This window comes from Pongo abelii, chromosome 1, assembly GCF_028885655.2.
Source record: "Pongo abelii isolate AG06213 chromosome 1, NHGRI_mPonAbe1-v2.0_pri, whole genome shotgun sequence".
Taxonomy (NCBI): domain Eukaryota; kingdom Metazoa; phylum Chordata; class Mammalia; order Primates; family Hominidae; genus Pongo; species Pongo abelii.
Genome location: NC_071985.2, coordinates 98375758 through 98447846, shown reverse-complemented (window position 1 = coordinate 98447846; position 72089 = coordinate 98375758). Strand labels below are relative to the sequence as shown.

Sequence of the window (72089 nt, the reverse complement as noted above, 5' to 3'; positions counted from 1 at the left end):
CAGACCAAAACTGAGATCTTCAAAGTGGCTGACCATGGCAGAATTTGGATCATTCAGGTCAGGTTTCGGAGTTTCTTCTTTTTCTTTTTGTTAAAAGAGCTTTATTGAGATGTAATTCACATACCATACAATTCACCCATTTAAAGTGTACGATTCAATGTTATCTAGTATTGTTCAGCCATTGCCAAGATCCCCCTGAAAGAAATTCTGTCCCCATTAGCAGTCATCTGCCATTCTGCCCTCTTCCAGCCCCTGGCAGCCACTAATCTGTTTTCTGTCTCTATGGATTTACCTATTCTGGATATTTCATGGAAATGAAATCACACAATATGTGGCATTTTTTTGGACTAGCTTATTTTACACAACATAATATTTTTAAGGTTCATACATGTTGAAGCAGATTTTAGCACTTCTTTTCCTTTAAGTCTGAGTAATAGTCCATTATATGAATAGACAGTGTATCACATTTTGCTTATCCATTCATCCATTGGTGGCCATTTGGGCTGTTTCCTCCTTTTGGCTATTTGAATAATGCTGCTGTGAACACTCATGGACAAATTTTTGTGCGGATGTTATGTTTTTAGTCCTCTGCAACTAGGCCATGCACCTAGGGGTGGAGTTGGGTCACATGGTAACTCTATGTTTAACTTTTTGAGGAACTGCCAAACTGTTCTGAGGTTTTTTAAAAGAAATTTCTGGAGCAGGGTGGTTGGTTTAAAAGCCTTGACTTGAGGATACCAACAGGCTAAACCTGCCTGGCCAAGACACAGCTGGGCAGAGGCAAGGGCTGTGGAGTTGAACTGTGGCTCTGAATCTCCCAAAGGTCTTGCACAACCTTATGATCCAGCAGCTGCCAGAAAACCCACAATAGTAGGCACCTGATAAAGGTTTGTTGACTAAAGGAATGCATATGTCTTGAGGTAAAGTGGGAGTGGAGGAAATGGGGTAGGGAAGATAGGTAAATAGCTTTGTAATCTGTGATGTTCCCATTGTATTTTAGGGATTCTTAGCAATTCCTTTGGGGTGCCATCAGTGTTTTCAGTTCTCTCACTGCCACCCCTCCCCTGGTCAATTCCATCAGGAAGGGAAGAGGTGAATTTAAGGATGATGGTGTGTGGAAGCCAATGTTCAGGCATTTGCCTGTTCCCCTTTCGAGAACAGTCAGGTCTCCTCCTGATTTTCCTTGTAGCCCTTCCTGGACTTTCCTCACCCTGGTGCACCAGAGATCCCTTGAATTGAGACTTGGAAGCCCTGGCTTCTCTTCAGGGCCCTGAATTCACTTTCATTGTGAACTTGGGAAAGACACTTCCACATTGTGACTTTATTTCCCCCCTTATCTATAAAATGAGGAAGAGGTTTGAAGGGACAGCTGGATGAACTGGATGACTTCAGCCTCTGAAATTCTGTGTCTCCAGAGGTCTCTCATGCTCTGAGATTCTGTAAAACCTTGTTTCATGTCTCTCTCCCTTCTTCATCTTTATTCCTGCCATCTCTCGGGAGAGGTACTGGTTACTATTTGCTTGGACTTTTGTGTAACTATCAACAGATCTTCCTGCCTCTAATCTTCCTTTCTAATTTATTTTCCACACTATTCTCAGAGGAATTCTCTCTTCTCAAGAAGGGTTATCGTGTCCTTTAAGAACAAAGGGTTATAATTTTCCGTAAGAATCAGGCCCCAAAACTTTAATATGCTATTCAAGGCCTTCCATGGCAAGCAGATTTTTTTCAGTGATGTATTCTTCTTTCCAACCATACTGGACTTCTTGATGTTCTCTAAGTCAACCCTCCACTTCCTCCTGTTTCTGTTTTTATTCACTTGGCTTCTTCTTCCTGGATCCTATTCTCCCTATCTTCTATCTAAATTCTAGCCATGTAAACACATCTAAATACTTACCTTTTCTATGAAAACACTTCTGAGTCTTCCTAGTCAGACTCTCCTCTTTCTTCCCGCATCCTCTACAGTCATTTCATGGTGTTTATAATGCTCTATTTTGTATTCTTATAGATGGCTAGGTCTCTGCCTGTCCATCTCACTGGACTTGAGCTCTATTGTTAACAGTGGAGGGTGTCCAGGTTCTTGTCATCTTGAACAAAGAATTGGACAAAATGCACAAACAAAGCAAGGAAGGAACAAAGGAATTTATTGAAAATGAAAGAACACTCCATAGTGTGGGAGCGGGCCCGAACACAGGGGCTCAAGGGCCCTGTTACAGATTTTTTGGGAGTTTAATAACCTCTACTTGGGGTACACCCTATGTAAATGAAGAGGATGAAGTAAAGTTACAGTCATTTACTTGGTGTATGCACTATGGAGAGAATATTTCCTCTCATAGCTGAAGTGGGAATCGGCCTTATGTTCCCTGCCTCCAGACCATATTTTTCTTCCTCACTATGAAGGAAAGATTTCTCCTCCTTTCTCTCTCTGTCTCCTATAAGCATAAGCTCTCTTTGTCGTCCTCAAGGTAGGTGTTCTTTAAATGTGACTGGCTCTCTCTAGCTCCAATGCCTGTGGTAGACTGAGATTCTAAAACATATAACTAGGCTCTTATTTCTTGTGGCTCTTTAGCACTCTCTGTTGTTGCCTATGAATAATTCTTGCCTCTGAATTAGATGACGAATTCTCTGAGGGAAGAGGCCTTGATTTCTCCTTCTGATTCTTCCATGAGCCCTGCCATAGTGCTGGAACCCCAGTAGGTGACTGAACTGGATGATGTTTCACCTCCACAAGTCTGTGCCCCCTGAGCAGTATTCTATTGGGATTTAGAACTTATTTGCAACTTGTTGGCTCTTGGAAATAAAAAAGAATAATGTGTGAAAATTCTAGAGCCTTACAGAGTATGGGGCAGGAAGATGGTGTTGGTAGATGAACCAGTGGTGGGCTGTGATAATTTCAGGAGGTTTGGGAGATGGCTGCTGGTATCTTAAAGAGTTTACATGCAGAAATAATAGAGGAACTGCTTTAGTTTCTCCAGAAATATCTGGATGCTAAAGTTTCCAGGCCAAACTGAGAGGTGGGACCTGAGGCACAGCCTAAGAGCCCCAGCTCTCACCAGCAGGGAAGCTGAATGTGGTCATGTGTACCGGGAGCAGCAGGCAAGTTGAAAGCAGTGATTGGTCAGAAGCAGATTCATCAGGGATTCTAAAAGTCATCTTGCCCTGCTTCTGACCCAGGTAGGTCAGTGCCCAGTCCATTCTTTGTAGGTGTCAATTCAAAAGCTCCCCAGGGGAGCAGATGGCCCACTGTCTCCAAGAAGCTCATGCCTGTGTCTTATTCCCTTAGCTGTCAGGCATAGTAGGATGCCAGATCCAGGGTCCTGAGAGAGCAGGGAGAGAAAATCAGGTAATGCCAGGGAGCTTTCATGAGGGATTGAGTAAGGAAAGTAATCCTTCTGAGGTCTTTGCCAGTAAAGCACAGCAAGAGTATTAGAGGCTACTAGGGGATGGTGTAAGGGCTTTGGTGGAGATTATCTGGGACTGGGGAGGGGTGCTGTCCCCAGTCCTCTGTGGTTTATTGCCTGGTCCCATAAGTGGGGGCAGTTGATGCTTGCATAATACACCTACTTGTCATGTCCACCTAGCAAAATCTTGGCGTAGTCAAGAAACAAGAAGATATGATCGAGGGGTTGGAAATCGAGTAGGAGTTTTCTCCACTGGTTGCCTAGTTCATTCATTCACTTATTCATTTATCTTCTTGATGAATGCTTAGTGAGGAATATAGAACTGTTAACAGTCAAAAGGATTCTGGGAAGAGATTATGGCAGAGCTGTGGCCATGTTGGAGTAAAAACAAAAAATTTCATCATCATCAATGCTTCTCACACAGTGGGACTAGCCCAGACAAGTGCTCTCTCTTCTGCTGCTCTTGCCCCTGATGCTTACACCACAGTGACTTCACACCCTTCTGCATGCCTGAGCCATGACTTGGCTAAATTACCACACCACTTTGCCATGGGAATTCTGCCTAATCATCCTCCTTTAATCTTCAATCTCTTTATTGTGGTCACAAATGCTCCACATGGCTCCAGTTACCCTGCAGAAAAGAAATCATCAGCTTTCTGCAGCATCAGAATTAGCAGCATCTTCCTGTCCCAAGAGAAGAGGGTATGGGAGGATGGCACGGTTCAGGGCTTAGGGGAGGATAGGGGAGAAAAAGTGGAAGCAAAGGGAGAGGCCCAGGAAGGATTTTGTTGCGACATGTTACCTGGGCTGCACCTGCTGTATGCAAGAGAAGAGGCTGGGAGTCCCCTCTGCAGGGTGTTCATGCCCCATCTCTGTGCCACGAGGAGATGGGCTGCTGAAGGTGAGTGCAGGGAGGTTCCCTGTCACCTCAAACCTCTCAGGCTCCATAGTACTGTTTCAAGTATCCAGAGCTTTCCTGCCTTTGAAAAGCAAAAAATTGTCTCAGGAGAGACAGTGTGATTTTTCCAAGGTCATGCAGGGTCACACAAGTTAATAGGAAAACTATAGTCAGAATTCAAACTTTCTAACACAAGCATATGACATGTATACTTGTCCCAGGACTCTATGTTCTATGTTTTCCTCTTGTCACATTTATGGATCCAGCCCAAGGCAGAGAGAACATGACTCTGAGGTCAGGCAGATCTACATTGGAATAGCAGTTCTGCTCAGGATTGTTGAAGAAATTAAATGAGCTCGAGTATGTGAGTGCCTAGCCTAGTACCTGGCATGGGGGGTTATGCATTCAGTGTGTTGCTCTCCTTCCCTTCCAAGGTGGCCTGGCTGTTATCTCCTTTCTGGAAACTCACTGAGCATCAGAGATCTTGACCTCCTTGGGCACACTCCTGAGTTTATTTAGGCCTACATTTATAGGATGTGTCAGGAGCTCAAGTACTTTATGAACAGAGATTAATTGCTCTTATGATTTAATACATTGGCCACCAACAGTGGTGAGATGCTCCCTGAACTATGCTATTTGAGAAACAGTGAAGGAACTTTGTGAGGCTAATAAGATTTGTGCTGTTAATTTAAGTCTTGAGGATGTGGACTACAGAGAGTATAACATTTTATAGAATTTGTTTAAAGCTACACTCTCATCTTTGCCATAACCTGGCCTTTCATAATACATTCCCGTGGCCACCTAGTATCATGGGTAAGGCTCTCATCAAATGCTTCTTGGAGAGCAATGCATCTTGCAGAAGAGGAGGTGGGAAATTTCCACAAGGGAATGACTATGAATGGGATGGGAGAAAGATGGAAGCAGGGGAAGATCATTTCCATTATTTGTTCAGTGGTGATTTTGGGTGAACATCTCTCTTTAGTCCAGAATGGGCAGGAAAATGATATGAATTTTAATTGTTGGCAAATGCAAAATAATATATTTAGTGAGAAATGTAGTGTGAAGCACATGAAACTGCACTGTCAGGAAGAGAAGTTGAATCTGGGGTCAGAAGAACTGGTTTCCATTCCTGGTTCTGCAAACTGCCATCAAACTTGAAGGACTCATTCTGAGGCAGAGAATGAATAAGTCATTACCTTTGTGAAGCATCAGAATCAGCAGCATCTTCCTGTCCCAGGAGAAGAGGGAAGGGGAGGATGGCACATTTCAGGGCTTAGGGGAGGCTAGGGGAGAAAAAGTGAGAAGGGAGGCTGAGAGAAGTGTTGCAGACACTGCAACACTTGTATACTTAACACTGTATACTAAAGTAGATGTTAACCTGCGCTGCAATCTGTATATGCTGATTCAGCTGTAATCCAGTCACTCACTTGTTACACTTACATTTTCACCAGTAAGTAGTCCTTGTGCCTCCTTGTATGGGTGGCCCTGTCTCTGATACTAGATCAGCAGCTTCAGCTGCATGCAGAGTCCTTCTTTTGAAAAACCAGCTTTTGCTTGATTTTATTATAGGATCTTGGTCTCATGTTAGTGTCTCTCTACCTCAGTCTTCCCAGAATGCAGGAATTCTTGCCCATAATATCAGGCCAGTACTTTTGTTCTAGGCTTATCTCAATAGACCTCATATCCACTTTTTCTCTTCCTATTACTCAGTAAGCGTCCATCTTTAGATTGTGAACATACAAGACGCTGGCCTTTATAGGGCCTCTTATCTCTGTCACAGCATGGAATTTTCATGACAACAAAGGGCTGAGAACTCTGCTGGCACATAGTAGGCACTCAGGACAGGTTAGCTGCTTTCAATATTATTTTTCTGTTCGTAGATGTCTTAGCATGATTATTATTTTTACTGAAACGCACCCAAATTATCCATATGGAACAGTGGGTTCTGACCCAGGAAAGGGGGGCCCAGGAATTGCTGTACTGCCTGTTGAGCACATACCTTAGTGTGTCCATCTGCCTGCTAACCTCTTGGCTGTGTCTGCCTGCACTGTGTTGCCACCTCCTGTGCAGCACTAATCCTCTGTGCTGCTCTCCTGGCTTGCCTGTCCTCCACGCAGAGCTGTGGCCTTCCTAAGGGCTCCATTGGTGGTTTATTCATCTTTGTTTTCCCAGCTTACAGCTCAGCTCCAAACGTACAGCATGCTCTGGGAAATGCCTTAGGGTGAATAGCTTAAAAAGGAGAACCAAATGATGGATGCCACTGAAATGTGTACGGAAAATGAAACAAAAATACTCTTAGCTACCCTGGCTCTAGAGCCAGACTGCCTGGGTTTGAATGCTGGCTCTGGTGCTTATGAGCTGGATGAGCCTATACAGTGACTGGCACATAGTAAGCCCTCAGTGAATGTAAACTATGATTATTTTTTATCATCATCATTATAAAAAGTCTTTAGTGGACTGGCTTCTAAAATACTGAGTGCAGTTTTGGCCTCCAAAACCTTTAAGTAATAAGTAATTTTGAAATGTTAGAAAAAGCTAACTAGCAGGTGATAACAAAGAATCTCCTACTTCAAGGCCGCTGTAGTTGCTGTTTCCACTATTAGAAATACTATTCCCTCAGTCACATGATTTAATTCCTCATTTAATTCAAGTATTTACTCAAGTGTCACCTTATCAGAAAAATTTCTGGCCATCCTGTAAATAGCAAACTTTTCCCACCAGTCATCATTTTCTAATTCTCCATTCTACTACTGTGCTTTATTTTTCTTCTTGGTACTTATCACTGTCACTTGAATTAGTACATATTTGTTCATTTATTATCTCTCTCCCCCACTAGAAAGTAAGCACCTTGTAGCCCCAGTGCCTAGGACAGTGCCTGGCATGGTGGGTAAATGTTCGTTGATAGGATTGAGTGGTAAAAGTAAGTCTCTTCATTTAGAGAGGATGACAGCAGAGAAGGGGTTAAGTGGAAGACTATAAGATCAAGGCCTGTATTATATGAATATAGTTATAATCACAGTTACCTAAAATACTAGAATAAGGAAGTCCCATCTTTTTAAGGCTTGAGAAAGGTAAGATTAAGACAAAGGGAAGGAAGTTTTATTTTACACAACAGGGCATAGTTTAGGGGAATTCCTCAATCCAAGAAGTGGTGCCTTGTGGAAAATAAGAATGTGTTCATAGATTTCTGGAACATCTGGGTATCTTTCTAGCCATTTAGCCCTGGGGGTTTCCTTAGCTTTCTTGCATTCTGCTCCTGGGGCCTCAGTTACAGGCAGGCTCTTGTCTGAAGACACATGGGGCTGGTATCAAATTGGCCATTTTGGATGTTTCTATGAACCAACATAATGAGAGAGAGAAGTGAGAGGGCAAAGAATAGAGGTTGTTAAGAGCAAAGAGGAGGGATGGAGGGTTGGAAAGAGACCGAGTGGAGAATAAGGGATTGGTATTTCCCCTGGGTCTTCACAAGTGGGAGACACAGGGAAGAAACCCTGGAGGAAGTGTTTACATTTGAAAAGTTTAGAGGACTACCATAGACCTTGGGTTAGAAAGGGTCATTCATTCTATGGTTTCTTCATTTAACAAATGTTTATTGATAACCGACTATGTATCAGACACTCTTCTAGAGATGGAGGTTGCAGCAGTGAAATCCTGCCCTCATACAGCTTTTACATTCTAGGCTGGGGATACATACAATAAACAAAGAAGTAACGTGTGTATGTCAGTGCCAAGTGCTATGGTGAGAAAGAAACAGGGGAGGGGACAGGAAGTGCTGGATGGTGGGTGGAATGGGGGGCAGGGACAGGTTGTGATTTGTAACTGGGCAGGTGACCAGCGAAGGCCCCTCTGAGAAGGTGACATTTGATAATGGCCTGAAGGAGGTGAAGTTTTCTCTCTGGCTTCAACCAGAGGCCTCCTTGGTCCTGGGCAGCCAGCTTATTTATGTTTAACTGTGTGCTCCTGAGTCTCATTTCCTTCCGTGGCCCAGGCTCTCTAGTTTCCTTTACCCAGTAAACATTAGGTGCTGGGGACACACCATGAACAAGACAGACAGGCTCCATGACTTTGTGGACCTTTCAGTCCAAAAACAGGAAATAGGTAAATGTTTATTACCCAACAGTGTGAGGGATGCTGCATTAGGACATTTCCAGCTCAGAGCAGGGCATTGTTCTCACTAGAGGGGGATTAGGGAAGGCTTCCCAGCTGAGATGGAATCTTCAGTTGGAGTTTGTCTTTTCTTCATTTCCAGTCCTTTGTCCTTGTCTTCTGTCCACTCCTTTCTTTGCTGAATGTTTCCTCAGATTTCAAGTCCCCATCTCACATTTCTTGTTGTATTAGACATCACGACTGATTCTTCCTTGGCCTCTACTTCCCAGTTTAATGAAGATAATAGCTATTGCCACCCATATACTCATAAGAATGCAGAAGTGTTACAGGAGATTAATGGCATTTTAGGATTAAGGACACGATGGTAGTTTAAAAGCTTTTAGCGCCTCCTAAATTAGGAGATCTACCTGACATTGCTAAGCCTCTCAGATTTCACTGTGGCAATAGTTCTGTTTCTCCTTAGGCTCACACTAGCTACTGTTTGGAAAATTTGGGCACAATTGTCTTGAGTGTTAAGTCCTTGTCCTTTGGACCTCATCTCTTTCCCTTATAGGACTTTGTGATAACAGAGCTTAGTAATGTGGCACTTGATGAACTTACAAGGGATGTGACAGGTGTCAGGGAAGCTTGATGATTGTCAGCCACAGCCACGGTGGGAACTGATGCAGACTCCTCAATAGTTCTCTTGTTCTTGTGTCACAGACCCCACTGATCTGGGGGGCACCAGAGGCCTTGGGAGCGGGACACCTTTCTCTATCTGGGTCTTCATAATCTGTCCTGTCTCCTATTTCTGACTCCATCTCCCCTTCAAAACTCTCTTGCTCTACTTAAAATGATCTCTTTGCCTAGCCTTGGGTGCATTTCCACATCTCCAGTTAGGTGGTAAGTCCTCTGAAGTAGGTTTCATTCTCCCCTCAATCTCTTTAAATCTACCCATCCTTCAATGTCCACTCCCAACAAAACCACTCCTTGAGTTCTTTAATCTCTCTCCAACCTGCACTTGGGGATCATATCTTATCTTTCATAGAGCTTCTTTGGTTCAGATCAACATCTACCTCCATAGAGTCCTCAAGCTGGAACAGACAAGCACTGCTTAGCTCTAATCCAGTATTTTTCAAACTGTGTTCCTTGGCACCTGTCAGGGGCTGAGCTGAGCGGACAGGATTCTGCTGTTTATCCCCATTGAACTCACTGCTTTTATCTTTAAAACATCTGAAGCTTTTCCCTGAGGAAAGGATTCTGCAGTCAAAGAGTTTGAAAACTATAATATCAAATTTGATTTGTTTGTAACATGGAAATAGAGGCCCATGTACACAATGGCATACTGCTAGGCAGTGCTGGGATCAGCACCCCAGGATCCCAAGACCTATGCTTCCTGTTAACAGAAAGTATCAGTGGCGTTGTGACGTGCTCTGTTGTACTATCTAGAGTGAATTATAATCTCTTTGAAATCATAAAATGTCTTATATATCCTCGTTCCTTGGCACAATGCCTTGCTCATAGATGCTTAACAAATATCAGCTGCCACTGCTGATGGTGATGACAAGGGTGACACACATCTAGCAAGCCCCCTGAGAGTACCCTGGGTGGCTTTCTTGGCTTTGGCCCCTCCCCTGATGTGCTTATGGCAGTGGCTGGCCCTCAGTTCAGGCAAGGCACCTCACGGGGATCCTAACTGTGCTTTTAGTTATCTGCAAGGTCAACATGAACCAACTCTGCCTTTATTCCTCATCCTTTCACCACTGGCCTTAAAGCTACTTCACCAGGAAACTGGAATACTTCCTAACAAACAAAGTGTCCAAGCTTGTGTCTGGCTCCCTTGCCTGAACTCCTCTTTTTACTCTCTCTACACATGTTTTTAGTTTAGTTTAGTTTAGTTTAGTTTTTTGAGACAGGGTTTGCTCTCTCCTCCAGGCTGGAGTGCAGTGGTGCTATCACGGCTCACTGAAGCCTCAGAGCTTCCAAGCTCAGGTGATCCTCCCACTTCAGCCTCCCATGAGTAGCTGGAACTACAGGCATGTTCCACCACACCCAATTAATTTTTGTATTTTTTGTAGACATGGGATTTTGCCATGTTGCTCAGGCTGGTCTTGAACTCCTGGGCGCAGGTGACTGTCCCACCTTGGCCTCCCAAAGTAGTGGGATTATAGGCATGTGCTACAATGCCTGGCCTATGCATGTTCTTTTATGATCCACCTCCTTCATGAAACCTTCTCTAATTCCTCAGGCTCCCATTTATCTTCCTGTCTCTATTAATCACACTTTTACCAAATATTTATTGAGCTCTTTAAACTATGCTATGTACTTTACATCCATCATCTCATTTGATGCTTACAACAAGCTTATGAGATAGATAATATTATCACTCTCATTTTATACATGAGGAAATTAAGGCTAAAAGAGATTAAATTATTTGTCCAAGGTCATAGAGGTAGAAAATAGTGGTGGTGAGGTTTATATCCAGGAAGTTAGATCCCAGAACTTATGGGCCTAACAGTTGCAACCATACAGAGCTCCTATTTGGTATAGAGACAGCCACACTTTGTATCATTTACCCACAGATTCCTTCACCCAATATTTCCTGGATACTGACTATATTCAAGAGACCTTAAACAGTGTTAAAAGTGTATGTTAAAATTGCCCCATCTTCCTAGTGTCCCTGTGTGGAAATCTAATCTTCTCAACTTGACTGCAAGCTCCTTGAGGGTAGATTCTTTATTCCTATCTCTCTTTTACCCTCTGCCCTTTTATCCTGTCCCAGTATGCTGGATGTAGATGCTCACCCAACTGATGGTCTTGATTGGATTACAGCACCTATAGTCTGTGACATGTACAACAGATTCTCAAATTGGGGGAGAAGTTAGAAGTCTTCTGGTGCCCATACTGATTCCAAGTAGCCCCAACTACAACTACAACTAAACCATTTAAGGCAACACAATAATTTAATTCAGGGGTTGGCAAATGATGGCCCATGGGACCAATCAAGCCTGCTGTTTTTGTAAGGCCCACGAGCTAAGAATGGTTTTACATTTTTCACTGATTGAAAAAATCAAACGAAGAATACTATTTTGTGACACTAAAAATTATATGAAGTTCAAATCTTAGGGTCTATAAATAAAGTTGTATTGGAACACAGCTTTGCTTATTCATCACATAATATTGTATACGGCTGCTTTCATGGGACAACACCTGCTCAATGCTTCTGGGTGGGCTGAAAATTGCAGTAGTGCTATTGTAATTTGACACTGTTGGGAGTGCCACTTTATAGTTGTACCATAATGTTTTATTTTACTTTTTAATTACTGGTGCATGCCCATCATGTCAAAACAAAAAAAGAAGACAGAAATGGACTTCAAATGTCACACTTTTAAGGCAAGATTCTTTTGTTTGTTATGAATTAGATGGCAAAGCATTATGTTTATCATGCAATGACACTATAGCTGTGTTAATAGACTGTATGTTGAAATGATCAGACTAAGCACTAATCACAATATTTCCAACTCACAGGAAGCAACAGTTAGAAAAATTAGGAAATTTAAAATAAAATATGTCATCATAGCAGAATTTCTTTATTAAAAAATGAAAATGAGACTGCAACTAAAGTAAGTTTCTGAGTGGCTCATTTGTTAGCCAAACAAGTTAATCAATGGTGCGTTAATTAAATCACGTTCAATTGCAGCAGCTGAAGAAATGTGTCTAGAGAAAATAAACTTGCTTAAGACTACCAGCTTTTGGGTGAAGAGTGAGGGAGGACATTGGGCACAACATCAGTAGTCAATTAAAAAATAAGGCACATGATTTTGAGTGATTTTCCTTGGTTCTTGATGAATTTACAGGATGTTTTTGATGCTGTTTAGTTGTTTTTTTGAGGAATTAATGCTGAGTTTGAGATGACTAAATAATTAGCTTCCATAAAACGTTCATGTGGAACAACTACGTGCAGAGATGTTTTCAAAGTACAGAAAATACTAATTTCCTGAAGTGAAATCTGCTAAGAAATGTTACAACTGATGCTAAAATACATGTGGAGAAGAAAAAGCCTTTTGGAAAATGTTCAAAGCTTGTAAACATGCAGTGTTTAAAGCCTGTGATTGTTCATTGTACTATCCTTCAGCAGATACTTTGCAGAAAATAGTTGAATCTTTCATATGCCATTGAACCAGTGGTGTCAATGGAGAACTTCATTCACTCCTGTGAGTTAACTATGGCCAGTTTTGTGATTTTCTTAATCAGATCTAGAAGCTGAATATCCTTACTTGTTGTACAGTGCAGCAGTTTGATAGCTTAGCAGTTGTAAAGTTTTACTGTGATGTTTTGAGCTCAAGGCTAAGATTAGATTTGTTTTTTGTTTTGAATGAGAAGAATCACCCTCATTCACTATTTTTTTTTTTCTTAAACTTTCATTTTAAGTTCTGGGGTACATGTGTAGGATGTGCAGGTTTGTGACACAGGTAAACCTGTGCCATGGTGGTTTGCTGCACAGATCAACCCATCACCTAGCCCAGCATCCATTAGCTATTCTTTATGCTCTCCCTTCCCCCACCCACAAGGCGTCAGTGTGTGTGGTGCTCCCTGCCATGTGTCCATGTGTTCTCATTGTTCAGCTCCCACTTATAAGTAAGAACATGTGATGTTTGGTTGTCTGTTCCTGCATTAGTTTGCTAAGGATAACAGCTTCCAGCCCCATCTATGTCCCTGCAAAGGACATGATGTCATTCCTTTTTCTGGCTGCATAGTATTCCATGGTATATATGCACCACATTTTCTTTTTTTTTTTTCTTTTTCTTTTATTATTATTATTATTATTATCATTATTATACTTTAGGTTTTATGGTACATGTGCGCAATGTGCAGGTAAGTTACATATGTATACATGTGCCATGCTGGTGCGCTGCACCCACCAACTTGTCATCTAGCATTAGGTATATCTCCCAATGCTATCCCTCCCCCCTCCCCCCACCCCACAACAGTCCCCGAAGTGTGATGTTCCCCTTCCTGTGTCCATGTGTTCTCATTGTTCAATTCCCACCTATGAGTGAGAATATGCGGTGTTTGGTTTTTTGTTCTTGTGATAGTTTACTAAGAATGATGATTTCCAGTTTCATCCATGTCCCTACAAAGGACGTGAACTCATCATTTTTTATGGCTGCATAGTATTCCATGGTGTATATGTGCCACATTTTCTTAATCCAGTCTATCATTGTTGGACATTTGGGTTGGTTCCAAGTCTTTGCTATTGTGAATAATGCCGCAATAAACATACGTGTGCATGTGTCTTTATAGCAGCATGATTTATAGTCCTTTGGGTATATACCCAGTAATGGGATGGCTGGGTCGAATGGAATTTCTAGTTCTAGATCCCTGAGGAATCGCCACACTGACTTCCACAAGGGTTGAACTAGTTTACAGTCCCACCAACAGTGTAAAAGTGTTCCTATTTCTCCACATCCTCTCCAGCACCTGTTGTTTCCTGACTTTTTAATGATTGCCATTCTAACTGGTGTGAGATGGTATCTCATTGTGGTTTTGATTTGCATTTCTCTGATGGCCAGTGATGGTGAGCATTTTTTCATGTGTTTTTTGGCTGCATAAATGTCTTCTTTTGAGAAGTGTCTGTTCATGTCCTTCGCCCACTTTTTGATGGGGTTGTTTGTTTTTTTCTTGTAAATTTGTTTGAGTTCATTGTAGATTCTGGATATTAGCCCTTTGTCAGATGAGTAGGTTGCGAAAATGTTCTCCCATTTTGTAGGTTGCCTGTTCACTCTGATGGTAGTTTCCTTTGCTGTGCAGAAGCTCTTGAGTTTAATTAGATCCCATTTGTCAATTTTGGCTTTTGTTGCCATTGCTTTTGGTGTTTTAGACATGAAGTCCTTGCCCATGCCTATGTCCTGAATGGTAATGCCTAGGTTTTCTTCTAGGGTTTTTATGGTTTTAGGTCTAACATTTAAGTCTTTAATCCATCTTGAATTGATTTTTGTATAAGGTGTAAGGAAGGGATCCAGTTTCAGCTTTCTACATATGGCTAGCCAGTTTTCCCAGCACCATTTATTAAATAGGGAATCCTTTCCCCATTTCTTGTTTTTGTCAGGTTTGTCAAAGATCAGATACTTGTAGATATGTGGCATTATTTCTGACGGCTCTGTTCTGTTCCATTGATCTATATCTCTGTTTTGGTACCCGTACCATGCTGTTTTGGTTACTGTAGCCTTGTAGTATAGTTTGAAGTCAGGTAGTGTGATGCCTCCAGCTTTGTTCTTTTGGCTTAGGATTGACTTGGCGATGCGGGCTCTTTTTTGGTTCCATATGAACTTTAAAGTAGTTTTTTCCAATTCTGTGAAGAAAGTCATTGGTAGCTTGATGGGGATGGCATTGAATCTGTAAATTACCTTGGGAAGGATGGCCATTTTCATGATATTGATTCTTCCTACCCATGAGCATGGAATGTTCTTCCATTTGTTTGTATCCTCTTTTATTTCCTTGAGCAGTGGTTTGAAGTTCTCCTTGAAGAGGTCTTTCACATCCCTTGTAAGTTGGATTCCTAGGTATTTTATTCTCTTTGAAGCAGTTGTGAATGGGAGTTCACTCATGATTTGGCTCTCTGTCTGTTATTGATGTATAAGAATGCTTGTGATTTTTGCACATTGATTTTGTATCCTGAGACTTTGCTGAAGTTGCTTATCAGCTTAAGGAGATTTTGGGCTGAGACAATGGGGTTTTCTAGATATACTATCATGTCATCTGCAAACAAGGACAATTTGACTTCCTCTTTTCCTAATTGAATACCCTTGATTTCCTTCTCCTGCCTAATTGCCCTGGCCAGAACTTCCAACACTATGTTGAATAGAAGTGGCGAGAGAGGGCATCCCTGTCTTGTGCCAGTTTTCAAAGGGAATGCTTCCAGTTTTTGCCCATTCAGTACGATATTGGCTGTGGGTTTGTCATAAATAGCTCTTATTATTTTGAGATACGTCCCATCAATTCCTAATTTATTGAGAGTTTTTAGCATGAAGGGTTGTTGAATTTTGTCAAAGGCCTTTTCTGCATCTATTGAGATAATCATGTGGTTTTTGTCTTTGGTTCTGTTTATATGCTGGATTACATTTATTGATTTGCGTATATTGAACCAGCCTTGCATCCCAGGGATGAAGCCCACTTGATCATGGTGGATAAGCTTTTTGATGTGCTGCTGGATTCTGTTTGCCAGTATCTTATTGAGGATTTTTGCATCAATGTTCATCAAGGATATTGGTCTAAAATTCTCTTTTTTTGTTGTGTCTCTGCCAGGCTTTGGTATCAGGATGATGCTGGCCTCATAAAATGAGTTAGGGAGGATTCCATCTTTTTCTATTGATTGGAATAGTTTCAGAAGGAATGGTACCAGCTCCTCCTTGTACCTCTGGTAGAATTCGGCTGTGAACCCATCTGGTCCTGGACTTTTTTTGGTTGGTAGGCTATTGATTATTGCCACAATTTCAGCTCCTGTTATTGGTCTATTCAGAGATTCAACTTCTTCCTGGTTTAGTCTTGGGAGGGTGTATGTGTTGAGGAATTTATCCATTTCTTCTAGATTTTCTAGTTTATTTGCATAGAGGTGTTTGTAATATTCTCTGATGGCAGTTTGTATTTCCGTGGGATCGGTGGTGATATCCCCTTTATCATTTTTTATTGCATCTATTTGATTCTTCTCTCTTTTTTTCTTTATTAATCTTGCTAGCGGTCTATCAATTTTGTTGATCCTTTCAAAAAACCAGCTCCTGGATTCATTTATTTTTTGAAGGGTTTTTTGTGTCTCTATTTCCTTCAGTTCTGCTCTGATTTTAGTTACTTCTTGCCTTCTGCTAGCTTTTGAATGTGTTTGCTCTTGCTTTTCTAGTTCTTTTAATTGTGATGTTAGGGTGTCAATTTTGGATCTTTCCTGCTTTCTCTTGTGGGCATTTAGTGCTATAAATTTCCCTCTACACACTGCTTTGAATGCATCCCAGAGATTCTGGTATGTTGTGTCTTGGTTCTCGTTGGTTTCAAAGAACATCTTTATTTCTGCCTTCATTTCGTTATGTACCCAGTAGTCATTCAGGAGCAGGTTGTTCAGTTTCCATGTAGTTGAGCGGTTTTGAGTGAGATTCTTAATCCTGAGTTCTAGCTTGATTGCACTGTGATCTGAGAGACAGTTTGTTACAATTTCTGTTCTTTTACATTTATTGAGGAGAGCTTTACTTCCAAGTATATGGTCAATTTTGGAATAGGTGTGGTGTGGTGCTGAAAAAAATGTATATTCTGTTGATTTGGGGTGGAGAGTTCTGTAGATGTCTATTAGGTCTGCTTGGTGCAGAGCTGAGTTCAATTCCTGGGTATCCTTGTTGACTTTCTGTCTCGTTGATCTGTCTAATGTTGACAGTGGGGTGTTAAAGTCTCCCATTATTAATGTGTGGGAGTCTAAGTCTCTTTGTAGGTCACTCAGGACTTGCTTTATGAATCTGGGTGCTCCTGTATTGGGTGCATATATATTTAGGATAGTTAGCTCTTCTTGTTGAATTAATCCCTTTACCAATATGTAATGGCCTTCTTTGTCTCTTTTGATCTTTGTTGGTTTAAAGTCTGTTTTATCAGAGACTAGGATTGCAACCCCTGCCTTTTTTTGTTTTCCATTTGCTTGGTAGATCTTCCTCCATCCTTTTATTTTGAGCCTATGTATGTCTGTGCACGTGAGATGGGTTTCCTGAATACAGCACACTGATGGGTCTTGAGTCTTTATCCAATTTGCCAGTCTGTGTCTTTTAATTGGAGCATTTAGTCCATTTACATTTAAAGTTAATATTGTTATGTGTGAATCTGATCCTGTCATTATGATGTTAGCTGGATATTTTTCTCATTAGTTGATGCAGTCTCTTCCTAGTCTTGATGTTCTTTACATTTCGGTATGATTTTGCAGTGGCTGGTACCGGTTGTGCCTTTCCATGTTTAGCGCTTCCTTCAGGAGCTCTTTTAGGGCAGGCCTGGTGGTGACAAAATCTCTCAGCATTTGCTTGTCTGTAAAGTATTTTATTTCTCCTTCACTTATGAAGCTTAGTTTGGCAGGATATGAAATTCTGGGTTGAAAATTCTTTTCTTTAAGAATGTTGAATATTGGCCCCCACTCTCTTCTGGCTTGTAGGGTTTCTGCCGAGAGATCCGCTGTTAGTCTGATGGGCTTCCCTTTGATGGTAACCCGACCTTTCTCTCTGGCTGCCCTTAACATTTTTTCCTTCATTTCAACTTTGGTGAATCTGACAATTATGTGTCTTGGAGTTGCTCTTCTCGAGGAGTATCTTTGTGGCGTTCTCTGTATTTCCTGAATCTGAATGTTGGCCTGCCTTGCTAGATTGGGGAAGTTCTCCTGGATAATATCCTGCAGAGTGTTTTCCAACTTGTTTCCATTCTCCCCGTCACTTTCAGGTACACCAATCAGACGTAGATTTGGTCTTTTCACATAGTCCCACATTTCTTGGAGGCTTTGCTCGTTTCTTTTTATTCTTTTTTCTCTAAACTTCCCTTCTCGCTTCATTTCATTCATTTCATCTTCCAGGGCTGATACCCTTTCTTCCATTTGATCGCATCGGCTCCTGAGGCTTCTGCATTCTTCACGTAGTTCTCGAGCCTTGGTTTTCAGCTCCATCAGCTCCTTTAAGCACTTCTCTGTATTGGTTATTCTAGTTATACATTCTTCTAAATTTTTTTCAAAGTTTTCAACTTCTTTGCCTTTGGTTTGAATATCCTCCCGTAGCTCGGAGTAATTTGATCGTCTGAAGCCTTCTTCTCTCAGCTCGTCAAAGTCATTCTCCGTCCAGCTTTGTTCCGTTGCTGGTGAGGAACTGCATTCCTTTGGAGGAGGAGAGGTACTCTGGTTTTTAGAGTTTCCAGTTTTTCTGCTCTGTTTTTTCCCCATCTTTGTGGTTTTATCTACTTTTGGTCTTTGATGATGGTGATGTACAGATGGGTTTTTGGTGTGGATGTCCTTTCTGTTAATTTTCCTTCTAACATACAGAACCCTCAGCTGCAGGTCTGTTGGAGTACCTGGCCGGCCGTGTGAGGTGTCAGTCTGCCCCTGCTGGGGGGTGCCTCCCAGTTAGGCTGCTCGGGGGTCAGGGGTCAGGAACCCACTTGAGGAGGCAGTCAGCCGGTTCTCAGATCTCCAGCTGCGTGCTGGGAGAACCACTGCTCTCCTCACAGCTGTCAGACAGGGACATTTAAGTCTGCAGAGGTTACTGCTGTCTTTTTGTTTGTCTGTGCCCTGCCCCCAGAGGTGGAGCCTACAGAGGCAGGCAGGCCTCCTTGAGCTGTGGTGGGCTCCACCCAGTTCAAGCTTCCAGGCTGCTTTGTTTACCTAAGCGAGCCTGGGCAATGGCGGGCGCCCGTCCCGCAGCCTCGCTGCCGACTTGCTGTTTGATCTCAGACTGCTGTGCTAGCAATCAGCGAGACTCCGTGGGCGTAGGACCCTCTGAGCCAGGTGCGGGCTATACTCTCCTGGAGCACCGGTTCCTAAGCCCGTCGGAAAAGCACAGTATTCGGGTGGGAGTGGCCCGATTTTCCAGGTGCCTTCTGTCACCCCTGGAAGGGGAACTCCCTGACCTCTTGCGCTTCCCGAGTGAGGCAATGCCTCGCCCCTGCTTCGGCTGGCGCACAGTGCGCTCACCCACTGACCTGCACCCACTGTCTGGCACTCCCTAGTGAGATGAACACGGTACCTCAGATGGAAATGCAGAAATCACCCGTCTTCTGCGTCGCTCGCGCTGGGAGCTGTAGACCGGAGCTGTTCCTATTCGGCCATCTTGGCTCCTCCCCCCCACATTTTCTTTATCCAATCTATCATTGATGGGCATTTGGGTTGATTACATGTCTTTGCTATTGTGAGTAGTGTCTGATGAACATATGTGTGCAAGTATCTTTATAATAGAATGATTATATTCCTTTGGGTATATACCTAATAATGAGATTGCTGGGTCAAATGGTATTCCTGCCTCTAGATCTTTGAGGAATTGCCACACTGTCTTCCACAATGCTTGAACTAATTTACACTCCCACAAACAGTGTAAAAGTGTTCCTTTTTTTCTGCAACTTCACCAGCATCTGTTGTTTCTGGAATTTTTAATAATCACCATTCTGACTGGCATGAGATGGTATCTCATTGTGGTTCTGACTTACATTTCTCTAATGATAGTGATGTTGAGTTTTTTTTTCATATGTTTCTTGGCTACATTCATTCACTATTTTTGAACACTAAGTCGCTTTGGAAGTTAGCTTATGTGGCAGACTTAATAGTATTTCTTAATAAATTCAATCTAAAATTGCAAGGCAAAACAGGGCTTAAAAGTGAAACTTATACAGTGGCAAAGTTATTTCAAAGACAACTGACATTGGTTGAGTAACAGGCAATGTTAGAGTGTTTTATACATTTCTTGTGCTGTCAAAAGTTAAAATAAAAAGTGGGGCCGGGAACGGTGGCTCATGCCTGTAATCCCAGCACTTTGGGAGGCTGAGGCGGGTGGATCTTGAAGTCAAGAGATCAAGACCATCCTGGCCAACATGGTGAAACCCCATCTCTACTAAAAATACAAAAATTAGCTGAGTGTGATAGTGCGTGCCTGTAGTCTCAGCTACTTGGGAGGCTGAGGCAGGAGAGTCACTTGAACCTGGGAGGTGGAGGTTGCAGTGAGCCAAGATTGTGCCACTGCACTCCAGCCTGGTGATAGAGTGAGACTCCATCTCAAAAAAAAAAAAAATTAAATTAAATTAAAAAACAATAAAAAAATTAACAATAAAAAGTAGAATTTTTAAGGCCAGGTGCTGTGGCTCACACCTGTAATCCCAGCACTTTGGGAGGCCAAGGTGGGTGGATCACAAGGTCAGGAGATCGAGACCATCCTGGCTAACATGGTGAAACCCCATCTCTACTAAAAAAAAAAAAAAAGAAATACAAAAAAAAAAGTGAAATTTTTATTCCACAGAAATTTCAGCTAATATATTTTTTGAGTTCAAATTATAGTTCCAGCAGTGTTTCTTGGACATCAATGCAAATGCAAAGCAAATTTCCATATTTCAAAATCCATTGCATTGTAATTAAAGAGCTTTCCCCCAACCTTCAATTGGAAGTGATTTGTCTTTAGTGTAATGACATGTTGTAAGGCAAATATCAAGTGATGAATCTTGTAGAGTTCTAGAAAGACCTTCCAAGTGATAAATATGCTCAACTAAAATCAAATGTTTGTGGATATCAGTATTTGGCAGTATCTATCTGTGTGAAAAGACATTTAAAAAATGGACTATGCATTACATATCAACATTAGCAGATGAACATTTGCAATAGATTTTGATAATAGGAGTTCGAGACCAGCCTGGACAACATAGTGAAACCTTGTCTCTATTAAAAATACAAAAAATTAGCTGGGCATTGTGGGGGGTGCCTGTAATCCCAGCTACTCAGGAGGCTGAGTCAGGAGAATCGCTTGAACCGGGGAGACGGAGGTTGCAGTGAGCCAAGATGGTGCCACTGCACTCCAGCCTGGGCAACAAGAGCAAAACTCTCTCAAAAAAAAAAAAAAAAAAAGATAATAGGGAACAATGGCTTTGAACCCCAATTAGATGATATGTTACCCTCCCACCCCCCAAAAAACAGAATTCAATTTTTCTCACTGGTAGCCCTGTATTACAAAAACATTGTATTCAATTATTATTATATTTTGGATTTTGCCAATAAAAGTTGTGGAAATTTGTTTTCTCTCATCATATATAAGTACTTTTGTAATATCTTTGGTTCACAAATACTTAAAATCTTTACTATCTGGCTCTTTACAGAAAAAGTTTGCCTGCTCTGATATAATCTACCAGAACAACAAACAAGCAGACAGACAATAACTCAAAGATTCCATTTTCTTTATAGTTCACTTCTTGTCAGGAAATATATCCTCGAATCTCAGTTAAATCCTTAGTCTTGTGGTTTTAGTGATTTCTTTTTGTACTGCCATGCCATCCGTGAAAAGCAAGGTCATCATGCCATTGTGGAAATCAGTTTTAATTTGCTCTGAGTCAGTTCTATGTAACGTAATAATGAAATAATGAAACCCTTTATTTGCAATAAAGAGTTAGTTTCCTGAATGGGTCAAGCTGGTTCTTGATTTATGGGAACCGTCTCCTCTAAAGTAGGGATGGGAAGGGTGGAGGTTGAGGATATCCGTTGTGCTTGAAGTGGTTGTGGATGGTAGTGAGTTCAGAGTCCCTTGAGCTACTGGGAGCAATGGAGTCCAGAGAACAAGAGGGAAGCCTCCCAGTGCCAGGAAGGAAGACAGGGCTCTGTGCAGGGATCAGGCATGGCCAGGGCTTGGCTCAGTCCTCTTCCTGGGCCAGAGGTGCCAGTCTCTCTCTCTCTCTCTCTCTGCATTCCACTCCCTCCTCTTCCTATGTTCTTTTGCATGTTTGTGTTCAAGAAGGGGAGAATAAAGAAGAGTAGCTCAGTTTAGGCCTGCCATGTGGTGTGACTAAACGGTGAGCTATCTGAAGACAGAGACTTGACCTTACATTGCTTTGCATTCCCACTTATGTCTAAAAATAATAATCACAATAATGCTACATCCATAGTACTTTACATTTTACAAAACACTCTCATATTTAGTATTTCATTTGACCCTGTGAGGTACATGTGAGTTTTATAGATGAAGTTCAGAGAGGCTAAGTAATTAATCAAGATCGCATAGTCAGTATAATGCAGAGCTAGGACTTGAATCCAAAACTTCTACCTCCCAATCTGGTGCCCATTCCCCCTGCCTAGCACTATGCTGGACATAGATAGCTTCTGAGCCCTTGTTGGTTGATTGATTGGAGGACATCTAAGACTTTACTGCTCAAATGCTATTGTGCCAAAAGCCCTACCGTTATATCTGCACATTGCTTTGTTGAGGCACCCTCTTTCAAAATATGGATTGACATATTAAGGCATTAACACTTTTAAAGTGAGTTCTTTTCTTCGCTTGCTTGCACCCAGAACAAGAATGTGAATGTTAGGAGTTTTGCTAGTAGAGAGAATAAGGCTTCTGAAAAGGTAAACAAGGGAGCCTGTCAGATTTTTCCTCTTTCAGAGTTTTTCCTGTGGTCTTGCAAGACTTATATCACATGAAAACTTGTCCTTTTGTTCTCCTGGAGCATGGAAGAAACGAACTTGGAATCTTCCAGGTCATCTCAGTAACCGGTCTGCTGGCTGAACCTCTTGCAAGATGCAGGCTCACCTTGTCCTGCTCCTGTAGGGTGGCATCCGGCCTCTGCATGACCATTCAGTCTGATGGGAGACTGAATAAACTGTCCCACCCTGGGACAATTCTAGCCGTGGGGTATATTCATCTGCTTGGAGCTACAATCTGCCTGGGACTTTTGCTTCTTGGTTCCCATTCTGCCTTCTAGAACAATGTAAATCAAGTCTCATGAATGCTTCCTCCATGTGACATCAGGAAACAACAGGCCAGTCTCTTTCTTACATATCCTCATCTCAGTCTTTATAGCCTCTGTCATTTCAATCCTTTCTCACATAATAAGATCTCAAGAACATTCCCAATCCTGGCTGCCATCTCTGTATATGCTATAGTTTCTCAACTCATCTCATAAAACATGGTACTCAGAACTGACTGGTACTCATTTGTTCATATGTTCATTTATTCAACATATATTTATGGAGCTTACTGTATCCCAAACCCTGGGCCAATTTCTATACAAGATCAGATTCAATTCCTGACTGTGGTGCTTAATTTAAGAATCAAATCATCACATGCAAAAATAATTACAAACTGTGATACATCCTGTGAAGAAGAAATGCAGCACATTTTTTGGGGGAGCTTCTTAACATTAGAAGTCAGCATTAAGGGAGAGCTTAGTGCTTCTGGCCTATGGAGACAGAACCCAGAGCTGCAGAAGCCCTAGAGGAGATTTAGGATGGCAAGTCCTGGGCTTTCAAGAGGGACCTAAGCACACTTTTTGACAACTCACTTCCAGAAAGTGAGAAGTTCCAGGTATTTTCAGATCTGGTGGATTATACCAGAGTCATTCTCTCACCTGTGGTCTCTCTGTCTCACCTCCTTTTCTTCTTATCTGTTGGGAAAGACACAGGGAGAGACAGGCCAAAGTTGCACAAGAAGTCTTGGGAAAGGTTTTGGAAGAGTTTTGAGCCATGGCTCCCTAGGTTCAGCCAGTTCTGGGGAATGCTATGTTTCGGAAAGCCTTTGTTTTTGTAGACATCAAGTGCTGATTCTCAGCAGAGGCAGGGCTACATCCCCTCTAATGTCTTTCCTTGGCCAGGATGGGCAAAGGCTGGCTCAGTCATCCCAGACTGGCCTTCTGGCTATGCCTCCAAGCTCTGGATGTCCCCTCTGGCTGGGTGAATGGCAAAGGTCAGTGTGGCTCTTCCTGCTGGCCCTGGTGCAGCAAATGTCCTGGGTACAGGCTGGATGGCACATACCACAGTGAAGTGAGGCCCTGCTCTGTAGAAACCTAGCCTCCTTCCCTTGTCTCATAAATGACAAGAGACCATTCAATAGCTGCTATTGTTGCTATTCTTGTTTCTCTATTAACATCATTGCTGTCATTACTGCACACTGACTATTCTAATCACTAATAAGAGGAGTTTTATTTTACCCAGAAGCCTGATATCTTACCCAGGTCAGAAACAGTCAGAGGCATTATAAAAGGGCTTGTCCTGATTGCTCTGCCTGTGGAGTAGTCATCCTTTTATTCCTTTACTTTCCTAAAGAACTTGCGTTCACTTTAAAAAAACAAAAAACAAACAAGGGCTTGTCCTGAAGATTAAGGACCCCTCGAGTGACACAGCCAGAGCCAGTGACAGGGTTCTGACCTTCCAGAAAATGAGGCACATTGGGATGATAAGGCTGAATGGTCTCCATCATAGACTTAAATGGAGTTTAATCCCCATCCATGTGGTGGACCAGGGAGGAAGGGGCCCACTCCCAATATTCTCTTTCGCTCTAGGCACTAAAGACCAGGATTTGGAGTGTGACCTCATTATTAAAAGGCAAGGAGTATATAAGGCCCAAAGAACTTGAGATCTGGGCCAACAAAAAAAGAGGCAAAAAGTCTGGAAGAGAACACAAGAACAGGAGTCCTCTTTGAGGCTAATCTGAAGTCACACATTATGACGGTGACTTGTTTTCCCAGCTTGCTTTACCGAAAAACTTCCAAGAAGTAATTTCTCCAGCTATGCTTTGGGGACAGTTGAATGAATCTATAGTGCCTCCTTGAGGAAGCACCTGGAAACAACCATCCTGAAGTGAAATCAGTGTAGATTCATCTGTAGGCTTGGAAATTATAGTATGTGATAAGCACTTGTTAACATGTTGTTGGGGGATGTTGGGGTAACAAGGACTAACAAAAAAGTCACCATGCTGTTTTTCAAAAAGGAGAGTGAAACATGTTTATTTCCCTTAGCAGTATTCAGGGAAAGGACATTCTGGTTCTTTAATTTAAAATATCTCTCAAAGTGAAAAAATCTCTGTCCTGACCCTCTGTTCCCCTGTAAACTTCTGATACATGGTGTAGACATCTGCGTGATCTTGTGCACTATGACAGGCACATCCCAGTGCCCTAGACGGATGATGAGGCCAGTGTCTATTACATGTGAATATTGGTGTCTGGCTTGCCAGGGGATGCTGAGTGTGGCTAGTGTGAGTCAGCATCCTGGAGCCCTGAGACCCCTCGGTGAACCCATGGGCTGGCTCCTCAGCAATGAGCTTACCAGTGGAATAAACTCAGGTCAGATTATTCCACTGAAACGGCAGCTAGTTTGTATGCTAGCTTTGCAGCTTTCTGGATGAATCAACTCTAGCTTCAAGTTGCTACAAGTTCACTGTTACATTTGGCATTGTGTTAAGGAATCAGGCACCACTGAGTACTTGTAAGATGAATGTTGTAATAAGCGTCAGAAAAACTGGGCTCACATCCCAGTCCTTTCACTGATCAGCCATATGTTGTTGGGCAGATCACTTTACCTCTATATTTTCTAGTTTTCTCAAGTACAAAATGGCTAGGGGTGGGAAGAGAAAAAGAGGACATCGTTCCCTTTCAAGTCTAACAATCCTGGCACTAAGATGCCTTGGGCATGGTCTTGGCAGTGCCTTGGGAGTCAAAGGAGATTACCCATTTCTCCATACTAATCACAGGCTTATGGAGTTCCTCTGGAGTTTGGCATTTCCAGTGTGTTTTGCTCTAGGCCCTTCCCCCGTGGTCTTCATTTTATGCCAAGTTTCATCTCCTACCATTATGACCAAAAGTGTAAATAAAAATGTATAGTTGCTCACCAGTTCCTAAAGAGACCCCTTTGCAGAGGTGTCTGAGATTTTTATTTCTCAGATCAGGGCCTGAGCTATGAAGGAAGTGAGTGGGAAGAGCCCCTATGTTAGAGGCAAGGTGACAAAACAGCTGGCGAAGCTATTACCAGACTAATTGGACCCCCAGACTGGGTGGATTTGTGTTTGGTTGCTTTTTAGTTGTGACCTGGCATAGAATGCAGTTCAGCACCTTGCTCAGAGCTGATACTCAGTGAAGATGTGTTGAACTGAGACCAGGGCAGCAGAATTGGCAAGATCATGTGCTCCCAGGGCATAAACGTACTTCAGGGTTGTACGTTTGTGTCTCCCCCTGTGGTGGTGAAGCTGCTGTACTGTCATTGAACTGTGTATGGAGTAGGCACTTAATGGCTTCTAAAGTGGGCCTGGGGCCTGATGGTATTCTGACTGCCTTCTATAGGAAGTGTAGGCTCCTAGGCTTTTTGACTCGACTGGCCTGAAAGTGACAAGGTGGGAGGCAGGCTCCTATGGAACAAGATGCGATTGGTCCTGTCCTGGGAGGCTTGGTGCAAAGGACAATGGAAGCCAGCGTCTGGGAGGCCAGTGACTTATTGAATGATGTACACCAATAAGACCAGACAGAGGTACAGGAAGAATCTTCTCCAAGAGTCCTCACTGGTGCAGAGTCCTTTAGCACAGATGACTCCAGATGCCATTGCCTTTGAGCTGTCCTTGAGCTCATCTCGGGAACTCCTTTAGGAGGACTCTGAGTCTTAGGTATGAAGCTCTGTTTTTGTTCATTCAATGCAGGGAGATGGAAAAAAAGAGGAAACATGGGAAGGATGGAGATGGGAGGGAAAGGGGAAGTAAGAGGAGAGAGCAAAAGGGGCAAAGACGGGAGCAGAGAGATGAGGAGAGAGAGAGAAATGTGGAGGGAAAGCAAGGGGAAGAGAAGAGATGAGAAGGGGATCTGATGACTCCCTAGGGCAGCTGTAGAGTCAGGGGAAGTCCAGGCTATGGAGGTTTCTGTACCCATGTCTCCCTTTGCTTTCTTAGTTTTGTTCAGCCTGAGCCTCATCCCAAGATCCAGGGTCCTGTGCCATGGATTATATCACCCATGTGTGTCTACACCCAGAGCCAATATTGCCACTAAGGAGACGTATGCCATTTTTCAAAGTAGGAGCTCCTTAGGGTAGGGGGCAGTGATCAAATATGAAGATAAAATCCCACATCCAGAATCCACACAAGCCTCTCAAGTTTGTCACCACTGGGGCAAATTCAACAAGCATTCACTGTGTAAGCCACCATGTGTAGTGCTGGGAGGAAAGCCAGAGTTCCTGCCTCAAGGAACTTATGATTTAGTAGTGGTGGTGGTGTGCCCTTGTGTAAGCAAGAGAAATACATAGGTGTAGTGCAAGTGTGAACATTATTTGTGGCTAATGATGGACTCCATGCTATAAGTACTCAGTGTTTACCAAGAAGAAAGATGCATATAGTTACCTCTAGGTTTGTTAACAGCTAGATCTAAGACAGGGAAGAGAGGATGTTTGCATTTGGGATCCCTGCTCTGCACTGAATGCTGCCCAAACTACTTCTGTGCTCACCAGGAGAGGACCATTAAAGGCAAAAGGAGGAAATACATCTGGGCTTGCTGGTCTAAGCTGAGAATTTCAGGGCTGACATCTGAAGGCAGAGCCAAGAATAACTTCTAAGCAGTGAAAAACGTCAGACCCTGGGCTTGAGCCTCAGGGAGACTGAGGGGCAATTTAAATCTCTTTTCTGGTGGAGTAGAGGATCCCTTTATGGTTGGGATGGCTCGTGTTATCCTTCAAGGAGGCAGAGGTATGATGGTATGTCAGGTTCCTCCTGGGCCTGATTCTTTCTTTGAAATTTGCTTCTTCTATCCCTGAAGCACTTTGGAGTTGAGACTGAATAATAACCAGCCACACAAACCTGGGTTCTACCACAGAGTTCATCGTTAACAAACCGTGTGCCCTTGGGCTGGTAACTTCTTTCTCAGTTAAAGTACCCATGTGTTGACTTAGGAGCCAGAGGGTGTGTGAGTGTCTGTAGACACCTGGTGGCAGTTTGGAGGAATTACGTTCAGTATCATTAGGGAGCAAATCCCTGTGCATGCTGTTCAGGTGTGTCCCAAGTGCCCAAAAGAGCTTCCTGGGTTTGGAAGCTGAATTAGTCAATCTGATATCAGTTTGCGGAGCTCATCCTGAGAAAAGAGTCCTGTTTTTAAAGTCATGTTTGTCCAGAAATTCGTCCTTGTTACTGGCCCAAATGTTTACATTTGATTTAGTTTTACCATTCCCACAGCCTCTGCAATCAATTCCCTTTCCTGGTTCTATAGATTTTATTCTAGAGGCAAAGTCCTGGGGGATTTAGGAGTTACACAGTGTCTTACACACAATAGAAGTTTTATGGTGCTTACCAAGTGTCTTTCAAGTTCTTACTATTTTCCCCATATTGTAGATGGAAAAATTAGGGCACAGAGAGGTTAAACAATCTACCCAAGGCCACACAGCTAGTCAGGGACATAAGCAGGATTTGCACTCAGACAGTTTAACTCCATAGTCTCTACTTTTAACTTTCTTAACAACTGTTGACGGATGAACAGACGGGTGTAATTTGAGGGGCCCTGAAAAAGGTCTTACTCCAAAATATACTTTCCACTGAGGGAGTATAGTTGTATAATGTTTACCATAAAGCACTGCCCTTTTTCTGTTTCTTATAGTGCTTTTTAAAGTATAAATAGCCTATGAAGGGTTATATTAGCCCTTTAGTGTGAATTTATGCATTAGATGTTTTTTATTGTCTTGTTTAATAAGTGCTAGAAGGGGCTAGAAGGAATTAGTGTGTTCTGCAAAGGGATCTCAATAAATGGAACTGTTTTATTTCTTTGCCCTTGTTCTGAACTGTACTGAAAAATAGAAAGAAAATGTGGTGCTCAAAATGTCATTTTTTTTATTGATAGTGGTTAAGTAAGACATAGTAGCGCTAGGTCTGCTAGCTGGGGCTTGCTCATACTAGACCTGAGAATTAGGCTAACTTACCCACTTAATCATGACAGGCCTGGGCATCCTTGCCTAAGAATAAGTCCCTATTATGTCATAGGGATCTCTGCAGTTCTCAAGTAGAAGCAGAGCAGAGCTAAGCCAATTATTCTTACAAAATTTACCAACCAGTTAAGTCCTTCTACCATCTCAGGGGCAAGGAGAAGAAAGGAGTGAAAAGAGGCCAGGAGTGGGGAAAAGGCACTTACCTCTAGTAAAGACCTTAGACATCACCTAATCAAGCCTTCTCATCATACAGATACAATGGAATTCCAGAGAAGGGAAGGGACTTTGATAAGCTAAAGTTGCAAGCTGTGAAGGGGCTGAGTCACGACACTGGATATGCTGATTTGGCTGCCGAGCTCCATCAACATTCCACTACAATGCTCTTTTCCAGGAAGAGTGAGCAGTGGGAGTGCTTTAGAACCTGGCATCCAAGGGACCTGGTGGGAAGGGGGAGTGAAGAAGTAAAGCTACAGCAATATGCCCAGTGAATAGGTCCTAGGGTGAGCCCTCAGCACTTTGGATACTGGAGTCAAGCCCTCTTTCTTTTGCTGTCCTCCTTGAAGCTCCACTCAGTGTCAGAGAGGGAAGACTATTTAAGATCACCCACTGTATTAGTAGGATTTCTCAGAAACAGAACCAACAGCATGTGTATTTATAGAAAGAGATTTATTATAAGGAATTGGCTGATGTGAATATGGAAGCTGGAGAGTTCAAAACCTGCAGTGTAGGCCAGCAGGCTAGAAACTTGGGAGAGCTGATTATACACAATCCTAAGGCAGTCTGCTGGAGAATTTTCTCTTGCTCAGGGATGCTAGTCTTTTTGTTCTATTCAGGCCTTGAACTGATTGGATGAGGCCCATCCACATTAGGGAGGGCAATCTGCTTTACCCAAAGTTTACTGATTTAAATGTTAATCCCATCTAAAAATATCTTCTGAAATGTGAAAGGGAAGTTCACTATGCCAAAAGAAAAAAATTAAGCAAAAGGTAAGTCATGCAAGCAACGGCCTTTCCTTTTGTTCCTAGGCAGATAGCTACTGATAAAAGGTTAAATATCTCCACTCTATGTTCACCCTACCTTGTGTAAAGCACCGATTTACTGAGCACGAGATGGAAACATAATTGACTATTCCCTTACCTTCTTCTCCTTTTATCTTGCAATATGTGGATTTAGTAATGTGACCCTACCCTCCCTATTTCTTCTCCACCCTGCTTTCACCCTTTAAATATTGAAGTCCTCAAAAATTATCATTGGGGAAAGCACAGACCTGTTTCTGGAGTGGTCTTTAACCTTGGCAAAATAAACTTCTAAGTTGATTTGAGACCTGTCTCAGATAATTTTTGGTTTACAAAATTCACACATAAGATTAACTATCACACCCGCTTTTTCCCTTGATTGACTCTGTGAGACTGAGTTTTCTCCTTTAGTCATCTGAGTACCACCTTCAAGATTTTTGCAATATCTGTGTATATATAATAATAATATTCTTATTTATTTAGAGACAGAGTCTCGCTCTGTTGCCCAGGCTAGAGTGCAGTGGCGCGATCTCGGTTCACCGCAACCTCTGCCTCCAAGGTTCAGGAGATTCTCCTGCCCTAGCCTCCTTAGTAGCTGGGATTACAGGTGCGTGCCACTATGCCCGGCTAATTTTTGTATTTTTAGTAGAGACGGGGTTTCACCATGTTGGCCAGGCTGGTCTTGAACTGCTGACCTCATGTGATCCACCCACCTCGGCCTCCCAAAGTGCTGGGATTAGAGGCATGAGCCACAATGCCCGGCCTAATATTTTTGAACCAATGTTAACTACTCACTTAAGAATTTAGCCTTACACTAATATTTGAGATAACCGGTTTGTTGGGCTGGTTTTAGTATTTTCTAACACAAATAAGAATAAATACTCAAACATTCTTAAAAAGTGCAGGTAGCACTTAAGACTATCTTGGTACTCCATTTGGGAAACCATGTAGCCAAGGCTGTTGGGGCGAACCAAGGTGGTGGGGCTCCGATGGGCCAGCAGGGGTCGCACTTGCAGGTCACCTGAAGTCCTTATTTACGGGATAAGGTGGAGGCTGAGGAAAGTCTTTCAGAGGCCGGACGCTGGCACCGGACGGAGTAGGGAACCCCAGCCGTTATCCCACCAAAGGGTCCCAGCGCCTAGAGGGGCTGCGGAAAGCTCCTACAATACGAGGAGCCCTTGGAGCCCAGAGCGGGATCCTGCGAGCCAAGGCCCCGTTCTCTGTTAGGATCACGGGGGCTGCCCCAGGCAGCTGCTGGGCCCGGTCGCGGACGTCGGCCAGAACATCCTCCGAGAACACGGAGGAATCTCACATCAGTGGCCTCCCTTGGTAGAGGTGGGGAGCCGAGGGGCGGCAGTGTGGAAGGGCCATTGGCCTAGGTCTTTCGTATCCCCTCCGGCCGCTCGGGGCTGTGCGTTCGGAAACAGCGAAAGGAACGGCCTCAGGAATCTGGCCTCAGCCGAAGCACTGGTGAACACAGGCTCCCGTCGCGCCGAGGGAAGTAGGAAAAGCTGCTTCCGGGCGGAGGGGCTGCACTTCCGGGGCCCGCGTCCCCCGGCGGCTCCGGCGAGAAGGGCCTCTGGGAGCTTAAGGGCCCCGGCACGCGTTCCCCTGGCGCAGAGCTCGCTAGCTGGGGCGCGGGCTGCCTTCTTGTTCTGGTGTGATCCGAATGTAACGGAGCGGACTTGGGGATCCAGAACCCCAGACTGAGGTTGTGCTTGGCTTGAGGGGCGGGCTGGTAGGCCAGCCCCCTTGGGGCATCGTTGGTCCTCTCCAGGTGTGTCACATTCGGACCGCACATGGTGCCTTGGTACTCCCCAAAAGTCATGCCTTGATTTTTCTTACTAATAATAGTTTACACTGTTTTACCGCTTCACTGCTTCACGTAAGTAAAGTAATTATTTCAAAAGGAAATGTTGGTCATTTATAAAATGGTGGTAAAGATGGTACAGCGGATTAATGTGAGGATTAAATGAGATGATACATGTAAGTGCTTAAAACAGTACAGGGTACTTACCGTTATTATTGTTAAGTAGAAAGTGAGTTCTGGGAAACAGTGGGTGTATGGTCCTTCACAGCATGTTTTGGAAACGTCTGATTTCCAGCCTACCCTCCTTCCTTCTGTTGCCGTCTGTTGCCTGATTGTTCTCACTGGCTGAAAGGAGATAATCCCTGCCACTCCATTCACCACTGAAAATTCTTGTCAGTTTGGTTGCTTAGGTAGCTACTAAGAGTTGCCAGAAGGTGGCCCCAGAGCACGCGGTTGTGTTTGTCTTTTTGGGTCCCATGTTTAATTAGTAATTTAGTAGGGACGTATTGAACACTTATTCCACACTATGGTACACTGTACCAGGGGATATAGGGATGCTTGAGGGTATGGGAGGCCGACCCTTGTCTCAGGGAGAATATAAATGATTTATTATTCTGGCCTTTCACAAGATTTTGGCATTTTTAAAGATTCATTCATGTATTCATTCAACAAATATTTATTGGATGTTTACTCTGTTCCAGTTTCCACTCAGAGATGTGAAGTATATCGATGAATAGAATAAACAAAGATCTTTGCCTTCATAGAGATCACATTCTAGCACACAACAATAAAGACAATAAATTATGTAAAATGTTAGAAGTGTTATGAAAAGGAAAAAATGTAGACCAGTGTTCGTGTGTGTGGGTAGAGTTGGTGGGATGGGCAGGTTGTAGTATGAAATAGAGTGGTTAGTATTAAATAGGCTTCATTAGGAAGGCAAGATTGAGCAAAGATTCAAAAGATGTGAGGAAATTAGTCAGATTTGGCGGGAAGAGTGTTCTAGATATGAAAAAATTGGAGTTATTACATTTACTCCTTTAAAGGTGAGGTAATTGAGGTTCAGATAAGTAAAGTGACTTGTTTAGGGTCTTATAAGAGATTTCTAACAAAACTGGTCTGGTTTCACGTCCTCATTTCCAGTCGTGTTTATTCACCAGATCACGTTACCACTAGGTGTTTTTAGAGTGATGGAGACTTCACAATACATAACTTGCTTAAATCATGACTCAGGTTATCTTGGCATACTTCCCATCATTGGGTAATATCAAATTCTCTGTGATCTTTCTTTTTTTACATAATCAGTAAATATTTATTTTGCTAACTGGTGTGGAGGATAGAAATGAGGCATAAAGCATGTCTTCTGCCCGTAAGGGACAAATAATCTATACATAACCATTTTGGCCTTCATCTCTTTTTCATCTACTTTCCCCATTTCCCCCAAGACAAGCCCACTGGTAATCTGTACCTACAGCTTAGAATTAGGTCAGGTCCTTAAACTTGGTCACTCATTCTTGGTTTGTAGGTTCCAGAATTTCACTGGATTCCTTTTGCTGACAGTTGTTGTGCCTCTGGTTATCCCCCAAGTCTCTACTCCCTTTATCCTGTGTTGAACTTGTCTATGAGACTGAGCTTATGCTATGCTTTCCACTCCTCAATTAGATATCCCATCTGGATCCTTAGTTCCCCTCTAGAACTGCCTCCTTGTCTCTTGTATTCTCAGTTGTTGATCTTTCCACTTGAGTGGAGACTTTGCATCGCTCCTATTTGGGAGTTGTGCCCCTTGTTCGCTGTGCTTGCTCCTCTTGAGCTGCCTCTCTGAGCCTGAGTCAGTTCTCTTCACCTCTGGCCCAGGGAACTCTGGACATGTGCCACACCCCTTTCCCTTCATGCTTACACTTGCTGGGAGGATATTGTGGTGCCTTGTGTTAAAAGTCCTGGGTTATGGCATTATGTGAAACAGCCGCGAAGGACAGAAGACTATTTTTAGGTAATTAATTGCCTGGGAACTAGTTGTTTAAAGGAGAAAGGTGTTTGGTAAGCCCGAGTGGGTAAGAATGAGGAAGGTGGAACTCGAGCCTGATCTTGAGGGATGGGTAGAATTAACAGGTGTAGGGGAGAGAACAGGGTTGGGGGTGAACTTGTTATATTGTGAGCCAGTAAGGAGATTAGCCTAAGTGGAATGGAGAAGATGTGTTTGGGAGTGGTGGTGGGAAGAGGATAGATAGGCAGGGCTGGATTGGAGCAGAGCCTAGAGCATCAGCTTGAGAAGTTTGCATTACAACATCATAAATTATTTTTAAATATTTTATGGTTCTTGGGAAGCTGGCATGAAGGCACAATGACAATGTGTCATTAAGATCTGTATATCTACCTGCCTATCTTTGATCATCTCAAATTTGCTCTGTCCCTGAATGCCCCATATGAAAGAGGTTCCCTTGGTTATTTTGTCACAGCATTGTGTTCCTTACTTATTTACTTTTTAAGTTTTTTCTAGTGTGCCCTAGAATGAATGTTGCCAGAAGGCAAGGACTTGTTCTGCCTCCTTGTTGAATGCCCAGAATATAGAACAGTTTCAGATACACATTCAGTGCTTTAAAAATATTTGTTGAATGAATGTATGCCCTGAGCTAAGTTTATTTCTTTAAACCTGATCTATTCTACCTTCTGAATTCTTGAATTCTGTTAGTGCTAACACCATCTATTTGGTCTGGTAAGTTGGATACTTGGAGTCAATTTTGATGAAGACAGGAGTATAGGTCTTGACCATTAAACTTTACATGAGGATTGTATTCCCACTGAAGCCTTGTTTTTTACTCCATTATGCCAAGTTAACACAATGCAACATGTTGCATTTTAGATATGAAGACAGAAAACATCAAACATGAACAGTGAGGCTAAAGGAATGAGAAGTTATTGGGAGCCAGGGCCATGGGCAAATTGTAAATTGTATGTTTCTAAATGTAACCATCGTATTATCTGTTCTGTCGTCTTCCAAGGGGAAGAATCATGTAATGGTTAAGAACATGGTCCCTGGAGTTAGGCTGCCTGGGCTCAAATTCTGGCTCAGCCACTTACTAGCAGTGTACCCTTGGGAAAGCTGCTTAACTTCTCTGTTTCTCAGTTTTCTCATCTATAATATATGGGTAAGAATAATACTTACAGAGTTATTGTGAGGATTAATATGTGGGAAGTTCTGAGAGCAGTGCTAGCATATAGTAAATGCTCATCAAATGTTATTATTAGCTATATTAGCTATTATTAGCTGTTAATATTTAGTGGACCATTGAAACAACATAGGCTTAATTGCCATTTGGGCTGCTGATCTGAAACAGGTGGCCAGACTTCATTGAGGGATGACCTTTGCAAGGTGTGATTGAGGGTATGGGATTGAAGGAAATTGGGGATTTTTTGAGTGAGGACTGAGTTCCTGCAGGAGATATAGTCACCCCAAAGGGAGGTACCAGGTCCAGATGGGATTATTTCCGTTGGAATGTGCACACAAATTCTTTGACACAACTAAGGAAGTATTACTACTTAGTTATCTATATGTGAATCTGCACGGAAAACTGAAAGAACTCTGTTGCTACCTTGTTTTTGCTTTTTTTGGGGGAGGAGACAATCAAGTGTGAAGCCATGCAAACCTTTGAACATTGTTATTAGGGCAGAAAAAGCCTTCTTCCTCTAGTTTCCCATCCTCTCCTTCCTCACTGTCTGTTTCTCCCTCTGTGTAAACACAATGGGACATTTCATTTCAAGAGTGTGTCTTGTTGAGGTGGGGCAGAAGGGTTTGGTGGTTTTATCAGACTGTTTAACCATAAAACGTTTTTCATCCCTGTGTTCCTGTGCCCCACCATTTCAGGCACTTGGTATTTTTACTGCCTCACCCCCATCAACAGAGAAAAGGTGGATTTGATGTCATTTATTATATACTTTAAAGTAATTTTATTTTGCTGAATTTGTAAATACATGCAAATGAAATATTTTAGAGCTACAAAAACAACCATGGCCAGATATGTCAAGTATGAACGAGGTCTTTCCCAGTCCCCCTCTGGGTTTTGCACAGATTTATTCTGAGGGTTCCTTAGTCCAAACTGGGGCATCCGCAGACAAAGAGATCAACATTCTTCTCTTCTAAATTCAAAAGGCAAGGTGCAGGTATGAGACATTAAAGTTTGAAAGAAGATGCTACTGGGAACATTTTTTTCCTTCTACTCCACCCCTATCCAGAATAGGAAAAAGACCATCAAAACAAGAGTGGAGAGGAGTTTGGAGAAAAAGTAGAGTAGGTTGTAGTGTATGGGCTGGGCCTGTGCTCTTCCCTTGCCCCAGACTGAGTGTGAGGAGTGGTGAATAAGAACACCACAAACCTGTCTGTACGTATGGGAATCCCAGAGCTGAGAGGACACGTGTCTCCTTTTCTTGGTGTCACCAAGATGACTGCAAACCCTGTAGAGAGGCCCTTCAGTGCTGTGGAGTGGAAAACTTGGTTTCACATGTTTGGCCTTGCTTGTTGCAGAAATTCAGATCTGTGAGTTTCTCTTAGCCCTAAAATGGCATGAGAGGACATCTGAAATTATCAATTATTCTTGTTCCCTTCTTAGATTCTTGCTTGTCTTCCTTTTCACCATTCTGATCTATCTTTAAGAGAGGTCACTTTTCAAATTCTATCTTTAAGAGGTTTTAGGTCTCAATATATTGGGTTTTCCCTTCAATATGGGTCCATTTTGGACTCTAAACCTCAAGTTTCCTCTTATGTGGTTCCCTCTTTACATTTATTCCTTGATACTTTCCCAGACCTGTTTCCAGAGCCAAAACCATCTCTTCATTTAAAATATCCTGAAATTTCTTTATCTACTCTCTTAAGTCATTTCACTCTTTCCGAGCCAATTTGATTTTCCAACATTTTACTGATTGGCCCTTAGCTTTGTGATAATGTCCTTCAGCATTCCCTCCTCTTTGGTGCAGTTGGCAGTTTCATTTCCAATATATTAGGGCCCCAGTCATCATTGTCATTCTTTTCTTTTCTCTTCTCTTCTCTTTTCCCTTTCCTTTCCTTTCCTTGCCCTGCCCTCCCCCATCCCCCCTCCTTACCCCTCCCCCATCCCCCTCTCCTCTCCCCTCCCCACCCCCTTTCTTCTTTTTTCTTTTCTTTTCTTTTTCTTTCCTTCCTCCCTTCTTTCTTTCCTTCCTTCCTTTCTTTCCCCTCTCTCTTTCCTCTCTTTCTTTCTTCTTCTCCTCTTCCTCCTCCTCCTCCTTCTTCTTCCTCCTTCTTCCCCTTCTCCTCCTTCTCCTTCTTTCTTCTTTCCTCTTCTTCCTTCTTCTTTCTTCTTTTTTCTCCCTTCCCCCTTCCTTTTTCCCCTTCCCCCTTCCTTTTTCCCCTTCCCCCTTCCCTCTTCCTCCTTCCTTCTCTCTCCTTTCTCTCTCTTCTCCTCCTCCTTCCCCTCCTTTCTTCTCCCTTTCTTCTCTTCCTCCTCCTCCCCCTCATCTTCTTCTCCTCCCCCCTCCTCCTTTCTTTCTTCTCCTTCTCCTCCTCCTTCTTTCTTCTTTCTTTCTTTCCTTTCTTTCCTCCTCCTCCTCCTCCTCTCTCCTATTTTCTTCTTTCTTTCATTTGTTCTTTCTTTCTTCCTCTCTGTCTCTCTTTCTTTTGTCTTTCTTTCATTCATTTGTTCTTTCTTTCTCTCTCTTTTCTTTCATTCGTTGTTTTCTTTCTCCCTTCCTTCCTTCCTCCCTTCCTCTTTCTTTTCTTTTCTTTCTCCCTCCTCCTCCTCATGATCCTCCTCCTCCTTCTTGTTCTTTTGGCTTATTGGTAAAATCTACTGCTCCTTTCTGATTGAACCCATAGCTTTGGGTCAATGAATTACAAAGTTAGAGTTTCAGTAGGTTTTTTGAAGTAACTACCTCCTCACCTTAACCGAAACTAGACTTTTCCTGAATGATACTACTTTTCAGCAGTTTCAAGTACAGGTTACGCATTCTCCCTCTGTTGTGTTGTGGCTAGAGGTGCGCTGAGCATGATTTTGTTGCTCACCACAAAGAAAGAAAGTGGTTTCTTTCAATAAACACTCCTTCATTGATGCACATACATTCCACCCTCTTTCCATCCTTGCTTTTTCCTTGACTGATCTCTTTCCCGTATAACCACATAATCTTCAGTGAAGACTTTGGCAACTGTCTATTTCTTTCCACCCTAGCTATTATCATCATTCTGGAAAACTTCAACAATCATGTTGGTGATGCATCTGGATCCATCATTTCTTATACTCCATTGATCTCTACCTCCATTCTACCTCAGCCAACCATTCAAATGACCACCCCCTGGACCTTGTCATCAACCATAACTGCTCCACCTCTGAAGCTGTGAACCCTGAAATGTCACTCATTGATCACACAGAATAGCCTTTTAGCTCTCCTACTCTTAAGTTCCCACTAAGCCTGTTCTTAAAAAATAATCTTTTTATTTTTATCTTGAGTAATTGCATGGCTATCATCTAGAGCTGATAGTAGTAAACTTTTTGTCATATTTGCTTCAGGTCTTATTAAAATGAATAAAACATTGCAGGTAAATTTAAGTCTCCTGTGTTTCTCACACCCAAGTTCTAATCTTTTTTTTTTCTTATCAGAAGTACCACCATAATTAATTTGGTAAATATGTGTGATGTATGTGTATAAATATGTGTGTATATATATGTATAAAATATGTAACTACATTTTAAAATTTATGTAATGTACTGTACATATTAATAGTTTGCAACTTGATTTTCACTCAAAGTTATTATGTTTTTAAAACCTATGTGTATATATAATAGTTATTTTCTTCTAGGTGCACTGTAGCTTTCCAACATAAGAATATAGTATACTTTATCCATTTTCCAAATTCACTATTACAAACAATGCTGTTTTAAACATCCTTGTAAATGTCTTCTCAAACAAAATAGGTCAGTGTAGTGCCATGGCTAAGGTTGCACCACAGCTAGACTACATGGCACCTTTGTGTGAATAAGAAAGACTTCCTCTTTTTATGGACCTAGTCCTCTGAGCTCACAGCTTGGCAAATATAAAGTGCCTGGGGCAAAGATAAAAGTACTCAGGTGGATGTAGCTTTTAACTAGGTGTGCATGGATTATTAACTGGGACATGGATTGGATTTCTGTGCCAACTTGCTCCCTCTTGGCACCACTGGGACAGTGAATGAATTGCATAGCCACATGTGGTGCCCTGGGTTGAGAACAAAAACTTTAGAGTCACATTGCTTGGTTTCAGTAGCAGCTATGTGACCATAGCAAATTACTTAACCTCTGTCCCTCATCAGTAAAATGGTGATATGGAATGATCTATCTCCTAGGGTAATTGAGAGAGTTATACATAGTAGTGCTTAGTGCATAGTATGTTTTATGTAACTATTAGATATTATTATCACAAATATAGATAAACCTTGGAGATATTGCAGGTTCGGTTCCAGACTGCTGCATTAAAGAGAATATTGCAATAAAGTGAGTTACATGAATTGTTTGGTTTCCCAGTGCTTATAAAAGTATGTTTACACTATAGTGTAGTCTCTATTGAGTGTTCAATAGCGTTATGTCTAAAAAAGTATACATTCCTTCATTGAAAATACTTCAATGCTAAAAAATGCTAATGAACCTTCAGCAAGTTGTAATCTTTTTGCTGGTGAAGGGTCTTGCCTTGATGTTGATGGCTGCTGGCTGATTAGGGTGGTGGTTGCTGAAGGTTAGGGTGGCTGTGGCAATTTCTTAAAAGAAGACAACAGTGAAAGTTGCTGTGTTGACTGACTCTTCCTTTCATGAGAGATTTCTCTCTAACATGCAGTGCTGTTTGATACAGTTTTACCCACAGTATAATTTCTTTCATAATTGGTCAGTCCTCTCAAACCCTGCCACTGCTTTATCAACTAAGTTGATGGAATATCATAACAGTGTTCATAGCATCTTCACCAGGTGTAGATTCCATCTCAAGAAATCACTTTCTTTGCTCATTCATAACCAACTTCTCATCTGTTTAAGTTTTATCATGAGATTGTAGCAATTAAGTCTTTAGGCTCTACTTTTTAAAAAAAAATTTTTAATCAATTTGTTTTTATTGTTTTTTATTCGACTTTTAAGTTCTGGAGTACGTGTCCATGATGTGCAGTTTGTTACCTAGGTAAATATGTCAGGCTTTACTTCTAATTCTAGTTCTCTTGCTATTTCTACCACATCTGCAGTTACTTCTTCCACTGAAGTCTTGAATCTCTCAAAGTAATCTATTAGGGTTAGAATCAGCTTCTTTCACACCCCTGTTAATATTGATATTTTGACTTCTCCGTGAATCATGGATGTTCTTAATGACTTCTAGAATGGATAATCACTTCCAGAAGATTTTCAATTTTCTTTACTCAGATCCATCAGAGGAATCACTATTTATGGCAGCTATAATCTTCCAAAATGTATTTCTTAAATAAGAAGACTTGAAAATTGAAATCACTCCTTGATCCATGGGCTGCAGAATGGATGTTGTGTTAGCAGGCACAGGAACAACATCCTTGTACATTTTTTATCAGAGCTGTTAGATGACCAGGTGCATTGTCAATGAGCAGTAATATTTTGAAAGGAATCTCTTTTTTCTGAGTAGTAGGTCTCAACAGTAGGCTTAAATAGTTAGTAAACCATGCTGTAAACAGATGTGCCATCATCCAGGCTTTGCTGTTCCATTTATAGAGCACAGACAGAGTAGATTTAGCATGATTCTTAAGGGCCCTAGGATTTTTAGAATGGTAAATGAGCATCGGCTTCAACTTAAAGTCACCAACTGCATTAGTCCCTTACAAGAGAGTCAGCCCGTCCTTTGAAGCTTTGAAGCCAGAGAATTGACATCTCTGTAGCTATAAAAGTCTTAGGTGACATCTTCCTCTGATAGAATGCTGTGTTGTCTACATTGAAAATCTGTTGTTTAGTGTAGCCACCTTCATCAATTATCTTAGCTAGATCTACTGGATAACTTGCTGCGGCTTCTCCATCAGCATGTGCTGCTTCACCCTGCAGTTTTATATTCTGGAGATGGCTTATTTCCTTAAACCTCATGAACCAACCTCCGCTAGCTTCAAAGGTTTCTTCTGTAGCTTCCTTACCTCTCTCAGCTTTCGTAGAATTGAAGAGAGTTAGGGCCTTACTCTAGATTAGGCTTTGGTTTAAGATAATGGTGTGGCAGGTTTGATCTATCTAGATCACTAAAACTTTCTCCAACTCAGTAGTAAAGCTGTTTTGCTTTCTTATCATTCATGTGTTCACAGGAGTAGCACTTTTAATTTTCTTTAAGAATTTTTCATTTGCATTCACAAACTTGGCTAACTGGCACAACAGGCCTAGCTTTTGGCCTCTCTCTGCTTTTGACATGCTTTTCTCACTAAGTTTAATCGTTTCTATTTATTTATTTATTTTTGAGACGGAGTCTCACTCTGTCGCCCAGGCTGGAGTGCAGTGGCATGATCTTGGCTGACTGCAACCTCTGCCTCCCAGGTTCAATCAATTCTCCTGTGTCAGCCTCCTGAGTAGCTGTGACTACAGGCGCTCGCCACCACGTCTGGCAAATTTTTGTATTTTTAGTAGAGACAGGGTTTCACTGTATTGATTAGGCTGGTCTTGAACTCCTGACCTCAGGTGATCTGCCTGCCTTGGCCTCCCAAAGTGCTGGGATTACAGGTGTGAGCCACCGTGCCCAGCTCTTATTTTTTATTTAAAGTGAGAGACATGTGGATGTGCCTGGTGGCTCATGCCTGTAATCCCAGCACTTTGGGAGGTCGAGATAGGTGGATCACTTGAGGCCAGGAGTTTGAGACTAGCCTAGGTAACATAATGATACCCCATTTCTACAAAAAATTTAAAAATTAGAAGGGGCATGGTTGTGTGTACCTGTAATCCCAGCTACTTGGGAGGCTGAGGCATAAGAATCGCTTGAACCCGGGAGGCAGAGGTTGCAGTGAGCCGAGATCTTGCCATTGCACTCTATCGTGGGCGATAGAGTGATACTCTGTCTCAAATAAATAAATAAATAAATTAAATAAAGTGAGAGACATGTGACTCTTCCATTCACTGGAACACTTAGAAGCCATTGTCTGGTTACTTACTGGCATAATTTCAATATTGTGTCTCAGGGAATAGATAGGCCTGACTAGAGGGAGAAAGAAAGGGTAGCAGCTGATCACTGGAGCAGTGAGAACACTCATTTATCGATTAAACTCTCTGTTTCATATAGGAAAGGTTTGTGGTGCTCTCAACAATTACAAGTGTAACAGCAAAGATCACTTATTACAGATCACCATGGCAGATATAATAATAGTGAAAAAGTTTGAAATATTGTGAGAATTACCACAATGTGACACAGAAACATGAAGTGAGCACACGCTGTTGGAAAAATGGTGCTGATAGACATGCCAGACAGGATTGCCTCAAACCTTCAATTTGTAGAACACACAGTCTGTGAAGCACAATAAAGTGGAGCACAATAAAATGAAGTATGTCTGCATGCAAACTCCTCTGAGGTATACGAGTAGGAGTAGAACTGCTGGTAGACAGGGTATGCACTTTTCAAATAAATCTCTTCCTTATCCTGTCTCTATTTTTTCAGTCTGCCAGTCCCCTTCCTGCCTTCTTTCATATCTGTCTAGGATTCCATCATCACACTTTTGAAATTGTGGGCCTCAATCATGTTATAATGCATTGTGATTGTTGTCAGCAATTGGTAAGCATCTCAAAAAAGAACAAACCAAGTCACCCGGATCACTCCCCAAAGTGGACAGAAGAGAAAAGGATTGGGTTAAAGGTTGCAATAACAGTGACCCCCTCCTGCCAGGCATGATGAATCTTCTGTCTAGACAAACTTGCTTTAATCTCCTTTTATTTCCCACTCTACTTCCTTTGAGAGATGTCAGAGATAATGATGGTGAGTGGGCTAAATTCATTTTCTTCCTCTTACTTCCTTCTCCACTTGGCTCTTACCTTCACCTCCACTACTCCCCATGCACACACGCCTTCAGATATAATATTTACAGCTACTTATTGCCTTTTATTTGCTGTGCTCTCACTGCTAATTATCCTACATTATGTTTCATTCTCTTTGGTTTTGTTGCCAAGAAATATCCCTATATCCTTACTCCCTGCCATCCCTTGCTCTACTAGAAATCTGGTTTTCCTTTAATGATGCTGTTTTCCTTTTTCTATGAAGTGGAGCCTAGCTGTTCTGGTGAAGTCACTGTGGGCTAGTAGATTGAGAATGAGTTCACAGTCACACTTGAGTTCAAATCTGAACTACATCATAGGTGAGCTGTGTGTCCTTGGATTTATAACCTCAGTTTGCATACTGAGGAGAAGTTTAAGGATCTCTGCATCAAAGAGTTATTGTGAAGGTAAAAAAGGGGTAAGTAATGAGACATTGGCACATAGCTCCTAGTATATTCCATATTGTTAGTTTTATTTTACCTGAAAAGTTGCTGCTGCTAACAAGGCCCATCTTTCCTGCAATAATGGAGTCGAGAGTGTAAGGTCTTGCCTAAGGGAAATTTGGCTATAAAATCCCTCCCTTCACACACATATAGTTTGGGCCAAGGAGGGGGCCTGTAAGGCAGCAATTCCCAACCTTTTTGGCAGCAGGGACTGGTTTCATGGAAGTCAATTATTCCATGGATGGGAGAACAGTGGGGGTGGGATGGTTTAGGGATGAAACTGTTCCATCTTGGATTATCAGGCATTAGATTCTCATAAGGCACATGAAACCTAGATCCCTTCTGGTGTAGTTCACAGTAGGGTTCGTGCTCCTATGAGAATCTAATGGAGCTGCTGATCTGACAGGAGGCGAAGTTCAGGCAGTAATGCACGGTGGGCTGCCACTCACCTACTGCTGTGTGGCCTGGTTACTAACAGGCCACAGACTAGTACTAGTCCACAGCCCAGGGGTCGGGGACCCCTGCTGTAAGGGTTTCTGGTTTTTCCTCCCGTACCTATAACCTTCTCTAAAGACCATTATGTGTCCTTGGACCCTTCATTTTTCCTTGTACCTGCCCTGCCAGTCTCAAACCTGGGATTAATCTAATTCCATTGTTTTTTTTTTTGCTTCGTCTGCCAGGCTGTTAGATGGCAAATATCACATACATGATGCCTTAACTTATTTCTACACATTTATTATATTAACCTTGCCCACACTCTGAATATTGCCTGGCAGTCCCTTTCATCATCCCTAGTGGTTTCTTTTACCAGACCCCTCAGCTGGATTTTTCAGACCTTTCCCTTTTCAGATCTTTCCAAGCCTCCTGCTTCACTCCCTCCCCATCTTCCTTTTAGTAGATCACTTTACTTCCTTCTTTGTTAAGATTGGGAAGTGATTCAAAAAGAATGAGGAGTCCAGTCTTGAGAAAAATGTTTTCCTGGCTAAATGACACAGTAGACATTTCAAGGAAAGAAATCACTAGGCTACCAAGATTACGGTTAGTCTATTCATGCGGATGAAAAAATTTCCTCTATATCATTATCATACTTGTAGGTGTCAGTGTTGCAAAAGTCAGGGATGAAGTTGTTTACATTAGAGAGTTAGCAATTTATAGGAAAGGGCTCAAGGCTTCATTGATTTGGAAGACTAGGTAGAATCTTATTCCTCATTTTTAGCTTATCTCAGGGTTGTAAAGATTTTTGTTTTTCCTCTCCAATGGTGCGACTTTATATGCTTAGTCATAATGGTGGTTGGGCAAGGAGTCAGTTTTGTTGTCTCCATAGGGGCCAACAGATGTGAATTCTCCTAACTTTGTTTCTAAAAGGAATCAACTGGGTCATGGACCACTAACATACAGATTCCTGGGTCCCATCTACTAGAAATTTGGATTTAGTTGATCTGGGATAGAGGCCATGAGTTTGCTTTTTAAATAATTACCATAGGTGATTCTGATGTAGCTCATCCTAGGAACCTCTTTTAGAAACATGGAGGTAATTGTATTTTTGCTGAATTTTCATCTCCTTTTTGTCTCAAGAGTATATGAGGTATTCTTTTCCTTTCCAAGACTGATTTCTCTATGTGTATATTTGATTCCATTTCTGTCATTCCTTCTAGGTCCTTGATCCAACAATGATTCCTTTCTCTGTATCAACAGATTCTTACTTTCTATAAATCTCCTTCCACTTGGCTTAGAACTGTTATTCACATTCAGTAAATTTTTATTGCGTGCCGCCTGTGTTTCCAGCATGATTTTAATTTCTTCCTTTATAAAGGATTTTTCTTTCTTCCTTGCCTACTCTCCTATTTCCTCTTTACTACAAACTTTTTAAAGAATCTTTTCACACTGACATTTAATAAGAATTATAACAACAAGTAGTAATAAAGATAGCCACTAATATTTATTAGATGATTACTGTGGACCAGACACTTTTCTAAGTACACTGTATATATTAACTATGTAGCAGACAGTTCACAAATTAATTAAAAAAATATATACATTAGGATCTGTTTCTGGGCTATTTATTGTTATATTGATCTGTATTATCTACTCTTCTGCCAATATGCTATTTGGCAGAAGAGTATTTATAATAACTTTATAAAATGCATTTTATCTTCCATTACTTAGTGAAATTCCCTTCCTTTGGCTTCTGGAACACCATTTTCTCTGCCTCTCCTCCAACTTTGATTCATCTTTATCAGTGTCCTTCACTGACCTTTCTTCTCCGCCTCCTTCATGTGATTCTATTTAAAGCCCTTTACAGCCTGCTTCCAACTTGCATTTCTAGCTGCAGTTCCTGATACTGGTTTTCCTACATGCTTCAGCCAAAGACATATACTCTGATCCCTGAGAACACTATTTCCTCAGTGTCTTTGCACATGGAGTTCACTTCTCTGCTTGTGAAGTCTATGAATATTGCATGGCTGATTTGTCACAATTTTAAGTCTTCAACATCTGGAGTGTTCTGGCAGGAATTTGTAGGTAAGGACAAACCAAGGTGGGTGGTGATGCTCAGGAACCCTTTGTTTCTAGGGTAGAGCACACAGAGTCAGGGAGTCTGAGAGAACAGCAGGGGTAGAGGAACAGGGCCGAGACAGGCTATTGAAGGAATTGGGTAGCAGATACTTATCTTTCAAAAGGTACCAGACTGTGTGTGATTGTTTATTATTAGTCCCTGGTGACCTAAAAAGTAAGGCATGCATTAAGGAGGTCAAGTCAGAAAATGCCACCCTCTGGAATTGAAACTAATGAGAACTATTAAATGTGATGAAATAAATTAAATGTGAAGAGATGAGTTATCTGCAGCAGGAGTCCACCCTTGGAAATTAAGTGCTGCTAATGAGCAGGGTGTTCCTCAAGTCTCTCTCAAGACATTAAGTGTGGTTGCATTGAAGCAGGAAAGGGGGAGTCCGAGGATGAGTACTAGTTGGTGTGTCTCCAGCAGTGTCCAGAAGAGTGGATTGCACCAGTCCTAGCTGTTTGACTGTAGTTGTTTAGAGAGAAATATTACTGAAGCACAAGACAGTGTTATGTTAGCAAACACATATGTTTTGGAGTTAGACAGATTTAGGTATAAAACCTGACTTTACTAATATAAGCCAGTTACTTGACCTTTTAAAGTCTCAGTTTGCTCTTCAGTAAAATAACATTTATAACCACAGGGTTGCTATGAGAATGAAATTAAATAATAAATAAATATATGTCAAGCATATAGCACATAATGTAATGTTCCCAGTTCATAAGATGTTCAATAACAGTGCTGCTTTTGTATTTTTCTATCTCTTTTAGGAAAAATTTTTGAATTATCAGATTACCATAGCACAACCTTGGAGAATAAAACTCTTTTGCTCTGAAGCTCATCTAATAACCTGATATCTCTCGAATGAATCTATCCAATGACAGGGAATACCCCATGTTAAACAGCTGATTCTTGTTCTGAATACATTTATATCTTGTAGTTAGTAAATAAATAAATTGGACCCTTAAGACTTTGCTTAGAATGAATCTGTCTCCCAGAGCTTGATCACATTTGAGTGTACAGAAAAAAACTAACAAAAGTGAGATCCAACTCGGGATGAGGTATTGAGATCCTGTAAGATCCTGCCTGAAACAGCCCACCTCTTTCTCTTTTCTTATTTTAGCTGTAACATTATGGTTCTTAAGTTTCTAGAGTCATAACAAGGAAAAGAGAAACATTGTGAAAAACTTGGCTTAACTATATAACTAAGCATTTATTGGGAATTTCTTTGCTTTCTCTTATTAGAAAAATTTTCTTGCCCTTTACCCCTTGGAAGGCAAAGAATAAGGTTGGGGTGTTGCCCAGAAAAAGGGTCAGGGTTTGGTTCTCATCCTTATATACCCAGAAATGCACTCATATCAGTGCCCCAGAGTTGATCAGACTCAGGAAAGCTGTTTCATTGTAACTGAACTCATCAGGGACTGAAGTATAAAAACCAGAGTGCCATTTTATTAATTTACAATCAGAAATGCATTATCAGAAACACTGGGTATTTATATTAATCTTGCTGATGAATGCTTTCTCCTCTTGGGAAAATTATGGAAAGCCAAATTTTCTTTTTTTTTTAAATTTTATTATTATTATACTTTAAGTTTTAGGGTACATGTGCACAACATGCAGGTTTGTTACATATGTATACATGTGCCATGTTGGTGTGCTGCACCAATTAACTCGTCATTTAGCATTAGGTATATCTCCTAATGCTATCCCTCCCCACTACCCCCACCCCACAACAGTTCCCAGTGTGTGATGTTCCCCTTCCTGTGTCCAAGTGTTCTCATTGTTCAGTTCCCACCTATGAGTGAGAACATGTGGTGTTTGGTTTTTTGTCCTTGCGATAGTTTGCTGAGAATGATGGTTTCCAGCTTCATCTATGTCCCTACAAAGGACATGAACTCATAATTTTTTATGGCTGCATAGTATTCCATGGTGTATATGTGCCACATTTTCTTAATCCAGTCTATCGTTGTTGGACATTTGGGTTGGTTCCAAGTCTTTGCTATTGTAAATAGTGCCGCAATAAACATACGTGTGTGTGTGTCTTTATAGCAGCATGATTTATAATCCTTTGGGTATATACCCAGTAATGGGATGGCTGGGTCAAATGGTATTTCTAGCTCTAGATCCCTGAGGAATCGCCACACTGACTTCCACAATGGTTGAACTAGTTTACAGTTCCACCAACAGTGTAAAAGTGTTCCTATTTCTCCACATTCACTCCAGCACCTGTTGTTTCCTGACTTTTTAATGATCGCCATTCTAACTGGTGTGAGGTGGTATCTCATTGTGGTTTTGATTTGCATTTCTCTGATGGCCACTGATGATGAGCATTTTTTCATGTGTTTTTTGGCTGCATAAATGTCTTCTTTTGAGAAGTGTCTGTTCATATCCTTCGCCCACTTTTTGATGGGGTTGTTTGTTTTTTTTCTTATAAATTTGTTTGAGTTCATTGTAGATTCTGGATATTAGCCCTTTGTCAGATGAGTAGGTTGCAAAAATTTTCTCCCATTCTGTAGGTTGCCTGTTCACTCTGATGGTAGTTTCTTTTGCTGTGCAGAAGCTCTTTAGTTTAATTAGATCCCATTTGTCAATTTTGAGAAAGCCAAATTTTTTAGAAGGCCCCTTGGTGAGTTTGAAGTCTATGGCAGAGGGTGTGTTGTGTGGTTCAGCTGATGAATATCATTAGGCACTCATGTGGTGAGACATTTATTTAAAAAACTAGGACATGCTGGACCAGATACGCCAGTGGACTAGCTTGTCAGAACACTCTCCCTTGAGCAGTCCTTGATGGGCATTCTAACATTGTTCTTTGTGTTCTCCTTTTTCTTACAAAATAATTTAAGATTTACAAGTAAGTGTAGATTTACAAGTCAGTGAATGATATAATGAATACCATCTTGCTTAAGAAAACTTTTGGTATTGTTTACTCAATCTCAGTTCCATTTTCTTCCTTCCTTCCAGAGGTACACACTGTTTTGAATTTGCTGTTTATCATTCCCATAAAGATTTTCACGTTTACCAAATATGTATTAACCACAAACAATATATGGTATTGTTATGTATATTGTAAACCTATATAAATGGTATCACACCACGTATACTTGTTTTACAGCCTTTTCACTTGGCATTACACTTTTGGAATTTGTCCATGTTGATATATACATACCTGTAGCTCATGAATTTTAACTGCTATATAGCATTTTAGTGTGTGGGTATATTACAATTTATCCATTCTTCTATTGAACTTTTAGGTTGTTTGTAACATTTTGCTGTTACAGACTCTTGTCTGTGGTTGCCAGATTTCCTCTTAATTAGTTATCAATTCAGACTTCTGCCTCTCAGTATCCTCCCGACACTGGATATTCCAGACTAGTTTTTTTCTGATCCGATGGGTATGAAATGAATTTCATTGTGTTTTAATTATCTATTTCCCTAAGCATTGTTTTAAAAATGTCACTTTGCCATTTGGATTACCTTTGGTGAATTTTCTTTTCATAAGTTTTGCTGTTTCTTTTTAATTTTTAATTTTTATAAATTTTGGTGAATTTTCTAAGTTTTGCTGTTTTTTAAATTTTTAATTTTTATAAGTTATTTATATAATCTGGCTATTAATCATTTGTTGTTTATAGGCATTTCATAAATGTTCTTGGACTCTGTGGTTTGTCCTTTTTACTTTTTGAGAGTGTCTTTGGATTTACAGACATTTGGAATTTAATTATAGTAAAAGTCATGAGTCTTTCCTTGGTGGTTTGTGTATTTCTTGTTTAAAGAATCTGCACTTATTTCAAAGTCATAAAGATATTCTCCTATATTTTCTTTAAAAATTTTTAAAAGTTTGGCTTATCACAGTTAGGTTTTTATTTACTTGGAAGTGATTTTTGTAAATGGTGTGAAATAGAGATAATTTTTTTTCCTATGGAAAATTTATTACCTTGGCACCATTTATTGAAAGAGTTGCCTCTCTCCACTGATAGGCAAAACCACTGCTCTTGTATATCAAGTATGCATGGATCTGTTTCTGGAGTCACATTGCTCTGTATATCTGTTCCTACAACAAGTCTGCACTGTTTTAAATAATGTAACTTTGTAATATATTTTGATATCTGATGAGATGAAACTCCTCCCCTTCTTTATCTTGGTGGCTCACATAATGCCAGCACTTTGGGAGGCCGAGGCAGGCAGATCACCTGAGGTCAGGAGTTCGAGACCAGCCTGGCCAACATGGTGAAACCCTGCCTACTAAAAATACAAACATTAGCTGGATGTGGTGCTGCCTGCCTGTAATCCCAGGAGACTGAGGCAGGAGAATCTCTTGCACCCACGAGACGGAGGTTGCAGTGAGCCGAGATTGTGCCACTGTACTCCAGCCTGGGCAACAGAGTGAGACTGTCTCAAAACAAAAAACAAACAAACAAAAAAAATTCGCGTGTCAAGTTGCACAGAAAGCCTTTAAACAATCAACTTTATTGAGATATAATGTCCATATAACAAAATATGTATGATTATGTGAGTTTTGACAAAAGTATATATCTATGTAACTACCATTATTATCTACATATAGATTTATTCCATCACCCTAGAGTGTTCCTTTGTGACTCTTCCAGCCAGTTCACAAGTTCTACTCCCAGCCCTAGTCAACCACTGATCTACTTTCTATTTTTATAGATTAGGTTTGTTTTTAGTAAGTTTCATATAAATGGAATCATAAATATGTACTCTTTTGTGGATGGCTTCTTTTGATCAACATGTTTTTGAGATTCATCTATGTTACATGTAACAGTAGTTTATTCTTTTTTTCCTTGCTAAATAGAATTCCATTGTATAGCCATACCACAATTTGTTTATCCAGTCATCTGTTCGTGGACATTTGGATTGTTTCAAGTTTGGGGCTATTATTAAAGCTGCTATAAACATTCATGTAAAAATCTTCAATGTAGACATACATTGTAATTTCACTTGGGAGTGGAATTGCTAGGCCGTGTAGTAAAGTACACAATCGTGTTGCTTAACAATGGGGGATCTGTTGTGAAAAATGCACCCTTAGGCAAACATCAGAGAGTGTACTTACACAAATCTAGGTGGTATAGCCTACTAAACAACTAGGCTATATGGTATAGACTATTGCTCCTAGGCTACAAACCTGTACAGCATGTTATTGTACTGAGTACTGTAGGCAACTAACACAATGGTAAGTATGCATCTAAATGTATCTAAACATAAAGAAGGTACAGTAAAAATATGGCATAAAAGATAAAAAAGGTACACTTGTATAGGGCACTTACCACGAATAGAGCATGTAGGACTAGAAATTGCTCTAGGTGTGTCAGTCAGTGAATGGTGAGTGAATGGGAAGGCCTCGGACATTACTGTATACTACTGTAGAGTGTATAAACACTATACACTTGAATTACACTAAATTTATAAAAAAATTTCTTTCTCCAATAAAAATTAACCTTAGCTTACTGTAAATTTTTAGCTTTATAGACTTTTACATTTTTAAACTTTTTGACTCTCTTAATAACACTTAGCTTAAAGCATGAACACATTGTATAGCTGAACACAAATATTTTTTTCTTTACATCATTATTCTATAAGCTTTTTTCTGTTTTAAATTTTTTTAAAAAACTTTTTTTCTTAAAAATTAAAACTAAAACTAAAAAGTTTTTGTTAAACTAAGACAAATATCGCCTTCTACCTCCATATGTTGTCTCCCTCTAAGGTCTTCAGGGACAATAACATGTATGGAGCTGACAGCTCCACATTATTGTGTGTGATTTTGGTGTCATATCAAAAAAATCATTGCCAATACCAGTGTGATGGAATTTTGATCATTTTAAAATGAAGTAGTTTGTCTTGTTGAGTTTTAAGAATGCTTTATCTATTCTTCATTGTGAAAAATAGAATATTGGGAAATAGCTATTTGGGTTGGTTTCTAGGATGACCATCTGTATGTAAGAAGTGAAATGAAGCACAGATGAGAAAAATCTTAGTATTTAATCAACATTTATTTATTGTCAATTTTAATGCAATCCAGTTGTTTGAATCCAAAGACTTGAAACAAATATGTTACAGTCAAATTAAGGAACTAGATAGCAGTGACAGATACTCTTCCTTTTCATCTGGGCATGGATGATATTTTTTTTAGGTGGAAAGGTTATTGAACTACAGTAGTAGGTGGAAAGCATTGTATTTCCATGGAATAACTCCTCAATATGTTTCCCAATATTGAGCAGCCTCTTAGAAATAGGGAGCAAGATCTTTCTTGCTGAAAACAAGCTAAAGCCCACATTTGAATGTTTTTTTTCTCCCGAAGTGATAAATCCCTGTTCTTTATGAAATAATGCTCTTGCTCACTGGCTTGGGAAAAGACCCTGATGCTACTTTTTATGCCATTAATTAGCTTACTGATTAAAGATACACCCAAGAAAAGAGACTTGATGGTTTTGAAAAGTAAAGACACTACCCCTGCTGCATCTGTGCTTTCAGAGCCTTCACCTTCTGCCACAAGACCAAAAATTGGGACAAACCAAACATGGGACACACTAAAAATTAGGGTACACTAATTGCTGTAAAACAAAGCTTTGTATCTAGGACTGTTAATACATTTGTAATATTTTGCTTTTAAGAAATGTAAGGTTAGTTTTGGCACCATCTATAATTGAATGATGAGCTCTCAAAAAGACAACTCCAACTAAACCCAAAGCTCTTTAAAAGCTTTTCATTATTCCTCAAAGTTTAACCCTCATTCTAACAAGTTATTCCACTCAGTATTTTCTAACAAAGTAGCATAAATGCCTAACAGTCTTTGGAAGGAACCCCATAAAAAGATATATGCTACAGTTATAGGCTCTAAAGAAAGAGACAGAAATGCATTGATTCACTTTTAGAAAGAATTTCATGATGGATTGCTTGTCTTTCATGATGAATTCATAGATGACTTTCCTATTTCTTAAATTGCTACTTGAGTAAATTGCATTTATATTTATTATTCACTGATAAAAGTAGCACCTCTGCTCTTGGACATATTCATAGGGTGAAGTGCTACTAGGAAAACTGAGAAAGTATGAGCCAGAACTTCCCCCTTAACGGTTACTTCCTCCTTTGCAATAAGAATACCCATCTTGCCCTGAGCTGCTTCCATGCTGACTATAACCAGAGGACTGTCCTGAGCCAGACGCACGTTGGCCGTAGCTGGAAGACTGCCCTGAACCAGACCCGTGTCGGCCGTGGCTAAGAGACTGGCCAGATCCAGCCCAGTGTCGGCCATAGCCGGAAGACTGACTGCAGCCAGAGCCATGGTGGCCATAGCTGGGAGACTGGCCTGCACTAGATCCCTCCTGGTCAAAGGTTGATGACTGTCCTGATGTAGAACCATGCTGTCCATGGCTACAGAAGTGCCCTGAGCCACTACCATGCTGACTGTAAGCAGAGGAATGGCCTGAGCCAGACTCATGTTGACCAAAGACAGAAGAGTGACCCGAGCCAGACTCATAAGGGCCACGGCTGGAAGAACGACGAGAGCCAGACCCATGTTGGCTGTAGCGGGAAGAGTGCCCGGAACCGGACCCATGTCGGCCACGACTGGGAGACTGCCCAGATCCAGAGCCCTGTCGGCCATAGCCAGAAGACTGAGTTGAGCCAGAGCCATGCTGACCGTGGCTGGAAGACTGACCTGAGCTAGCTCCATGTTGGCCACAGCTCGATGACTGTCCTGATGTAGAACCATGTTGCCCATGGGTAGAGGAATGACCCGAGCTAGATCCGTGTTGACCGTAGCCAGAGGACTGTCCTGAGCGAGACTCTTGTTGACCTAAGCCAGAAGAGTGACCTGAACCAGACTCATATGGGCCACGGCTGGAAGACTGCCCTGAGCCGGACCCATGTGGGCCGTAGCTGGAAGACTGCCTGGAACCAGACCCATGTTGGCCACGGCTGGGGCTAGGAGATTGGCCAGATCCAGACCCTTGTCGGCCGCGTCCTGAAGACTGACGGGAGCCAGACCCATGCTGACCATAGCTGGAAGACGAACCTGAGCTAGTTCCATGTCGTTCGGTCCTAGATGACTCTCCTGACGTAGAGCCATGTTGTCCGTAGCCAGAGGAGTGACCTGAGCTAGATCCATGCTGACTGTAACCAGAGGACTGCCCTGAGCTAGACTCGTGGTGACCAAAGCCAGAAGACTGGCCTGAGCCAGACCCATGTGGGCCACTGCTGGAAGACCGACCGGAGCCAGACCCATGTCGGCCATAGCTGGGAGACTGCCCTGACCCAGACCCATGCTGGCTGCAGCCTGGAGACTGGCCAGATCCAGAGCCGTGTCGGCCATGGCCCGAAGAATGATGGGAGGCAGGCCCATGCTGGCCATAGCTGGAAGATTGACCTGAGTTAGAGCCATATTGGCTGGAGCTAGATGACTGCCCTGACAAAGATCCATGTCGTCCCTGGCTAGAGGAGTGACCTGAGCCAGAACCATGCTGACTATAGCCAGAGGACTGTCCTGAGCCAGACTCGTGTTGCCCCAAGGCAGAAGCCTGGCCTAAGCCAGACTCATAATGGCCACGGCTGGAAGAACAACTTGAGCCAGACCCGTGTTGGCCATGGCTGGAGGAGTGCCCCGAACCGGACCCATGTGGGCCGGGGCTAGGAGACTGGCCAGATCCAGACCCTTGTTGGCTGTGTCCCGAAGACTGACGGGAGCCAGACCCATGCTGACCATAGCTAGAAGATGAACCTGAGCTAGATCGGTGTCGTTCGCCCGTTGATGACTGTCCTGACCTAGAGCTGTGTTGTCCGTAGCCAGAGGAGTGACCTGAGCCAGATCCATGCTGACTGTAACCAGAGGACTGCCCTGAGCTAGACTCGTGTTGACCAAAGCCAGAAGACTGGCCGGAGCCAGACCCATGTGGGCCATTGCTGGAAGACCGACCGGAGCCAGACCCATGTTGGCCGTAGCTGGAAGAGTGTCCGGAACCGGACCCATGTCAGCCGCGACTAGGAGTCTGGCCAGATCCAGAGCCCTGTCGGCCATAGCCAGAAGACTGAGTTGAGCCAGAGCCATGCTGACCGTGGCTGGAAGACTGACCTGAGCTAGCTCCATGTTGGCCACAGCTCGATGACTGTCCTGATGTAGAACCATGTTGCCCATGGGTAGAGGAATGACCCGAGCTAGATCCGTGTTGACCGTAGCCAGAGGACTGTCCTGAGCGAGACTCTTGTTGACCTAAGCCAGAAGAGTGATCTGAACCAGACTCATATGGGCCACGGCTGGAAGACTGCCCTGAGCCGGACCCATGTGGGCCGTAGCTGCAAGACTGCCTGGAACCAGACCCATGTTGGCCACGGCTGGGGCTAGGAGACTGGCCAGATCCAGACCCTTGTCGGCCGCGTCCTGAAGACTGACGGGAGCCAGACCCATGCTGACCATAGCTGGAAGACGAACCTGAGCTAGTTCCCTGTCGTTCGGTCCTAGATGACTGTCCTGACCTAGAGCTATGTTGTCCGTAGCCAGAGGAGTGACCTGAGCTAGATCCATGCTGACTGTAACCAGAGGACTGCGCTGAGCTAGACTCGTGGTGACCAAAGCCAGAAGACTGGCCTGAGCCAGACCCATGTGGGCCACTGCTGGAAGACCGACCGGAGCCAGACCCATGTCGGCCATAGCTGGGAGACTGCCCTGACCCAGACCCATGCTGGCTGCAGCCTGGAGATTGGCCAGATCCAGAGCCGTGTCGGCCATGGCCCGAAGAATGACGGGAGGCAGGCCCATGCTGGCCATAGCTGGAAGATTGACCTGAGTTAGAGCCATATTGGCTGGAGCTAGATGACTGCCCTGACAAAGATCCATGTCGTCCCTGGCTAGAGGAGTGACCTGAGCCAGAAGCATGCTGATTATAGCCAGAGGACTGTCCTGAGCCAGACTCGTGTTGCCCAAAGCCAGAAGCCTGGCCTGAGCCAGACTCATAATGACCACGGCTGGAAGAACAACTTGAGCCAGACCCGTGTTGGCCGTGACTGGAGGAGTGCCCCGAACCGGACCCATGTCGGCCGTGGCTAGGAGACTGGCCAGATCCAGACCCTCGTCGGCCGTGGCCCGAAGACTGATGGGAGGCAGACCCACGCTGACCATAGCTGGAAGACGAACCGGAGCTAGATCGGTGTCGTTCGCCCCTAGATGACTGTCCTGACCAAGAGCCGTGTTGTCCGTAGCCGGAGGAGTGACCTGAGCCAGATCCATGCTGACTGTAACCAGAGGACTGCCCTGAGCTAGACTCGTGTTGACCAAAGCCAGAAGACTGGCCTGAGCCAGACCCATGTGGGCCATTGCTGGAAGACCGACCGGAGCCAGACCCATGTTGGCCGTAGCTGGAAGAGTGTCCGGAACCGGACCCATGTCGGCTGCGACTAGGAGTCTGGCCAGATCCAGAGCCCTGTCGGCCATAGCCAGAAGACTGAGTTGAGCCAGAGCCATGCTGACCGTGGCTGGAAGACTGACCTGAGCTAGCTCCATGTTGGCCACAGCTCGATGACTGTCCTGATGTAGAACCATGTTGCCCATGGGTAGAGGAATGACCCGAGCTAGATCCGTGTTGACCGTAGCCAGAGGACTGTCCTGAGCGAGACTCTTGTTGACCTAAGCCAGAAGAGTGACCTGAGCCAGACTCATATGGGCCACGGCTGGAAGACCGCCCTGAGCCGGACCCATGTGGGCCGTAGCTGGAAGACTGCCTGGAACCAGACCCATGTTGGCCACGGCTGGGGCTAGGAGACTGGCCAGATCCAGACCCTTGTCGGCCGTGTCCCGAAGACTGACGGGAGCCAGACCCATGCTGACCATAGCTGGAAGACGAACCTGAGCTAGTTCCATGTCGTTCGGTCCTAGATGACTGTCGTGACGTAGAGCCATGTTGTCCGTAGCCAGAGGAGTGACCTGAGCTAGATCCATGCTGACTGTAACCAGAGGACTGCGCTGAGCTAGACTCGTGGTGACCAAAGCCAGAAGACTGGCCTGAGCCAGACCCATGTGGGCCACTGCTGGAAGACCGACCGGAGCCAGACCCATGTCGGCCATAGCTGGGAGACTGCCCTGACCCAGACCCATGCTGGCTGCAGCCTGGAGACTGGCCAGACCCAGAGCCGTGTCGGCCATGGCCCGAAGAATGACGGGAGGCAGGCCCATGCTGGCCATAGCTGGAAGATTGACCTGAGTTAGAGCCATATTGGCTGGAGCTAGATGACTGCCCTGACAAAGATCCATGTCGTCCCTGGCTAGAGGAGTGACCTGAGCCAGAAGCATGCTGATTATAGCCAGAGGACTGTCCTGAGCCAGACTCGTGTTGCCCAAAGCCAGAAGCCTGGCCTGAGCCAGACTCATAGTGACCACGGCTGGAAGAACAACTTGAGCCAGACCCGTGTTGGCCGTGACTGGAGGAGTGCCCCGAACCGGACCCATGTCGGCCGTGGCTAGGAGACTGGCCAGATCCAGACCCTCGTCAGCCGTGGCCCAAAGACTGATGGGAGCCAGACCCGTGCTGACCATAGCTGGAAGACGAACCTGAGCTAGATCGGTGTCGTTCGCCCCTAGATGACTGTTCTGACCAAGAGCCGTGTTGTCCGTAGCCGGAGGAGTGACCTGAGCCAGATCCATGCTGAGTGTAACCAGAGGACTGCCCTGAGCTAGACTCGTGTTGACCAAAGCCAGAAGACTGGCCGGAGCCAGACCCATGTGGGCCATTGCTGGAAGACTGACCGGAGTGAGACCCATGTTGGCTGTAGCTGGAAGAGTGTCCGGAACCGGACCCATGTCGGCTGCGACTAGGAGTCTGGCCAGATCCAGAGCCCTGTCGGCCATAGCCAGAAGACTGAGTTGAGCCAGAGCCATGCTGACCGTGGCTGGAAGACTGACCTGAGCTAGCTCCATGTTGGCCACAGCTCGATGACTGTCCTGATGTAGAACCATGTTGCCCATGGGTAGAGGAATGACCCGAGCTAGATCCGTGTTGACCGTAGCCAGAGGACTGTCCTGAGCGAGACTCTTGTTGACCTAAGCCAGAAGAGTAACCTGAGCCAGACTCATATGGGCCACGGCTGGAAGACTGCCCTGAGCCAGACCCATGTGGGCCGTAGCTGGAAGACTGCCTGGAACCAGACCCATGTTGGCCACGGCTAGGGCTAGGAGACTGGCCAGATCCAGACCCTTGTCGGCCGTGTCCCGAAGACTGACGGGAGCCAGACCCATGCTGACCATAGCTGGAAGACGAACCTGAGCTAGTTCCATGTCGTTCGGTCCTAGATGACTGTCCTGACCTAGAGCCATGTTGTCCGTAGCCAGAGGAGTGACCTGAGCTAGATCCATGCTGACTGTAACCAGAGGACTGCGCTGAGCTAGACTCGTGGTGACCAAAGCCAGAAGACTGGCCTGAGCCAGACCCATGTGGGCCACTGCTGGAAGACCGACCGGAGCCAGACCCATGTCGGCCATAGCTGGGAGACTGCCCTGACCCAGACACATGCTGGCCACGGCCTGGAGACTGGCCAGATCCAGAGCCGTGTCGGCTGCGGCGCGAAGACTGACGGGAGGCAGACTCATGCTGACCATAGCTGGAAGATTGACCTGAGCTAGAGTGATGTTGGCCGGAGCTTGATGACTGCCCTGACGTAGATCCATGTCGTCCGTGTCTAGAGGAGTGACGTGAGCCAGAACCATGCTGACTATAGCCAGAGGACTGTCCTGAGCCAGACTCGTGTTGCCCCAAGGCAGAAGACTGGCCTAAGCCAGACTCATAATGGCCACGGCTGGAAGAACAACTTGAGCCAGACCTGTGTTGGCCGTGGCTGGAGGAGTGCCCCGAACCGGACCCATGTGGGCCGGGGCTAGGAGACTGGCCAGATCGAGACCCTTGTTGGCTGTGTCCCGAAGACTGACGGGAGCCAGACCCATGCTGACCATAGCTAGAAGATGAACCTGAGCTAGATCGGTGTCGTTCGCCCGTTGATGACTGTCCTGACCTAGAGCTGTGTTGTCCGTAGCCGGAGGAGTGACCTGAGCCAGATCCATGCTGACTGTAACCAGAGGACTGCCCTGAGCTAGACTCGTGTTGACCAAAGCCAGAAGACTGGCCGGAGCCAGACCCATGTGGGCCATTGCTGGAAGACCGACCGGAGCCAGACCCATGTTGGCCGTAGCTGGAAGAGTGTCCGGAACCGGACCCATGTCGGCCGCGACTAGGAGTCTGGCCAGATCCAGAGCCCTGTCGGCCATAGCCAGAAGACTGAGTTGAGCCAGAGCCATGCTGACCATGGCTGGAAGACTGACCTGAGCTAGCTCCATGTTGGCCACAGCTCGATGACTGTCCTGATGTAGAACCATGTTGCCCATGGGTAGAGGAATGACCCGAGCTAGATCCGTGTTGACCGTAGCCAGAGGACTGTCCTGAGCGAGACTCTTGTTGACCTAAGCCAGAAGAGTGACCTGAACCAGACTCATATGGGCCACGGCTGGAAGACTGCCCTGAGCCAGACCCATGTGGGCCGTAGCTGGAATACTGCCTGGAACCAGACCCATGTTGGCCACGGCTAGGGCTAGGAGACTGGCCAGATCCAGACCCGTGTGTGCCGTGTCCCGAATACTGATGGGAGCCAGACCCATGCTGACCATAGCTGGAAGGCGAACCTGAGCTAGATCGGTGTCGTTCGCCCCTAGATGACTGTGCTGACCTAGAGCCATGTTGTTTGTAGCCAGAGGAGTGACCTGAGCCAGATCCATGCTGACTGTAACCCCAGGACTGCCCTGAGCTAGACTCGTGGTGACCAAAGCCAGAAGACTGGCCTGAGCCAGACCCACGTGGGCCACTGCTGGAAGACCGACTGGAGCCAGACCCATGTCGGCCATAGCTGGGAGACTGCCCTGACCCAGACCCATGGTGGCCACTGCCTGGAGACTGGCCAGATCCAGAGCCTTGTCGGCCACGGCCCGAAGAGTGATGGGAAGCAGACTCATGCTGACCATAGGTGGAAGATTGACCTGAGCTAGAGCCATGTTGGCTGGAGCTTGATGACTGTCCTGATAAAGATCCATGTCGTCCCTGGCTAGAGGAGTGACCTGAGCCAGAAGCATGCTGACTATAGCCAGAGGACTGTCCTGAGCCAGACTGGTGTTGTCCAAAGCCAGAAGCCTGGCCTAAGCCAGACTCATAATGGCCACGGCGGGAAGAACAACTTGAGCCAGACCCGTGCTGGCCATGACTGGAAGAGTGCCCCGAACCGGACCCATGTCGGCCGCGGCTAGGAGACTGGCCAGATCCAGACCCTCGTCGGCCATGGCCCGAAGACTGATGGGAGCCAGACCCGTGCTGACCATAGCTGGAAGACGAACCTGAGCTAGATCGGTGTCGTTCGCCCCTAGATGACTGTCCTGACCAAGAGCCGTGTTGTCCGTAGCCGGAGGAGTGACCTGAGCCAGATCCATGCTGACTGTAACCAGAGGACTGCCCTGAGCTAGACTCGTGTTGACTAAAGCCAGAAGACTGGCCTGAGCCAGACCCATGTGGGCCATTGCTGGAAGACCGACCGGAGCGAGACCCATGTTGGCCGTAGCTGGAAGAGTGTCTGGAACCGGACCCATGTCGGCCGTGACTAGGAGTCTGGCTAGATCCAGAGCCCTGTCGGCCATAGGCAGAAGGCTGAGTTGAGCCAGAGCCATGCTGACCGTGGCTGGAAGACTGACCTGAGCTAGCTCCATGTTGGCCACAGCCTGATGACTGTCCTGATGTAGAACCATGTTGTCCATTGGTAGAAGAATGACCCGAGCTAGATCCGTGTTGACCATAGCCAGAGGACTGTCCTGAGCGAGACTCTTGTTGACCTAAGCCAGAAGAGTGACCTGAACCAGACTCATATGGGCCACGGCTGGAAGACTGCCCTGAGCCAGACCCATGTGGGCCGTAGCTGGAATACTGCCTGGAACCAGACCCATGTCGGCCACGGCTAGGGCTAGGAGACTGGCCAGGTCCAGACCCGTGTGGGCCGTGTCCCGAATACTGACGGGAGCCAGACTGATGCTGACCATAGCTGGAAGACGAACCTGAGCTAGATTGGTGTCGTTCGCCCCTAGATGACTGTCCTGACCTAGAGCCATGTTGTCCGTAGCTGGAGGAGTGTCCTGAGCCAGATCCATGCTGACTGTAACCCCAGGACTGCCCTGAGCTAGACTCGTGGTGACCAAAGCCAGAAGACTGGCCTGAGCCAGACCCACGTGGGCCACTGCTGGAAGACCGACTGGAGCCAGACCCATGTCGGCCATAGCTGGGATACTGCCCTGACCCAGACCCATGCTGGGCATGGCCTGGAGAGTGGCCAGATCCAGAGCCGTGTCGGCCGCAGCCCGAAGAGTGACGGGAGGCAGACTCATGGTGACCATTGCTGGAAGATTGACCTGAGCTAGAGCCATGTTGGCCGGAGCTTGACTGCCCTGACATAGATCCATGTCGTCCCTGGCTAGAGGAGTGACCTGAGCCAGAAGCATGCTGACTATAGCCAGAGGACTGTCCGGAGCCAGACTCTTGTTGTCCAAAACCAGAAGCCTGGCCTGAGCCAGACTCATAATGGCCATGGCTGGATGAGCAACTTGAGCCAGACCCGTGTTGGCTGTGGCTGGAGGAGTGCCCCGAACCGGACCCATGTTGGCCGTAGCTAGGAGACTGGCCAGATCCTGACTCTTGTCGGCCATGGCCAGAAGACTGACGGGAGCCAGACCCATGCTGACCATAGCTAGAATATGAACCTGAGCTAGATCGGTGTCGTTCACCCCTAGATGACTGTCCCGACCTAGAGCCGTGTTGTCCATAGCCGGAGGAGTGACCTGAGTCAGATCCATGCTGACTGTAACCAGAGGACTGCCCTGAGCTAGACTCGTGTTGACCAAAGCCAGAAGACTGGCCTGAGCCAGAGCCATGTGGGTCACTGCTGGAAGACCAACCGGAGCCAGACCCATGTTGGCCGTAGCTGGGTGACTGCTCTGACCCAGACCCATGTTGGCTGCGGCCCGAATACTGACGGGAGTCGGAGTTTTGCTCACCATAGCTGGTAGACTGACCTGAGCAGGAGTTATGTTGGCCAGAAAAGTCTCTTTGAAAACTCAATCTTCTGGATATAGATTCAGTCCCATGTTTAATCCTTGCTCTGACGTTGTTGGAATAGGAATCATTCTCTCCTGCACTCCAACTTGAATGACTAAAAGAGGATTCTTGCCGTTTGTCCTCCTCTTTTTCAGTTTCTTCTTGTTCCTCTTGGTGCTGGTTAATGTCATCTCTGAGCTTTGACCCTGAAGTTTGGCAGTAATCTTTGCGAATGATTTTATTACCAGCCTGAACCAGCTTGAATATCATCAGGAGATATTCAGTAAAATCCACTTTCTTGTTTTGGTCTTGATCCAGACTTTGCAAGATGATATCCACAGTATCTGGATCGTTTGGATTCTGTATAAGGGAAAGGTAAAAAGATTAGCTCTGTTAGTATGGACAATACATCTGGCTAACGAACTGAAGGAAAGATGTGAAAATGTCAATGTTTGGGTTATTTATATGGAACTCATTCACACAGTCCTTTAGGCTTCATTTCTGTATCCTGAGCAGAAAGAGAAAAAGGAATATGGAATGAATAATGTGGAGGGAAACAGCTAGAATAGGATGCAACTGGAAGATGAAAGGAAACAAGAGGGCTGATTTTTTTTGGTAAAGAATGGGTCAAATGTGAATGATTAGCTAATTTGTAAGTAATACGTTTTTATACCTACATTAATTATATCAACTTTATTTATCCAATTAAATTAACTAGCTACTTAATTTACTCACTGAACAAAGATTTGTTATTTTACTAGTTGCCTACCATTATGTCATATGAGAATATAAAGCAGCGAACAAATTTGCTTCCTGAAAAAAATGGAATTTAAAGTTTAGTTGGTCAGATATACAAACTGAAAATTATAATTTATTGTGATAAGGTTTCTACAAGAGTACATCAGAGAGGAACCATTGAGGGTCCTAGAAAGTTTAATGAGAGGGAATGATGCCTTTTGAAGGATGGATTAGAATTAGCCAAATGAAGGAGTAGGAAGAGAAAGAGAAGGGGAAAATATTGTTCTAGGCAGAGGGAATTATATGAACAAAGGGCTAGAGGTGAGAGAAGTTATGGAGCATTCAAGGAACTGAAGGAAATTCAGGATTGCTAGATTTAGAGTTTGAAGAGTCAAGAAATGTGGATAGAGAGACCAATAGAGAGTAGATTATGACTTTTAAGTTATGTTAAGGAACTTTGTACTTCATTTTAAGAGCAATTGGGAGCTATTGAAGGATTTTTAGCTGAGGAGTGAAATGATTATATTTGCATCTAATGCTGAGAGTAGAAGTAGTAGGTGGCCTGAACCAGAGGACTAATAATAGTGATGAAGAGAAATGGGTTGTTTTGAGAGATTATTGATGAGTTAGATGGAGGTTAGAAGGTAGTGGTGTCTGCTGAGAGAGAGAAAATAAAAAATGACACCAGGTTTTTGCTTTGGGCAAAAAGATGAAGGAAAAAGGTTGTGGAGAAGATTATGAGATTCATAGCTGACACACTGAATATCTGACATCTGATATCTGAATATCATATCTGAAATCCACAGAAATCCAAATTTAAGGAATTGAAACTCAGGAGTCTGATATAAGCTCCCAAATATCTAAGCTATCAAATCTAGACCTGACAGTTTTAAGGTGGTGGACACACTCTTTTGTGATTCAGGAGTAAATGCTAATTTCCTGAACTCAGAAATCTACTTCACAGTTTTTCTGAGGACTGTCTGGGTTTGTAGGAATTAGTCACCTAGATAGGACATTATTTAACCTGTGGGTTTTGTTTGTTGTTTAGTAGGGTCACTTCTGTTAGTTATGCTATGGAAACCATCACGGATCAGCTTTTGACCTTATCTCAAACTTTTACCAAACCCTGTTCTCTCTCACCAAGTAGGGAGAATCCTCTAGGATGTTTGACATATGTGACAAGAAGGTGGAAAGGGATAAAGAAGTAAATTCCTGCATAACTCCATCCTGACATGGAGTTCTTACCTTCAGAATTTGATGAAACTCATTTTCCAGAAGTTCTTTCAGCTCTGCCTTGTTCAACATATCATACTCCCCATGCTGGGTGGCATATTGGTAGAAAACATCGATGACAGTGATGACGCCTTGTAGGAGTTTAGGCATTTTTTTTTTTTGCAAGTTTGAGTAACCTAAAGGGAGGAAAAAGAGAGACCAACCCCTTACTATTCTTATTTCTTGTTTAAACACATAAATAGTTCCAATTATTTATAATAATTGTTCAGAATTAGTCAGGCATGATTAAATTCATTCTGTTGTAATCAAGAACCAGTTCAGAGTTGAATGACTTGTTCAAGCCATGTAGCAATTGAGTGATGAAATTAGGAACATAATCCATAGGTCTTATTTCCATTCCTGAATGAATGTAGGAAAAATGACTTTCTGTTTTTGGCTTCCTGCCATTACCAGGGATAATATTAGCTTTGTTCTGGAGCTGTAGAAGTCCTGAGTGTTCCACTTCATCTGCTTCCTCTTTCTCTCTAGGTTCCAAGCATACTGTGGGCACAGGTCCATCATCTACATGACATGCCTTACTCCAACTAAGGAGCATCAATGGCTGAACTGAACTCTCAAGACTTCTAGGTCAGAGAAAGCAGACAATGTGAGCAAAGCCAACAAGCCTAGGTGATATGAAGCTAAGGGTAACTGCTATTAGATCCAGCTTCTGTTCTCATTCTCCAAGTGGGAAGTGACCCTCAGACCTTATTACACAATAGAGAGGAAAAGCTCAGTTGTAAAGAGGGCAACCTGCCTGTGGATAATTAGAACCCCATGATATCCATGTCATGAGGGAAGCAACCTCAAAGAAAGGAGATAATATACATAGTCCTAGTCTTTGTTTCATTTTTCTTTTCAGTAAACTTAAACTTATACCAAAGTTCCCCAGAGTATACTAAAAAGAAGCCTTGTATCTAGTGCCTCTTTGCCTTAGAGCACATCCTGGAATTTCATAATTTATAGCCCTAAGTACCCTTGCGCGGAGTTGAACTGCTCACTTACCTAGCTCACCAGAGGAACAAGTAGGATAGAGACAGAAGCAGCTTGCAGGGTGCTGTGAGTTGGGCAGAGTAGCCTTTTTATAGAGGGAATAATGGTCCATCTTAGGGAGGAGTTGCTAATTTTGAGATGTCCTAATTTACTCCTAAACAAGCCCATCTCCACCTCTATCTCCACCTCCCAGGTGTTTACCTTCTTTCTCACTTCCTTACATGTTCACCTAAGATTGCATTAGCAGTTCCCAAATCTGGGCTACTCTCAGCCCCACCTGCCAAAGTGTCAGGACACTTTGCAGAAAGGCCTCTTTTTGTATTCATCAAACTATCTAGCACAATACATCGACAACAAATTGTGTGGATTTTAATAGAAGTTGAATGGAGTGTGTGCAGGGACATCATGGGCCAAATGTCAAAGAATCATGGAAATAGATGATTAAAAGGACTGTAAAGATCATCTAGTCAAACTCTCCCATTCTAAGCTAAATTTTCTTAAATGGTATTCCAGCCAAAGTGTCATCTGTGGTATTGTTATTACCTTTTGAAATGGATAATGGCTCCAGGCCATCCTTTTATCACATTAAGTACCTCAATTTACCAGACCCCTTATTGGCCATTCATCACCATAGCTTTCATTTCAAACACAATATAACCTTAGGAACAAATGCGTGCTTGTTAGCATGTTATCCATGGTTCCTCATGATCTGGGCTGTGGCTTTTTTCCAGCTCCATTTCTCCCCTCCATATTTCTCTTTGTACTCCAACAGTAATTAACTAGTAATATTTCAAACTTCCTCAATATACCATGGGATATGTTATTTCATATTTTTTCTTAGAATGTCTTCCCTCATTGTCTGCTTAGTGAACTAATTATTCTTCAAAATCCAATTTAGGCTTCCCATAGAAAATCTTTCCTGAGTTACTCAAGAGGGAGTTGTAATTGTGTACCTTGTTCATATTTATTGTTCTATCAATCATACTATATTGTAATCTTTAAAAATTGTTTTACTATACAATTATTGTTTAATATAAAAATTAGAAAATATTGATAAGCAAATAAGATAAAATCAAAATACCTTTAAAGTCACTAGCCAAAAATAACTACTGTTAGTTATTTGTTGTATATCCTTGCCTTTCACAAATACACACACACACACACACACACACACATTTGTCTATGGGCTTATTTCATTTCTAGGCTATGAGCTCCTTGAGAATAAGGAATGGACATTATTTATCCTTATGTCATTTGGAGACCTAGTATACTGCTTGTCACATAATGGTCTCCAATAAATGTCAGTTTGAATTCATTTGAAAGAGAAGCAAGGATCAAGACTATAGTCCTCTGCATTGGCCAACTTCCATCTTTTCACAGGAGGACTAGGGTCTGCCCTCCCTCTTGCCATCTTTGCCTCAGAGGACATGATTTTACCTGAATATAAACTGAATCTTAGCATTGAGAATCAGTGAGTGGCTTTCTGCTTTTTTCTGAGGCCCTCGCTCTGCATTTCTTCCATTGTGAACATATAACACAAATTTCACTGAAGGTCTGTAAAGTTACATGGACTTAAAACTTGTGCAATATGGTCATCAGGATTTGAGAAGGTGTGGTAGCAACTGTTGGCAAGTGATAAATTACATGATTCCAAATTCAGCTATTGTTAGGCTATGTGTTTTCTTCTAAGAATTGCCCAGAGGGCTGCAGAGTCAGTATCCACTCTGTAGCCCTGTTTCCTCTGGACATCTGATTGGGCCAGGTTTTCATGCTTCATCAGAACAATGACTTTTTAATGGTGTGGCTGAGACTGTGGGAGTAAAGGGGGGTGGAATTTGCTGAGTGAAGACTGATTTCCTGCAGGAGCCAGCTGTTGTCACGAAGGGAGGAGAGGGTTGTGAGAGAAGACTATTCCAGGTGAACGTGCTCTTGGGGCCAGTGTTCTCCTGAAATAGGGGCCAGCAAACTTTTTTTTTTTGTAAAGGGCCAGATGGTACAAAATATTATCTCTGCAGGACAGTTAGTTTTTGTTGCAACTACTCAACTCTGCTGTTGTAGCATAAAAGCAGCCATAGATGATATATAAACAAATGAGCATGGCTATGTTTCAGTAAAACTTATTTATCAATACTGATCTTTGAATGTCATATAATTTCACATGTCATGTATTTTTTCAACCACTTACAAATGTAGAAAACCTTTTTAATCCTGTAGGCTACACAAAAATGGATGACAAGCTAGCTATGAACTGCAGGCTGTAGTTTACCACGCTTTGCTCCTCTTCTGTATTTGCTTTTCAGGAAGATTCTCCGGGAGAGGAGGATCTGAGAGAAAAGAAGGGCTGAAAAGTGTGGGACATCAGAACCACTAACTCTTGCATGAGAGAGCAAGAGTGAAGGTGAATTTGTAAATGTCAGCATGTGTGGGGTGGTGGGGAAAGGGAACAGAACAAGGGACCTTTGGCTGCTCATAAAAGGGAGATAAATTTTGATTTGATGTAAGGGAGAAATATTTAATATTTGCATTGACTGAAAATGCAATGAGCTTTTTGTGAAGTAACTGAATTTATTGTCAAGTATCATATGAATAGTTTTTTACTATTAAAGAAAAAATTAATTCTTTCATTACTTTGTTTTCTGGGTATGCTCACCAACTAGAATTTTGTTGGGCTTTTTTTCCTCATTTGTATCATGAAAATAAGAGGCATATTACATATGTGTTTTGGTCTCTTCTTTCCCCATGGAGAATTACTTATTAAGAGTAGGACTAGATTATCACAAAAGTCACTTTCAAAACAGTTTCATGTTTTTTTTAGAGTGTGTGCTCCATAGTAACAGGGTTGGACATGAAGATTCCTCCATCATAGGTTTGGTTAGTGGTTTTTCCACTTGGAGATGATAGGTTTCAGGAGAAAAGCTTTTCTATGGTATGTGCCATGTTCTAAGTTTTTGAGTGCCTTTCTCTGTGTGTTGGCAGAAGAATGAAAATTACATTCCTTTTTATGACAAGCACAGTGCTTTGTGTGTGGGTGTACATTGTTTCATTAATTCTCACAACAAACCTGTTATCTAGATATTATATTTCCATTTTGCAGATGAGAAAACTGAGGCTCAGATGAAATCTGTAACTTGTTTCAAGTCACTTAGCTATTAAGTGGAGAAGACAGGATTCAAATTCAAATCTGCTTTTTCCTAGGAATAGTCAGCAAGTAGGGAACTATTCATGTCTTGGTAAAAGAAGAGTTTTGGAAACAGTTCTTCAGGAATGGAGTGTTTCACCTAGGAAAAACAAATAAACAAAACTAGCAAGGATAAACAGTGAAGTTCCCGTACCATCTGTGTGCACTCATTTTTTTCTGCCTGTCTGGAAGGCAGAGTAATGTGCCTGTTGCACCATCTGCTGGGTCATAGGGAAATTCTAAAGCAGATCTTTTCTTCATTGCCTTTTCTGCCCTTTTTCCTTACAGAAATTATTTCATGGAATTTCTATAGTTCTTTGTAGCCTAGTCTCTATAAATGAGGAGACTATCTAAAAAATAGGGGTATGTATATAAGAGAAGGTTGATGGTCATGATTTTGGGTAAATGGAATCAAAAGAAGTTAGCTATAATATGAAACTGGTCAAATAGTGCTTCCTTCTATATCCTCTTTTGGTATGAGTCCTTTTTACTATTATCTCAAAAAATAAAAAATGGATTGGATATAATTTTACAGCTTAGTATATATTCCCTGGGGATGAGACAGGCATGGTGACATATCTTTCAGCTTCAGACCCACACCCTGGAATATATTCTGCTTCAGTACTGGTCTGCCTATTGAGTTGTTTCTTTCTCTCTTAATATCCTCCATTTTCTCTTCCGAGAACTCCAAAATGCTCCAAATGCTGGGAATCCAGAGCTCATTCATACTTGTATCCTTTTATTTATTCTGTCAGTATCTTTCTCTAATATATATATATTAGAGAAAAAAATACATATATAGTTTTTTTTTTGGGTCTTACTCTGTTGCCCAGGCTAAAGTGCAGTGGTGCAACCATGGCTCACTGCAGCTTCCAACTCCAGGGCCCAAGTGATCCTCCCACTTTAGCTTCCCAAGTAGCTGAGATTATAGGTGTATGCCACTGCATCTGTCTAATTTTTACATTTTTTGTAAAGATGAGGTCTCACTGTGTTACTTAGGCTGTGTGTTCTTATTTTGATGTTTGATGTTCTTACTGGCTTGGTATTCATAGTCTGTATCCCTTAGTTCCTACTACCTGAAACATTCAGCATGCAGACCTGGTCCATTAAAGTGGACAGATGGAGAAGAGTGACTGGAAGCGATTCTCACGAACCTTTCAAGTGTTAGAAATGGTACCAAAAAAAAAAATAGCTGAGATATAAGGACCTTGATTGTTGGAAATCAAATCCAGAACATTTGCCTTTTAATGTGCATGCGTGCGTGCGTGTGTGGATGTGTGTGTGTGTGTGTGGCAGGGGATAGTGGTGGGATAGCAGATAGAGAAGGGAGAATGAGGCATTGTAGTATGAATGTAATGAGTAGCAAACTGATCAGACCTGTGTTTCCTTTCTGGCCTCATCTTTCACCACTCTCTTCCTCGCGGTACCCTGATGAAGCCATATTAGCTTCCTTGCTATTCTCCAAAACCTCCAGGCATCCTTCTTTTTAAAAGAATTTTTGCCAGGAATGCTCTTCCCCTAAATGTCCATTTGGCTATATCACTTATCTCCTTCAAGTCTCTGCTCAAATACCACCTTCTCAATGAAGCCTACCCTGACCCTTCTATTTGATATATACTTCTAACATACCATATGGTTGGCTTATTTACTAGGTAAGGTTTTGAGCAGAGGAGTGGCATGATCTGACTCACTGCTATGTTGATACTAGACTGAGAGGTGAGACAGAATAAGGAAGATGAGTCAGAAGGCAGATGAAGGAATGGAAGTAATCAAGGCTTCTGACTTGGATGGCAGTATGTATGGTGGTAACATTCACTAAGAACAGCAATACATTTTTTGCATTTTTAGTAGAGATGGGGTTTCACCATGTTGGCCAGGTTAGCTGGGCGTGGTGGCATGCTCCTGTAATCCCAGCTACTCAGGAGGCTGAGGTGGGAGAATTTCTTGAACCTGGGAGGCGGAGGCTGCAGTGAGCTGAGATTGTGCCACTGCACTCCAGCCTGGGCAATAGAGCAAGACCCCATCTCAAAATAAATAAATAAAAAGCAAAGCAAAGCAATAAATGAGAAAGAGAAGATATGAGATAAGGGGAAATAATGATGAATTATTATCATCTAATTTATTTCTATCATCCATTTCCGTCTCTTAATAACTGAACTCCTTAAAAGAGCAGTCAGCACTCCTTGTCTCTGACTCCCGTAACTTTCACTTACTCTTCAACACTTTGTAGTTTGATTTTCACAGCTTCTTTCAGGCTTTTTGAAGGGCTTTTCTTCCATGGTCTGTGCTTAAATGTTTTTACTCTCCAAAGTTCCATCCTTAGCTCTTTGCCGTTTGGATCAGTTTCCAGTCTTACCATTTATAAAGTAGGGTAATGGAGCAGAATAGAGACAAGACACATTGTTAATTCATAAGTTTTTGTTGGCAATATTTATGCAATTGGAATGTCAAAACCAGAGCGTTAGAAGCTCTGTCTATAAACTGAAGCATATTGCAGTCAGTCACAGTGATCTGATGATACTATAAGACTTAATACATTTCTGTAAAAGTTATGTAAAATATAAAATTTGGTAGGAACTTCAAAACTTGAACTTTCATATTTAATGCTCTAGTTGAAACCCAAACAACAAAATTTTTCTTTAATATTAAAATTTAAGTGTACACCACTTACATATGCTAACTGAGGAGGGCAAGTATGCACTGTCCTTTAAAAGAGGATCAATATTAAGTAGAAGAATTAAGGTAGGATTACATTTTTAAAGAAAAGGTTAGAGCCAGATAATTTTGTCCTCAGAAAGAACTTGTCACAATAAATTCCTGTTTTTTATGTTTTTCTTCTCGTCTTGGTTTTTGAGTTAGTTCCTCTCCTGTTGGTGTCTCACTTATTAAGGTAATGGTCACATGGCTTGTGGATATATTTTTAGAGTGTAGCATTGTTATAAAAAATAGTAAAAACTTGTTTTTGCTTGCTTCCATTGTTACTTGCCACAGAGCTATTTTTTTTAATTAGTATCTTCTGTGTACATGTCAATGTGATTTATAGATATTTAGACATTAACTGTTCAAATCCTTAGGTGAAGTATTAGTATTTCTGTCTTACAGACAGTGAAATTGAGGTTTAACGATGTTAATTAAGTTGCAAAATCACATCGATACTAAGTGGCAGAAGTAGAATTTGAACTCAGGTTTCTGACTTTAAATTAGGACTCTTAACTCTTAAAAGACTCAACTCTTAAAGTGATAATTACACTGGCAAGAATATTTAACACATGCAGAATGTTAGTCTGAATCAACAGTATTGTGTATGTGGAATTGTGTAATTATATATGTCTTATAAAACTATCATAATTAATGATAATAATAGGCTTTATAATTATAATTTACTAACCTAAGTTATATAATATAAATATGGAGTTACTATTTGATTAGCAAAAATGTTAATTCCAGTTGTCTTTGCTTGCTTCTTTTTATGGTGTTGGAATTTTGCAAGGCTCTGTTCTAGATACACTTAGCTTTTTTTTTTTAAATTAATTTATTATTATTATTATTATTATTATACTTTAGGTTTTATGGTACATGTGCGCAATGTGCAGGTAAGTTACATATGTATACATGTGCCATGCTGGTGCGCTGCACCCACTAACTCGTCATCTAGCATTAGGTATATCTCCCAATGCTATCCCTCCCCCCTCCCCCCACCCCACAACAGTCCCCGAAGTGTGATGTTCCCCTTCCTGTGTCCATGTGTTCTCATTGTTCAATTCCCACCTATGAGTGAGAATATGCGGTGTTTGGTTTTTTGTTCTTGCGATAGTTTACTGAGAATGATGATTTCCAGTTTCATCCATGTCCCTACAAAGGACATGAACTCATCATTTTTTATGGCTGCATAGTATTCCATGGTGTATATGTGCCACATTTTCTTAATCCAGTCTATCATTGTTGGACATTTGGGTTGGTTCCAAGTCTTTGCTATTGTGAATAATGCCGCAATAAACATACGTGTGCATGTGTCTTTATAGCAGCATGATTTATAGTTCTTTGGGTATATACCCAGTAATGGGATGGCTGGGTCGAATGGAATTTCTAGTTCTAGATCCCTGAAGAATCGCCACAGTGACTTCCACAAGGGTTGAACTAGTTTACAGTCCCACCAACAGTGTAAAAGTGTTCCTATTTCTCCACATTCACTCCAG

The 72089-nt window shown here is 42.8% G+C and overlaps 1 protein-coding gene and 1 long non-coding RNA gene across 3 annotated transcripts; one reads left to right on the top strand and one right to left on the bottom strand.

Annotated features, from left to right (window-relative positions):
- Positions 1-30700: 30700 nt before the first annotated feature.
- LOC134762049 (uncharacterized) lies at positions 30701-46568 on the top strand. Of its 2 annotated transcripts, XR_010141546.1 has the most exons (4): positions 30701-31510; positions 42827-43018; positions 45370-45563; positions 46371-46568. It is a non-coding gene; the product is annotated as an uncharacterized LOC134762049 (long non-coding RNA). The 2 variants fall into 2 exon arrangements; XR_010141545.1 differs by lacking the exon at positions 42827-43018 and having other exon boundaries at positions 30701-31684.
- A 6021-nt stretch (positions 46569-52589) lies between these two features.
- Positions 52590-63833, bottom strand: HRNR (hornerin). Its single transcript, XM_024252083.2, is given in 4 exon segments — positions 52590-53218; positions 53576-53883; positions 54577-62072; positions 63696-63833. Coding segments are annotated over 4 exon segments (8571 nt in total).
- Between the last annotated feature and the right edge of the window lie 8256 nt (positions 63834-72089).